The following is a 72,089-nucleotide window of genomic DNA, read 5'->3' as shown; positions in this document are numbered from 1 at the left end:
GAGAGGGGGAGGTGGACTGGCACTGCCCGGGCTTTAAATTGGATCTTTAGGCATTAGGGATCAGGAGAGAGTTTTGTAGCTTCCTTGAGTTTTTGTTATAAGCATTTTTAACAAGTGTGATAGTGTTCAAGGTGTGGAACTGTAGGTGAAAACAGACACAGAGGTTTCAGGTTCAGCCTGTCTGCCCAGTGTGGAGTGCAGTACCTTGGCTTTTTCCATGACCCCCTATTTGTATGAATCCTCCCATCCTCGAACTTCATGCCCTTCCCTGTCCAGTTTGACCCCTGAGACACTGTGAAACCCTGCTTGAAACCTGCATCTTGTATTGATTGTTTCCTTCTGTTCCCCCCCCCCACCCCCCTTTTGGAGGGAAGATGGTAGCAGTTCAAGGAAGTAGGAAATCAAATCCAGACACAGGAGAGGAGATGAGCTGTTAGAGTTTGATGATAATAGCTGGCACAGAGGGGAATGAAGATATGCTCTTTCTAAGAATTATGGTAGTACGTGTAAGCAAGTCACAAAGCGATGATGGTACGGCTCTGTGTATATGTGTTGTCTCTACACCCACTGCAAAGGATTGGCCTCCTGTGGCATCTGCTGTAGGGCCAGTCTGGAGGGGATTCTGCCTCTTGAGTGCAGAACAGGCTCAGAGTGTCTCTTCCCCTTTAGAGTTCCTGATTTTCATCATTGTCAGCGCGTCCTACCTGTGCTATTTGCAGGCTTGAGACTGGAGCAACGGTGTCTCACTTAGTGTGTCCTAAGAATGCAGGTTTGTAGCAATGGCAACAGTTCCTAACTGAGTGTTTTGTTATAGAAAATTAAAGGGAACATTAACAATTGTGATAAGGAGGTGATCTTCAAACTCTGAGTGTAAAAACTCATGCATTTAAACTTATTACTGTGTAGCCTGAGGTAGATTACTGCCAGATAATAGCTAAGTAGTGTCCAGAAGGCAACTCTCATAAGCATGTAATTTCTATCTTTTTATAATAAGAAATCTACTGCTCCTTCATACTATTTGTTGCATTTGTTCTCAAATTCTGCCTTAATTTAGGTCTCCAAATTTGCTTCCACGTGGGAGTTGGTACCAGATCAGAATTTAAAAGAAAAGCCACATGAAGGCAGACATTGTTTAGTGAATAATAGCTTTGTTTTCCCTAGTTTCATCCTGATTAGGAGGAGTGACTTCTGTCTCTGAGCATGTGATTTTGTAACATTTGTTTACCTGTTTATTTCCTTATGACTTTACTATTGCAGAGGCAAAGGAGTCGGGTCAGTCTAGATGGAAGTGAGTTCTTCTTGCACTGATACTGTTAGTCTGGTGTAACTCTCCTGGATTTGATTCCTGAGTAAACAAGGTTAGATTATTAAATCATAGGTGGTATGAATCTTGTATTCTCTTTCCCTTCAAAGACTAACTGTTGAGGACAGTTGGAGTGTGGCACTTTCAGATAGAATATTCCTTTCCAAAATGATGTGTGCTATGAGGACATTATTTGTTTTTATGAGGAATGGATTATTCTCTGTAGTGCTTTGAAGATGTCAAGGCTGACATTCAAGATTTATTTTCTGAAGAGTTAATAAGAAATTCTTACTCTGCATAAATTAAATACTTAAATAAGGCTGTATTCTCAAAGCATGATGAAGTATGAGGCTGTACTTTTCCTGCCTCTTTAGCAGCTTTTTCTTTCAGTTAAAATGGAAGGGGTCTTTTTCTATTTTTATTATTTTTTTAAAATTTTTATTTTTACCTACTGTTCTTTGTGTTGATTTCTACTTTGGGGGATAAGTAAGAGAGAGAGGGTGTCATCCATGTCTTGCTACAAAAGTTTCCTTATGCTTCCTTTTCCTGGGGTTGTCAAGGGGGATCTTGCCTGGGTAAAGCTTATATTTAATAAGGTCGAATCTCCATCATAACCTTCTTGCTTCCTAATCTGTTTTTCCTTTAGTTGTTTTCCACAGACATTGACATTACCTTTCAGAGGTTTTTTTCCAGTATACTTATGGGAGGTTTTTAGTTTTGTTTTTGCCTGTCCAATTTTCACCTTGGAAATAGACTGTGTCCTTGCTAAGCTTCCAGATGTGCTGGGCTTAGACTGGAAGTGTTTGAAAGGACTGCTCTCTCCTTAAGGAAAGAAGTTAAACTTTCATGTTGGACTCGTTGTGGCAGCAGGAGAACCATTTAAATTGTTTTTTGCTACTCCATTTTCTTATTTTTGTTGGCTTCATCTTTCACATTATCCTGAATTCTTTTTTCCTGTTTACCAGCCGAACACGTTTCTTTGTAAATAGAACATTCTTGCACTCAAGTCAATGACTCTTGAATTTTCGGAGTGCCTGTTAGAAGTTGCTTTCAGCTGAAGAGGTCACAACAATATCACAGATGCACAGATTGCTACCCGATTAATACAATTATCAACATGGAGAAATTAGAAGTTGAGTGTTTGCATTTGAATATAGCTTTTATTTTAATGCACACTTTGAAAAGCATATTTTAAGGAGACAAGTTTAAATTGAAAATGTTCCCAAGGAATGATTTCTGTCATTTGTGCAGATCAAAGTGGCAAAAACCATTTAACAATTTGTCTGTCTTTGATGAAATCTAATGGGTTTTCTGCATTTCTCCAAATATGATAACTGGACACAAGTCTATTATTTCTTTTTAATGCTGTAAAAGCCAGTGTTATATTACTTAGTGTTCTTAAGACTTTTACAATGAAAATTTTTGTTATGTCACATATACAAGCAATTATGTTTGACAATTTGAATGCAAAGTTGAATTGGCAGCCACTTCAGCACACTCACCAATAAAAACATTAAGCATGTCTATTAAAAATGTTTCTTCTGTAATTTATTTTTCATAAGCTTTCAGCTGTGCCAAAAAGCCTCCTGTCCCTTTTACAGCTCATTTCCTGCAGACTACTTCAACTTAGGGGGGTGAAAACTCTTTTTGTCATTAGTTTGTCCTACAAGAAGGACCTACATGCAATGTGGTGACTTAGCCTCTCTAAGTCAATATTAATTTTTAAAAGTTATCCTTTTCTTTGATCAAGTATTTAAATAGGACCACAGTTGGGGCCATAGTTCACTATGTGGTCATCAGTGAATATCATCAGAATAATATACAGAAAAGTCCTAATTCAGGACAATTCAATTTGTCCTGTATGTGTGTGTTAAAGAATATATAGAAATATATGCTATAGTTATATAGTCACCTAAGCAAAGCTGATGGGTGTATAGATGATGTATATTATGTACAAGAAGAATGAAAGAGTTAATTGTGATATATGAACCTATTTATCATGTGAAAAGGGGAAGTAAAAAGATCCAAATATAATGTTTGCGGATGGAGACATTTGTTCAGTTATTTCTGGGATGAGGGGAGGTGCAAATTCAGTGTCCTATCAGGGCATGTGTGTAAAGATAAAATGTGGAATGATGCTGTAAATGTTACTGAGTCAATTTTACTTGTGAGGATATTGGTTTAGTTTTGCCCACTGGAACAACAGTGTGATTCAAGTGAAACACCTGTATTTGTGGTGAGGAGTCTTGTATGGGGAAAGCAGGTGGTGATGAGGCTGATGTGTGGGCACAAACCAGCCACTTCAGAACTGAATGAATGATCCTCCCCCAAATTAAAGGAATGCCTTGGTATCTTTAGTTATCAGTCATTTTCTCATAAGACTCCAGCTGTCCCAGTCAGTATGTGTTGACTTACAAGAATGTTTGACAGTAGTTTGAATGTTAAATTTAAGAGGTCTTTTTAAAGCTAAATTGTAAATCATGTGTTTGCCTCAGAAATCTGCCATTCAGAGTTACTTATTATAAGTTATGATGGTTCTATTGGGAATAAGTTAAGAGAGATGAAATGCAATATTTGGATAGTGGAAATGTCTCAAATACAGAATGGTGCAAATAAGGAAATTACGTAGAGGCCGGGAAACTATTCAGAGTATGTGTTTGAATAATGGATTCTTTTGTGTGGAGAGCAGTGTTTTCTTGCATATCCTCCTGTAAGAAACAGGCATGAGACGTATTTAATAGGTGAAGAATTAGGAACCCTATCAAGTGCTTTGGCTAAGAAGTCAAAAATGGAGTGAACTGTGCTTTGTGTCTGGAAGCAATAAAGTAGTAGAGAAGTTTGACTATGGAAGCTGGACTATTGCTTTGGAATAGTGACAGAGAGTTACAATTTTAATTGTGGACTATGATGGTCAGCTCCTGCAGTCAGAGTGTTTGGAGAAGACAGAGTAGCAGAGGGAGCTGGGTACTGGGTGGTTCCTTCTAATAATTCAGGACATCAATCCTTCTGCCCTCTGTCTTGGGCATTGCCCTGACAAGTGGGGCTGAAAGAACATGTTAATGCATGTCCCTGAAGCTCATGTGAGAAGAGGGGAAGAATTTACGTAGAATACTTTAAAACTTCTATGAGAAAATGCTTCACTCACTGTGCACCTCCAGATGGTTCCCTTCTCCCAGTATGCTATTAAAGGATCCTACTCCTAGGCAAACTTGTGGAAGGCAACAGTCTCATGATTTCTAATTTTGCAAAATGTCAATATCAGAGTACTCCAATAAATGAAATTTATTGATGATCACCTTTTTCTCCCTATTATAGCACGTTTCAGCTCAATTTCATAACAATTTCTGGCTTTTAATATGAAATGTGAACATTATCTCCAGCATCTACCTTGTTCCTATTACTTACTAATCTTATTTCTATAAAGATCATTCCTAATGCATTGTACATTTGTAGCCTGTGTACTTTTATCCAGTGATCAAAGTTGTATAACAAAAAGCTATACCTTGACATGGAGTAGCTTAAATCTATTCCAGGTAATAATATCATTTGCTGATTAATTTGCCAATTCGTTCAGTGCTCATTTTGTATCAAATAAATAATATCCAACAATCACTCAGACATTGATGACATTTCTGCTCAGCTCCATCGGTAAAGCCAGTGGAATAAAACAGCACAGCAAATTCAATTTGTTTATGCAGGTATTGGGTTTGAAACTGGGGGAAAACAGTTTGAATGTGGAACTAGTGTCATCTGTATTTGTAGAAAAGAATATTTGTTTTGTGGTTCCTTGAAAACTAAATCAGACAGATGGAGTTCCCGGGGAACTGTTAAAGGGATTCACTGTGTCTGCCTGAGCTGGTGTAAGTGTTTAACTCTTCTTCTCTCTAGTAAGGACATCAGATGATAGAGAAAACAAATGTTGAGCAAGAGAAGAAAGGAAAACAAAGGAAAATAGGCAAATGTTCCATGGCTGCTGCATTTCTCCCCTAGTGCATGTAAACCAAAACACAATAAGCCTCTACAGCATTTCGGGGTTGAGACAGTGGCGTCAGTGGAAAGTTTCCTTCAGTGCTGTCCTCCATCCTCTGTAGTTCTGACATTCCAGAGATTGTCTGATGGCTGAGGAGGGTCTGCAGCACAAATCAGCTCAAGCTCAGCTGCAAATTGGACTTTTTCCCTAATAATTCTTTTAATCCTAGTAGGAGATGCAACAGTGCAGTAAATAGATCAACTTTCGTGCATGTGATTACTGTGGATAAGCAAATGATAGGGATTAATCTCTTCAGTGTTCAGATTAAATACTTGAATACTATTAATTTAGGAGCCTGGGACTGAAAGCCTATCTTTTTCATTGTAAAAAGAAAGCAGTTTGGGTTTTTTTGTCCTTAAAACTTACCAGCATTAAAAAGAACACATGCAGTGCCTTCAGGATAAGGATGTTGTGTGCGTGGTGTCCACACGAGTCCATCCTTAGAATGATATATACACACTGTGTCAGCAGCAGTGGGAGCTGCAGGTGATGTTTCTTCAGTCCTGAGATCAGGATGGATTTCCTTACAGTGTTGTCTGTCCTGTGTGAGTTTTCTGACTTCAGTATTAAGTTAATGAGCCCTACTCTTTAGGGCAAATATACCTTAAGGAAGCTAAAGTGTGGGACTAGAGGTCAGTGTTTTCAGATACAGAGGCTTTATGGGAGTCAGGACTCTGGACTGGACCTGTATATTTTAAATTACCTTCAGGTCTGTCCAGGAATAAAAGCAAAGTAACACACAGGGCCAGCAAAGGTGTGACAATCTTCAAGGCAAAGGTTATATTATTGTAGATGCTTATTGTTGACATTTTAATTCCCTTACCTAACAATACAGGAAACATGGGGAAGGACAGGCAGAAGTCCAACTGCTGAGTTCTTGTAATTCCTTCATTCTCCCTCTCTGATGTTGGAATCTCTTTGTGGGATCTGAGTGCTCGTGTTTTACTACCAGCAGTAAGGAGCAAATCGCCCTCCTCTGTGGGTGGCTGCATCACACTCAACAGGTGCACACGGAACTGTTTAGCTGATTCATGAGCTGTGCAAGAAAAGTTTGAAGCACCATTATTTAAAAAACTTGGTGTATTTTCAGCAAGGAGCAACCCTGCCCATATATTCCTTTGGAGATAATTTCCCTTCTGAATACATAACATGAATGCTACCAATGGTTCCGAGCCAGGAAATTCAGGTCTAGTCTAGATGTGCCTGTTTTGAGAAAAAAACCCCATAAAATAGTTACTGAGATAGGCATGTTGATTCTGTAGAGGCAGTGAGTTGTATAGAGGTATGTTGTGCATGGACAACATACATACATTCATTCCCAAAATTGTGTATCTATAACTCCTATAGCAGTCATGCTCTTTTTGCCTTTTGAAATTTTTTGAGGTTTGTTTCTGTTTGTAATGATGAAACTTTTGTGTGTTTCCCCATTATCTTGTGCCCTGTATACACAGAATGTTATTGAGAGCAGATTACGTCTTGAATAAAAAAAATACTGAATAACTGGTGTTAAAAATAGAAGTGAGAAGGTTTAGAGGAGATATTTTGACTTTTCCAAATTAAATGGACATATGGTTTCCATTTAAAATCTTTTTTTCATGTTATGAAGTATTTAAAAGGAAATTATGAGGCATAAATTTGCCTTTCCTGTGATTAGAGACTCCTAGAGTTTCATTTGAATGTGGTGCTTATTATCAGTTCCTCTCCCTAAACTAGTGCATCTGAGGCACATGGTGGGAATCTTGGGACTGTCCCGTGCAGGGCCAGGAGATGGACTTGGATGATCTTAGTGGGGCCTTGCAGCTCAGAACATTCCGTGAATCAGTAAAGTTCTGTGCAGTATTGCTTTGCAATAATAAATGTCTGGGATTGATTCTGCCAGGCAATGTAGGAGGGAAGCTTCAGAACTGCAATAGGGGGAGGAAATACAGAACAAATCAGGAACAGCAGCTGAAGAAATTCTTGTGCCAGTGGGTTAATGTATCTAACAGGGATAGATATTTACAAGCCACAAAGACTGGCAAATCCATGCAGGTTTTTAAATCAGGCCCAAATAGTAGCATCAATCTAAATTAACAGTTTTTAATGTTCTAATTGGATATTTATGTGGTTTCATAGCACATCTTAGCAGATTTCCAGGCCACTTCTTTCTAAATCTTGATAAACCTCCCTCACTATATAAGCAATACTGAAGCTTCTTTCCTATCCTTGTTTTCTACCTCAATAACATTTCAGCTTGGATGTTCAATAGAGTGTTGTCATGTGCATCGGGGAGAAAAATTTTGATTTCCTTCCTCATTAAATAAGCCAATGAAGAAACATAACCCAAATCAGTTTATTGCATTGAGTTCAAAGGGTCTAGGCAGTATGATGTAATTTTTATAGCTGTGTATTTTTCTGATTAGACTTGTTCATCCTAAATCCTTTTGCTGTTACTTCTATCTCCATAGTAACCAAAGTTACAAGTAACAGAGTGGATCAGTGAGATGTTTTTTAGGTGTTGTACAAACCCAAGGGAATGCTGAGCAAGTTCCATGTCACTTTTGGGCTACAGAAAGACAAAAGTTGAGGAAAAGCTATGAAAAGGACTAAAATGTGGATTTGTTCATATGTATTTTGTTAAAAGGTTTAACAAGGGCATATGTGAAGGTGAACTGGGCAGTTTTGGAGCAGGAGAGGGTAAGAGAGGAGAGCAGATAAAGGGAAAGGAGGGACATAGAATTAAGTGTGTCTGGATTACACAAGGGAAGAGTCTGTCTCAGCAGACTGAGTGCAGACTGCTAAAGCTGTGGTTCACTTCCCTGTGCTGCTGGGAACTTCTTGGGTGACCTTCTGGTACTCCCATAGCCCATATTTCAAATATGGATCTGCTTAGTGCTCTGAGGCATAAAGTCTATTTCCAAAAGCATCTTCGTTAAAGAACATCTGCCTTGATTCAGAGCATTTAATGAAGCACTTGCCAAAACAAGAATAAAAAACCCCCTCCAAACCCCAACCAGATTCATCTTTCTGCTTCATCTGTAAAACGGGAATAATGATAGTTTGTTTCAGCAGAAGTGTCCATGCTGACAACAAAACATATCACGTGATACTGTATGATGTGTAGACATTGTAAGAGATACAGTAATTATAAGAAAAATAGCTGTAGTCTATGAATTGGTCAGAAATCATCCTGAGTTAGAGTCAGTCTGAGCACATTGCAATGGTTCCAGCCATAGAGCAGCTATTTCAGGAATATTTCAGGCTGTAGATAACCTGGTTATAGTTTTAAGACAGTAAGAGATGAAGCCTGAAGTATGTCACTTAGCATTGTTGTCCTTGGATGTTTTGTGGATTTGGGACAGGGAGTGAAATCTTCTCTTATTCCTAAAAAAATTATTCCAGAAAGCGCTGTAATAATGTAACACATCCAAAGACATCTCTCTCATACACAAGGCTGGCTATCACACTTAATTAGCTGTTCACAATCCATTTCATGTTTTTGTTGGAAGCTTTTTCTGGAGCTTTCAAGTGCCATGCCGGAACCTGAAGACATTTGCAGTTATAATGACTGTATATTGGAATAATAAATGAACTATGACTGGTTATCTAGAATATGTATAAAGATAAAACTCAAAATCTTCATGGAAAAATGATCTGAGTTTCTCAGAAGATGGCATAAGTGCCTATAAAATTATATATGTGGATGCATATCAAGGGTCCAAACTTCACATTTCTGTTATTGCTGTTGATGGAATTAACTTTTCAATACTTCAGTTTTAATTTGTTACAACAGCAGAGTGGCAGTGCATTCAGCTTTTACAAGTCCTCACCATCTGCTGGAATAGCAATGAAAAGCACTGTAATCTCACTGTGCTGACAACCAGCTCAGTTAGGACTGTTTGGAAATTGGAGCATTGTTGAAATAAATATTCTGCTTCCCCTGGGCAACCTATTGAAGTTCTTTCCATCGCCTGTAATTTATTCAGAAAAAAGTCAGGACTCAGTTTTGTGTGGATGTTGCAGGAATTAGCAGTGTTACACAGCACTTCTGCAGGGCCCTGGCAGTAGCAAGAGGGTGAGATGGGTGGACCTTAGCCAGGCTGGGGTGGTGCAGAGGAGAGAGAAATGCCTCTTTCTTCATTGAGGCGTTTGTTGAAGATACATTATGGTGAACAAATCTGGGGTAACTGACTCCAAATAGTAATGTTTATCTTTAGTGTAATATGGGGAGAAGACTGATGCTAAACAGATGTCTGCTGCAAAAAACTGTATTGTGCAGGAAAGAGAATAATTAGATGTTGTTCAGTCAACATTTTGGAGTTCACTAGAACACTATGAAAGAAGAGCGTGGATTTTGAGGACTGGTCAATGAATGGAAAAGGTAACTTAGGCAGAGACAAGCAGGTTCTGTTTTAATTTGTTTAGTATTACATTCTGAGAGGATTCTTTCAAATTAGTTCAGAATTCAACTACTACAGAGGAAATTAAAAACTCACAAAGTGACATCCTTTATTTTATCCAGTGATGTGTAACCTTCTAATTTAAGTAAACTCTGCTGCGACAGTAAGTGTAAATAAGGCTGCAGATCTGTGACATAGACGAGTCTGGGTGAGGATTAACCACTCTTGCCTTCTGCAGTGTCCCAATATGAAATCAGGTGACCTTTTCCCCTTGCATTCCACTAGATTTTACAAACATCAAATTATCCCAATTCATATAACGGAAGAGCTTCCCATGTGCAAACAGCAGAATGGATCTGGCATTTGAAGTGAGCATCTTCCTCAAGCTATTCTGTCCAAATCAGAACAACCATAAGGTGCTATGGGTCAGTAGCTTGGCACGCTGGCAACAGAAACAAGTGTTTACAGCTCATCAGGGCTTAAGGAATGGCTTGCTGGAGGGGCAGGATGCATTTCAGGCTCAGAATATGGATGTGCAACACAGAAGGAATAAAATTCCTGATAGTATTCATGATTATTCATTTAAATGAATTTGGTTTGTTCACAGATCAGTCTCTTGGGCATTGTTTTCTTAGCACATGTATCACAATTAAAGACTTTACTGACCTGGCCAGCTCAGAAAGCAAATGTTCAGCTTGCATGTTTTGAACTCCTTTACAGCAATTTCAGCATTTTTTTCTGTCAACATTTGAAGCAGGAGCTTCATTTATAGTGATTGGGTTTTTTCCATTTAAGTAGAGGAAGGAGTGTCAGCTTCACTTTTGCTGTTTAAACAGTCGACTGGACTTCAAAGATCTGATATGTCAGAAGCAGCTGTTTGGTAGTGCCAAGTTAAAATAGTTGATAGTTAAAGGAGCTAAAAAAAAAAGAAAGATTCTGCCATCACTGAAGAAGGTCCTTGGAACAGAGACTGTTGACTGAAGAACTGAATGATTAATTAATTATCTTTTCAAGCTTGCAGATGTAGATAGAAAGGAGAAAAAAAAGTAATTCATGCAATTATTGAACTTCTTTACATTGGCTCAAGGTACAAACTCTGGTATTTACTTTTCTGATTAGGAAGACGTGACTGTGGTCAATGACGAGCAAAATAAATTAAAAATTTCCATAATACAATAAATCTTTTCTTTGTGATCTGAACTGCCCCATCCCCAGCTTGATAATACTGTTTGCCCATATTTAAGGGTATGTTAGAATGTAATTGTAACTATTTGCCATGGCTGGCTGTTAGAATGAGAGATCATGCATTTGCATCTCATATAACCAGAAATTAAAAATGAGGGACTGACCACTTGACACCATTGTAATTCTTGAAATAAAGCCTGCTGAGCTCAATTTGTTGTGGCTGCTGAATGACTCTGCTCACCAATTTGAATACATGATGAAATTCCTATTAGAAGATGGCACTATAATAATTGATGGCATAATGAAAGTGCCAGAAACAGAATGGAAATATTGCTCTGTTAACCCCTTATTTCACAACTTTGGAACAGAGTTTTTGAAATGCAGACACGTGGCATTTGCTCTGACCTCTGCAATGATACTCTTTTTTTTCCCCCCCTGACACTGGAAGGTGATCAGAGCTGTGATAATTTCAGTCTTTCAACAAGGTCCTCAGAATCATACACTGTATTCCGTGGATGAATTGTTTCTGTACTCCAGGGAATCTGCTGTTCCCCTCAGAGCTGTATAAAAAAGGAAAATGAAAGTTGGTGGCATTGATAAAAAGCATTGCAGGCAATTGCAGGTGTGAAATACAGAGTTTCCACCATCTTAGAAGTCTGATTAATAGAAAAACCTTAACACTTTGCATCTGTTTGTAAACTATGTAAACTCACATTTTTGAATTCTCAACCTGTTCCCTCCCCAAGGTTCTAATTATTCTATATTAGGAGCCTCTTAATTCTTGCTCTGGGATGAATTTCCATGTATGGGCCTATATCAAAGCTTAGATTGTTGTATATAGGAATGCAGCTTTGAAAATGATGGGCTGAGTTTTTTGTATCAACTACTTCAATTTCTCTACATACCAATATTTAATATTCATCAAAATAAAATGTAGTCAAAAGTAGTATTTAAAAGTATCAGTCAACAAAAAGGTGATCCTCCTTTCCATTACAAATGTTTCTCCCTCTTCTTCCTATTTCTTAGAAAGCAGCTCAGTGCAGGTGTGTAGAATATAATTCCACTCTTGAGTTCTTTTGTGAAGACCTCACTTTTTTCTTCCTATATGAAGCTGACTAAGTGAGTGTCCTCTGTCCTCAGTGTGTCTAATGCATTAAAAAGCAGAGAATTTAATGCTGTAATTATAAAAGCTTAAAGGAAGAAGCCCATTGAATGTACTTCAGATAGGTTATCAGCTTTACCTTTCCAAATATGTTCTATTATAGAGGCTGATTTCCTAAAGAGTTTTGTCGCACGCGTCTGGCTGAGAGTGGCTCTTGCACACTGGGGTGTGAATAAATTATTTTCATAGCTCTAATGCATCCATTTTTTTTCCTGTATGGGTCTTAGGCTTTCCTTTTCCTTAAAAGCATCATTTGGCTGCTGAATCAAAAACTGTGAAAAGAGACAATACTGAGTATTCACATCCAAAATGTGACAGCAATTCAGGTCAGAAAAGAGCTGCAGCAAATTATGTCCCGTCTCTTCTCCAAACAATGGGTATTGCAACTAATAATCAACTTGAATGTAATGAATAAGGAAAAATCATATATTGATATTCAGAGGAATTAATTTAACTATTTTTGATATTATCAATAAATTAACTTCTTCTTTTTCTGTACATGCAAGACTTTAACTGTCTTAGGTCCTAAGTATTCTTACATATGTTTTTTCAGGGTGGTGGGAATGTTTATATTCCTTCTCATTGGTGATTACTGGAGCTCATTGGCAAGGCCTAGGAGATGCCAGTTGTTGTAAGGAGGCTTTTTTTATTGCAATGAGAGAAGTGGGTTTTCAAACACACACACAACCATGGGAACAAGATGTAATCTAGGGAAAGGAATAGACCCAGTGAGAGCAAAGAGGGCAAGAAGGGACAGAGAGCAGTGTTTTGCGTTTCCGTTCAGATGGGGCAGAAGGGCAAAGGAGAGAACAAAAGTTAGGGAAATCTCACTGGTAGACAGTTTGGAAAAACAGTCAAGGCATCCTGCTGAACAATGTGAATTTTGGATCAGGCTCATTCCTGCTGCATTGGCATCTGGAAGCAGTAAAACATTGCAGTGCTTGGGGAAGGGGTGACCCTGCGGCACAAAGGAAGTGAATTGTCCAGCTGCCAAGGGTCTAACCCTACAAAGAGTGGCTGCTGTGGGGCTGTGACTTTGACACAATCTTCAATTTGTAGTTGTATTGATTTTTCTCGTGACTGGAGATGTGAATAAATCTGTTTGGAAAACTGGGCACAGAGACCTGTCTCCTGTAATGGATCATTCCCAAAGGCCAGCAAGTTGTATTCTATTCTCAATTATATTCTATTCTCCAAGTTGTAACAAGGAAAAATTATTACCATGTCCCTCAAAGTATCAGAGAACAGTTGCTGGATACCTTGAATAGCGTTTCATACCTTCGTCTGAAATTGGACTTACTTCCAAAGTCAGTGAAAGATGTTTCATTGATCAGGTTCTTAAGTGCCATTCCTCAAAACGTTCAGGTGTTGGTACATCTCATGAATAAACAAGCTCCTGGGGAAATGAGCAGCTTAAGGCTTAGGGGTTATTCTTGCCAGCAGGATGCCTGGGAGGTAGAGCAGAGCAGGGGGAAAAAAACTTTGAAGAGGTCTTATCCCTGGAGTTTTATGCCTGGGAAAAGTGCCACAGTTCCTGATGGTAGGCAAGCAAGTCCTGGACTTGACAGGCTGCTGCAATGAGCTTTCTGAGGTTGTTCTGTCTCTCTGCTCAGTCACTGCAGTAACTGATACCTGGATGTTTTGTTCCGAAGGGCTGTCCAGCAGCTGCAGCCATGGATAGCTCCTGCTTTACTAAACGGTAACGAATGCAGAGCGAGGCTGATTTAGGTTATTTCTTGCCCATAAGTAAACTTTGGTCCCTGCTATAAAACCAGCTTTTAACAAAGACTTTATTTGCTTTAGTTTGTTGTTCTGGTTAGAAATGCAGGTTAAAATATGTTGGTTTTTCTATGGGATCCAGGACGCACTGGGAGGGGAGGAGAGAGCTAACTTTCATGGTTTGGGTGTTAAGATTCATGACTTATTCATCTTGCTGGGCCACTGAAGACTGTAATTAAACCTGACAGCACTTTGCAGTGATTAAGTGATAAGCATTACATGGCATGCATTAAAATGAATATTTTTATTTCTTATTTTGAGATTTTCAGGTTCCAGTATCTGTTTAAAAAAATAATCAGGAAAGTGTAGATCTTGTGTGACTGTTTTCTTCACCTCCCACTCACGTGCTTAAAAGAGCAGATAATAGGCTTTTTGCACTTAAGAAATGGCTTTTCATTCAGGTCAAAGTTAATCTTGCTGTAGTTAAAAATGGATTATCAAACATGAAGCCCTCCCCATCATTGGCTGGGAATCAGTGCTCATCTGGCAAAACTCACCTTTTTTTTTTTTCTTTTCTTTCTGCTGATCTCTTGGGGTCCCATTCCTAGCTGTGAGCAGCAGTATGCCAATTTCAATTAACATTTCCTTTAAAACGAATGTTATCATCTGCTTTAGTGCTTGTGACTTTCCCTTTCTAACAAGGGTGACGGGAGAGGCAGGGATATGGCTTTGTTTCCTTGGGTAGGATGTCTCTGGGCTTTGGTGAACATCATTAACCATTATCCATCTGCGGCATTTCTTTGGGTTCCTTGTGATTTTTAAAGGTCAGAGCATTAAAATATCTGACATGAGGATATTTTCTATCCCATAGCAGAATAAAAGCCCAAGTGCATTGCTGTTAAACTGTTGGGCTGCTTTCTCATTGTGACCACCAGCCCAAGGCTTCTCCCAAGGTTTTTGTAAAGTGCTGTTGCAGGTCCATAAAGTTACTGATTACATCTGTGGACATAAATTATCTTATTAGATTGCTGATTTTACCAGAGGAGAAGGCAGAAAGAAAATTTTGCTGAGTTATCCTAAATTGTGTTTTTCTCGGGCACAGGAAAAGAAAAACAATTTTGAAAATCATTTTGAGTTATCAGAGAAACATTTATTTCTGAAAATCCTCATTTTACTCTTTTTAGTCCTGAAAAATAAAGATATATACACATTTTAAAACATAAATCCAGGTACTCTCTTTTGAAAATGTTTGCAATTCTAATGTTTTCAGGGCTTTCTTGAATTTATTACACTGTGGAATCTTGTTTTCTTCTTTTCCCTCTCCCTCCCACCATGACTGCTTGTAATTTTGCCTGTAATGGTTTGGCTCTTCCACTCCTGTCTTTTTCTATGACTCTTTCACCATACATCAAACACAGAGATGTCTTGTTGTGACAGTCCAAATAACTGTGTGTGCCCGAGTGTTAAAAACCTGGAAAAAAAAGCAAATCAGAAAAATAAACAGTTCTTAGTTCCAAACAAATATGTACTGGGCTTTTTCCTGACTCTTTGTCACAATAAAGCTCCAGTTCCGTTTTGTCTGAGGTAGTGAAAAATGGGAAAGCTAAGACTTTGTTTTACTTTTTTTAAGAGCATAAAGAAAAAATGGGGAGGGAGGCCACAGGCCAAAAAAATATATACAGAGAAGGTTTCAGTCATATGTTGTGGGCCAAATGATCACTTAATAGTGGTTCTTGTGAGTTCATAATTTTTCATGATTATTTAGGCTGCCAAGGCTATATGTACTCTAGTTAGGGTCCAGGCAGATCCATAATGCTGCTTTATGGACAAAGAACCAGATAATTAAATATATTGTTTGAATTGTTTCAGAAACACAAATCGTGGCTCTGCCAAACAAGAGCTCAGGAGCTGCTGCATGGGATGGTATCTGTGTTCTGCCCAGCCTTGGAACCTGTTTTAAACAGATGCAGTTTCCTGATGCTTCAGAAAAGGTTGCCAGAGCCTCCATAATAAATAAAATAGAGCAAAAAATTTTGAAAATAAGACAAAGTTACCAGAATTGAATCCATCTGAATTCACCCCTGCAGGTGGTCAAGGGGCATGCTGCTTGCTGGCTATTGAAAAAGGCTCAAAAGGACTTAAGAAACTTTTAAAGTGGTAACTTAAAAAGATGTTAAGTGCAAGTAGTCAAGTGTGTTTTTTTGAGAATAGATGCCACTCTTCAGCTAAATCTTTAGGCCCTTATGAGTGCCTGACTAAATTTAATAAATAATTCTTGATATTTTGCTTAGTATTCTTTTTTTTTCCTAAAAAAAATAGTGTCTATCTCCCTTGAAGTATTCATAATTCATTTATTCCAAATTCCTTTTCAGCTACTTGAGGAAAATTGTCTTTTATGTCACATTTGGAGCAAGAAATGTAGAGCACTGAGGAGTGAAGGCTGTTATCTTATTCACATGACAAAGGCATATATTATTCATACTATAATACCCAAACTGCAGGAATTGATAGATGGAACTTATATACTCAACTCTCAAGCAAACTAAAAATATATTTTAAAAATAAACTGCTTTTTGAGCGGTTAATTCAAAATCAGATGGATTACTGCAAGATATTCTATGTGATTATTTTTACTATTGGGACTCAAACTACCTACATATATTTTCTAACTGAGACTGGAAAGTCTTAATGCATTTATTTTTCCTTCTGCTTAGGTGATTTAAAATCTGAAAAAGGGACCAGTAGATCAATAATTTAGTGCAGTCAGATGAAAAGTGTCTTAACCTGTTGGTTCGATTGTAGGATACTATAGAGTCTTACATACTGAACAACTGCATTTAGATTGTATAATCTATATTCAAAATAATGCCTAGTGGAAGGAAAATTGGCCTTTGTGGGTGAAATGAATGTCTGTGTCTGCTCCTTTTATATTATATAGAAAGGTTTGGTCAGCATAAAATAGTATTGCAGGATTATTCCCCACTTGTTCCTCACCCCACTTGTTGGTGTTATGGCTACAAGTGCAAAGAGTTTTTCTTTCACATAATTTACAACAGTAAAGAAGTTAAAAACACTGGGTTCTTAAATTATGGCCATCAGAGAGAAATGTATGGGAAACAATATCCCAAATCAGGCTAAGTCTCCTTACTTAAGAGTCAATTACCTTACTAATGATCTAGGAAGAGATTTAGAAAAGTCAGTGCTTCTACTGCAATAACATTCCAGTTAGATGTAATTAATTTCCTATTTCTTGTGACTGACAACATCTTGTCTCATATTCCCGGTGGTGACTTGGTACCTTTGGCAGCAAAGGTTCCTTTACCTTCCCAGCATGGCTGGGGCTGCCTGTGTGTTGAGGTTTTTCTTCACTCACTGCTCTGGTTTCAGGAGGTTCAGACCACTTGTGCACATTTCAGGGGGATCAGGTAGCCATGACTTTTTAATCCATTAGGAAAGCCATTCCAGATTTTTCTTGTTTTTCTCTCTGCAGTTACAGAAGAGAGAAATCATGAACTGCTTAAGTTTGTGGTTTTAAAAATTACCATGAACTGCTTAATCTTGTGTTTTTAAAAACAAATTTGTATAAAACCATAGTCCTGATTTAAGTATTGGAATACCGTATCATTAATAACTGACTGCCTGGTTCTTAAATTAAAGTTGCTTTCCTCTGAAAGTTGGCCTTCTCACAGCCTATTTGCAGGAAAATCTGACCCTTGAATTTTATTATTTATTTATAAAAGGAAAACAGGGAGATTATCCCTTTCTCTTCTTAGTTTTGTATTAATATTTCTAATTTATGTTGTCATCTGGAAAAGGTAGCATATTTAGAAACACACTGTTCATGTTTCAGGAAAGCCCTTCTTCAGATCCACCCCTTGCTGGGGTCCAGTTGTGGTGGGTTTTGAATAATTTGGTTTTCTGATGAAGAGCAAAAGCAGTAAGAGTGGTTCTCACCAAGAATTCTGTAAACCTCCTGTTTGTTTCAGTGATGTTACATTTAACCACTGGTTTGATACAGATGATATGCATGCATAGTGTGATCAACCATAACAGCTGAGGAGATGACAAGGGTGTCATACAAGCCATTATTGATCTGTTCAGCATTTGCTTTTAAGATGCTGGGTGTTAACTTCGATTACAGCTGTTGAATTCTCACTCCTCTTTAATCTCTTCTCTCTCAGCTGGAGAGCACCTTTCTTATTTCTTAATTCTCAGAAAACTTCTATCTGGCCCAGAAGATGTAACTTGTAAAAAATCATAGCATATACTGTATTTTCTCAGCATTAAGCTCAGAGATGAACATGACTGAAAATCAATAACGTGCTTGGCCTGCAGCCTCGTCATTTATTGATTTACATGTCGTTTGTCTCCATAGAAAATGCAGTTATTGCTTAAATACAATGCAGTATTTTGCTAATAGGATACAAATGTCACCACTGAGTAAAAAGGTCACACTTGCATGTAAATGATTGTCAACCCAATCCTGCGCTTGTTGCTGCTGTTATTTTGAAGAGGTTGTTAAGAAACAGGAGGCCTCGGCTTATTTCTGCTGACACTGAGGGGAGCTCAGCTGTTGATTTAAGTGGCAGCAATGGTTCCAGTTCTCTGGACTTACACAGGTGCTGTGTGCTTCTTCAGTTTTGTAGAGCTCAGTCAGACAGATCCCAGCTGATGGGGGATTCCCTCTGCCCGAGGTGGGGCCACTGCAGGACCAGCACTTGTGCAGTGGTTCCATTACTGGTGTGTGTCTGGGAGAAGCTGCTGTGGCTTTCTCAAGATCATGGTATGAAGTCTGAATCTGAACTCACCTGCCTTGAATTCTCTGTGACCTGAGCAGTACACAATACCCCGACAGGGCCCTGCTCCTTCAAAGCTCTTGAGTGATGCAGAATTTTCAGTGTCTGCACCTTTCCTGCTTGTTTGTCTGTCACAGCTGTGACTGTGATCAGTGCTGGTCACTGTGATAAGCCCGTGCTCCTCAGATGAAGAGCCAATGCAGGAGAGTCGAGTGTACCTGGACAAAACAAACCAACAAAAAAGATAGGATTAGTTCAAATATATTTCTGCCTGTATGGTTGGAAAATAAAGCCTTGAATAGTTCAGTGAGAGCGGAGAACATCACAGAATACTGCAGGTAGCTCACAAGCATGACAGATTTCTACTGTTCTTTTTTTTTTTTAAATCTGCATTCATTTTTGAAGCTTCAAGACTGTCTGCATTTGTTTCACTTTCCCTTTTCTCCCTTTAACTTAGGTTTCCCATTTAATGAAGACCTACTCTCTGTTTTAGCTTTCTGGTTGTATTTTTTGTTATTGGCTGTCCTTCTGCCTGCCCTAAATCATGTTCTGTTTTCTGGTGCCCATCATTCTCCTCCTGCTGCGCTGTTGCTGTGTTGTTACAAAGCCTGCTACCAAAGTGGCAGAGAAAAGGACAGAGGGAATGAGCCAGCCCCGAGTCAGGCCATGGAGCTTGTGCCAGTGGTTAAAGAAGTCATCTTGGCACTGGAGCAGGGAGTCAATGCCAGTGGCAAATGGCTGATAGGTGACAGTTTAGAATCCAGCAAACGAAGTTTGAAAAGTTGGTTTACAGCACTGTGCATCTGCTGGCCTTATTCATTTTGGTGTCATGTTTGTGGCTGACAATCTTTGATAGAGGTGAACAATCAGCAAATTAAGATATGTCATCTTTAAATGATGCTTCTAAATACATTGAGTCTTTTCCTTCTCTCTCTTTTTAATGGGCATTGGAGATATTTGGCTCAAATGAAGCAACGTATTAATGAGCTAAGGAACATCTGTTTTGTAGAAGAATAACATCAGTAATTCAAGTGGTGATATCTTTTTTTTTTTACTCATGTTCCCAGAAGTACAATGAATGGTGTTATTTGTAACTCTTTATAAAAGCAGTTTGATAAAGGGTGCCTGGACCTATTCTGCAAAGAGATAGATAGTGTGAGGTTCTTTACTTCTCACTTTATTAAAATCTGAAAGTGATGACCAGATGTAAAGATCTGAGCATGTACCCATGGAAGGGATTTTAGAAAATGGTATCTGAAAGCTTTCCTGCCCATACTCCCCTGTGGTGACATGCAGTGGCATTTTGAACAGAATCAAACACCAGAATAAAACTGAATCACTGCTTTTGGGTGGTCCCTTGGCAGCATAAAGTTCTACTGATATCAGTATTCCTTCACTGCTTTTTCCATGGGGATGTTTGCTTTAATCCAAGTAATGGAATTACCTTAAGGAAACAATGCAGTAGCAGTGAGAAGAATCAAGCCAAGACACTTAATTTGGCTCTAGCCAAGCACAGGCATTTTTCTACCTTTTAGAGCTTTGTACAAGTTTGTGAGCAGTAATTTAGTCCTTACTTTAAAAAATGCTATGCCACTACTTTGTACAGATTTAATATATATGCGATACATATCAAGGAAAAAACTATATTAGACAAGTACAACTCTCCAGTTTCTCAACACTTAACATAAATAATTGCTGCACTATGAAGATTTAAATGGGGATTGCCACTTTTATAATTAATTCTTTTTTGTTTCATCCTCCTTACTAATTGAAAATGGGCTTTCAATGCAGAATGCTTTGAAATTGTGTGAAGAGATGGAATTGGAAATGAACTTAATTAACTACAAACTGTCCAAATCAATCAGTGTTTCACAGTGCCTTTGTAATGTACAGAGTTCATAATTTACTTGGGATTGCCATAATACGTATGCCATAATTGCAAAGTAATCATGCTAAGAGTGTACAAAATTTAGTGTTGTGCTCTGATGCTCTATTGGAATGAAATGTCTATGCTTTCACACACCAAACTGGATTGGGGGCAAAAGGGTGTATTTTTCCATTAACTAAACAGAGAACTTGTATAAATTAGAGTATTTCTCCAAGTCTGGCTGGGCTTTCAGATGTTAATAGTCAGAATGAAAAAATTCTTTGAATTCAGTGTCCAAGCAATCTGGCATTTCAAAGGGTAGTGTTCTTGCTATGCTATCCATGATGTTTGCAGCATGGAAACTGTAAGTTTATATAACAAGATCAGGGAAAATCCGTGCACAAACACTTGGCAAAATTTCTGTTGGTTTCCAGAAAGTTTTTACAACGAAAGTTTCTGCAGACTCAAGGCTGTTGAATTGAATGAGGTGTGTTATGCTGACACTGTGGAATTTTTAAGTCATTCTTGTGTTTATTATTTAAAATACTGAGGGTGACATGACTGCTAACTTAATAGAAAGGTTTTTTGCCTGATTAATTTTATGGACTATGTTAACAAAGGTTTGATTTCTTTGGCTGGTTGAAAATAATCTGAATTTAGTGCTTTGCCCTTGTCATTTAGGGAACAGAGGGTTGTGTTTTATTCACTTGTGTAGATTGCCTGTTGTGGTATTGTAGCAGAACCTTCTGGTAATGACAATGGACTTCTTGATTGTGTTCTATTAACAGGAATTAATAAAAACAGGCTTTGTTTCCACTTATATGCAAGAGGAAAATAGTAAGAATCACTCGGACTTACTGACTGTTCAGAGGAATTAAATGATTTCTAAACTATCAAACAACAATAATCCAAGAAAATAAAAATGATACTTGCAAGGCTAAAATATGTCATCCTACCCCATACCAGGAAAACCTATTAAGCCACATAATGTTTGTGATATTTAATTCTTATACTCTTATTTCCCCTTCCCATTTTGTCTTTCATTTTTGGTACTCCTGGAGTAGGTATCTAAATCAACAGGTCAGGTTCTGTAGGACCCCTCTGTATTCAGTGTTCAGAAGGGAAGTCAGCCAGTGCTCTTTAAGGTATGCTTATTCTGAAACCTGCTCTTTGGAGGAGTGTTTCCTTCCCTCTCTGCCCCTTTTATTCTCTCATCCCCCCCCCTTTTATTTCTCCCTCAAAAATGAGATTACCAGGGTCGCTGGTGGCCTGATGCATTGGTGAGAATGCTGCAGATGTCAAGAGCCCTACCTGACCAAAATTCCTTCTGTGTGACACAGCATCCTCTGTCAAGGGTGGGAAAAGATCCAGGAGAAGGTGAAGAAGCTAATGAAGTAAGGCTGGTTTGATTAATAGCTGGAGACCAGGCTGACACCTGATAAAGGAAAGGACTGAGGCACCAGATAAGGATGGTTCAGTCCTTTTATTTCCACAGTAACTCAGCCTTCGTGGAGAGAAAATGGAAACTAGCCACTTTTTCCTTCCCTTCCACCCACAGTTCTCCAGAAGTTGTGCTTTCTACTGGTATCCATGTTCTTTACATGGTTACATGGACAAGTCTTAGTTCAGTTCATATCCCTTCTTTTTTATAGCAAAAATTCTCCCAGGATACAGGGAGAATGAAAGTTTTTCTTGCCTACTTCAGGATCTCTATTTTTTCCTGGGATCACAGGAGGGTGAATGCCCTCTGAAAATATTCCAAAGATATTCCAAAGAACTTTTTGCTTATTCCATGGGCTTATTTCATGAAGAGTGACTTGTATCTCTGTAGCAGATGTGCCTGACTATTTTTTCTTGAAGTCTGTGTTAAGGAACATTTTGATGTTTGGGGAGCTGGCAGGCACTGCCCCTTTGTGGAAGGGGTATAAATCTGGGCGTTGGTGGAACTCCGGTTTGTGTTTCCTCCTGGCAGTGACAGCTCTTTGTAGTGCTTTCATTGCTCTGGGCACAATAACCTGGCCTTGAAAATGCCCTGTTGAACAAACTGGTTTCAAGTGATATAATAAATGAGCACTTCTCTTAATCCAGCCAAAATCATTATGCCTGGGGTATTCCCTCCAGATGCTCACCAAAATGTGCCAGCTAACCGTATGTCAGGAGCATATCTTTAGCTTGGCCCGGCAGGGATTAGCTGGCAGGTCAGAGTCAGACTGGCTGTTTGGGGCACTGTGCAAGGAAAATGAGAAGTTAAATATCCAATAAGTGTGGTATAAAGTGCTGTCCAGAGAGCAGAGGTCAAAGGAGCCAGCAGGCACAGAGAGGGGATCGTGGGGCTGCCAAAGAGAACTGATTTTCAAGGTGTGTAATTCATAGCTATGTAGTAATCACTTTGCAAGCTGTCTGGACAGAGAGGCCAGTGACAGCTGAACAGACTCATCCCTGGGACTGAGCCCAGCCTGCAAGCTCAGGGAAGTTTCCTGGGAAGCAAGTACCAGCCACTTTTTTGGATGCATGATAAGGTGGGACTTGCTGCGCTATGGACAACAAGCTGTCCAGTTATTAGGAACTGCCAGCTGTCTTCAAGTGTAGCATTACTGCCATCATAAACAGAGAAACTTTGCCCCTGATACCAATAAGCCTGAAAATGTGAATATTTGGAATATTTAGTGTCCCTGTTTACTCTAACACTGAGCTAAGTGCTTGGACAGGTGAGTGTTCCCACTGACAGTCAGTGCAGCCAGTAAACAGACATTTTGATGAACAGGCAACTGAGCCCTGCTGTGCGTGGACAAGTCACTATTGATTTAAGTAATCTTATGCCCATAAAGGATTTTTTCATCTCTTGCTAAGAAACAAGAAGCAGCAGATAAAGATGAGTTTCATCAGAAGGAGGTTATTGCTGGAAATCCTTTTGTCTTTGAGTCTAATGTGTGAAAACACAAGTCTGCCGAAGCAGAATAAAACAGAAAGCCAGATAATACCCATAAAGCTTCCAGATGCTGCTTTTTAGTCCTCAGAGCCCCAGAAACAGATGAAGGGCAATTCAATTGCCCTTAATGATACTTCACTGAATGCATGCTTTATTTCAAAAAGACAACTGCTCTAAATGCCAGAGACAAGTACAATACTAATGTACTAGTGTCAGTGTCCATATAAAACTGTACACCATTTTAGACATTTTGTGGCTTGTAAACATCAAATAGCTCATCTTGATACACAAAGGAAAAGCTGACTGGGCTCAACAATGATATGAAATAACTTCCTTAGATTTATTTTTAATTTCAGATTTGTTGATGCAATACAACTGCAGAGAATAGTAATAGCTCTGTGTGGGATTTTTGTTTGTTTTTAATGAGCAAGGCTACATAAAAAGTATGATTCTTTGACATTAAAATAGATATTTCTCTGAAGTCTTATATGATGTCTGTACTCAGCACTGGTGATGCCACACCTCAAATACCACGTCCAGTTCTGAGCCACTCACTTCTAGAAAGACATTGAGGTGCTGGAGCTTGTCCAGGGAAGGGCAGTGGGGCTCGGGAAGGGTCTGGAGTGTAAGTGATATGAGGTGTAGCTGGAGGACTCATTCTGGAGAGAAGGAGGCTCAGGGGGGACCTTCTGGCTCCCTCCAACTCCCTGACAGGAGGGGGGAGCCAGATGGGGGTTGGGCTCTGCTCTCAGGGAACATGGGAAGGATGGGAGAAATAAAGAAAGTGGGTAGTTTAAAAAAAAAAAAGGGAGAGAAAACCGAGGAAAAATTGACACGACATGACTTCTGTATCTCTAGTAAAGGATTTTAAAGCATTTAAGGAGCAGACAAACATCACAAACTGAAGACAAGAAAATTGTGGGGATGGTAAACAATGATTTCTTACAATATCAATAAAATGCATGATGACAACATCATTCAGAAGTGAGACTGAAAGTACCAAAGATGATGAGAGATTCGGCTGGGAGACTGAATATGCAAAAAAGAGATACAGTTCTTTGTAAATTATTCTTGATTGGCTTCATAATTGATTTATCATGAAATAATGCTTGACTTGTGCATTGACCACAAGTTTAAAACTGTGACATCTAGATTGAATTATTGTATTTGCTGTGTTAGTAATTGTGGGGGATGTTTTTCATTTATTTAAATTTTCTGCTTTAGGAAGACACCCTGCTCTAGGATAATTTGGATTTAAGTGTAAAACCCCAGTTTTTAAGAGTAAAACCCTTTCTGTAGAGAGCAAATTCAAGCTTTAGCTAAGTGATGGTTTTAATGTCCCTCCCACCACTTTAGCTCAGTCATGTTGGTGGCAGCAATTTTGAAAGGTTCCAGGTGAGATCAATCCTCTGTTGTGGGAGGTGCTCTACAAAGACACCAAGAGACAATCTGTGGTTCAAAGCCTTCACAGACTCTACAGTCACTACAGATCAAAGGAGTGAGACGTGGTGAGGAAGTAGCTTGTTTCAGGTTAAACTGCCAATACTTTCCCTTATTTAAAAATAGAAACATGAATGCTTATCAGCAGTGTGGAAGGAGCAGTCACCTCTCCAGAGAGCAGCAGGTGCAGGACAGGCAGAGGGACTGGTGAGGAGAAAGTAGAGCTTGTGGATTCTGCTGTCCCTGGTTTTCGGTTGACATGTACTGATATGAGCTTTAATAGTTAATGTATCCTCCAGAAACAAGTGCACCCTGAAAGTTATCTGGGAGAGAGTACTGGACTCCTAAGGATAAGTTCTTGTCACTGCATTTTGAGAGATTAATATTTTACAGCATAAATTAAATTGGCTGTTTTTGTGAAGACCTCACAAAGAACCAGTAATTAGGCAAAAATTAGCAACCACCTCACAGGGATGAGTTTCCTTAAATCTGTTGCTAAGGAAGTGCTGCAGGTAGGTATTTTGGTCTCTCCATTATCTAAGAAGACAGGGCTGAAGCCTTCAGTGGCTGTGTAGAAGTTCCAAGGGGTGGGAATTTTTTGCTTGGGAGAGGGTGTGTTGGTGGGGGAATTTCTGTCCTCCCAATGGCTGCTGAATTGAACAAAGTCCCTCAACCCCTTCCAGGCCAACTCCAGTCTGGAAGTTCAGATGTACTAGCAAAACATTTTAGTAAAACATTGTGAGACAGAGATATCAAGAAAGGGATTTTAGATGTTAAATGCTGTATAAGAAAATAAACTCACATCACAGAATTTCGCATTAGATTTCTCTTGCAACTTGCTGCCATTGTCAAAACCTTACATATTGAATTGAATCTCATAAGAACTGTGATAGAATTAGCCAAGAAGCTTGTTTTCATTATTTCACATTATTTCCCTCATTTTACTTTATCACTTCATTGTCTCAGTAATTGTTCTCCAGTTCATTTAAACTAATCAACTATTTGTTATGGTCATTCTTACTTTAGTTTAATTTTCTCTTAGGAATCCCTTGGTTTTTTAAGAGATTGACTTGAGCTAAATGTCTGGAATAGAAAGAATGAAGGGAGAAGGAGAATTGAGGCCAGCAAATATTCCTTGTACTGCTCTTGGGCATTTATGATCTGTAACTTCCACTGAAATTAGGTGCACTATGGAATTGAATTGCTAGAAATGACTGTGTCACTGCAGCTGCAGGAGAAACCCTTTCTGTGTCTGGCAGGGCTGCAGCAGGAGCACATGAGGGTAGAACTAGACCCTACATAACGGAGAAGCTGAGAATTTGCTCCAGTAAATAGTCAAAAATGAGTGCGTCTCTGTGGTTTTTCCTGAGCCAAATCATTTGAGGGAGGTTTGGGATGTCAGAGTGCTCACTCAGCATTCCTGGGCCAAGAAGTGATGTTCTGACTTGCTGTGCAGCAGTGCTGAGTGGGCTGATGTCACTGTGTTCTCATGTGGAACTTGTTACGGAAAGAGTCCAAGAACAGCAAGGCTACTGTTTTTTAGGATTTGTTTGTTTGTTTGTTTGTGGTTTTATTGTTATTAGGGGTATATGGCAACATTGTTCATTTTCAGCAGGTCCTTCCGCAGAACCCCCACAGGACTCAGATCTGCAGAATTCCCTGGTGCTTTTCCTCATTTAGCTGACAGTGCAGCAACCACCTACAGCACAGTCACTTTTATATCTCATCCTCCAACAAATGAAAAGCATCAAGGAATGCCTCCCTCCACTGTTTTGTGTTAATGTGTGTGTGAAAAGCAGCTTATTCTAAGACTAGGAAAAAACTGTCTCTCAAAATGGCAATGTAGATTTGCTCTTGAAATCTTCAGATAGCAAAATGCAGCCAGCACCCACTCTGTCTGGTTATTTGAATACCCAGGCGAGTTCTTTTCTTCTGGTTGAAAAGTTCTGTAGGTGCTCCAGAAAAAGTTACAGACAGTGTGTTGCTTAGTCCGGGAAGAAATTCATATTAAATGAAGGTGGCTTCAGTGAAATTTGTGTCTTAGCATATTCAGACATATTAATAATAACAGTTTTGTTTTAAGGGTTCCTACAGTTTTTAAGACTTAAGATGAACTGGAAGAGAGCGTTTACAGATTTTGATGCTACCATATGTGCAAGTATGGGGTTTTTTCCCTTTCACCTTGTCCTGTTATAAGTTGTCTATCTGAATGCCTCCCTGGTATATCTCAAAATACAGCATGCTAGAATTATTTATTTCTGGATGAAAATGGTACCTGGGTTTTTGCATAGTTTTTAGATTAATCTTCCATGGTAGTTTAGTCTATAAAAATAAGAGAAGTTTTGAAAAGCTCTGATTACCTCAAATAGACCTTCTTTGTCAAAGGGAGGATTCCTTGTAAAACAATAAGCTTTAGGATTTACCAGTCAACTTCATTTAGGGGATTTTAGTTCTAGTCAGTACCCAGTATCATCAGGTTGCTTTTGAGCCAGAGACAAGTCAAATGAAATTTTGTGTTTTCAACAGAATATAGGGAAAAACATAAATATGAAGTTGTCACTTGACAGCACACTAAACTTATTTATCTCACCAGCACTTCACACAGACTGTTTGCTGAGGAGAAAGTGTCCAGAGATTATATTTCTCTGGAAGGGCAATGCAGGCAGTCCCTTCTGTAAATATTAAAAAAAAAAAAAAGATCAAGTTACTATCAGTGCAGGTTTTACTGGTGTGCCTACTGTTACATTGTTTTGTGGGCCTGGGGCAGAACTCGGGTGGTGAAACAGCTCTGCTTGGAAAGGGACTGTACCCAGCATTGCTTCAGGACAGCGTCAGAGCCTCTGCTGTTGAATGGAAATAGCACTTGATATCATCTTAATCATTCAAATACCTTACTAAGATATTTTTGCAGAGTTCAAGCTGAATTTCAGTGCACTTGTTCATAAAGAATCACTGTTTATGGTAAGAGCCTCATAATCGGTCACATGGTGAGATTTTTGATTAAAATAATAAAACTATACTATTACACCATTTAAAGGTCAAAGCTCAAACAAGGGCAGAGGGTGCATCTCAGTCACTGCCACTTAAAGCCACATCATCCCAGAGAGTAGGATGCTATTGACTGTTAGGGTGGATATAACATGTACATATATATATGTGCAATCACTGTCACAAACTGTTATCTTTAAAACAGAGTGGGCTTGACTATACTGATTATACAAGAAGTATATTTTTGTCATTTATTTGGGAGTCCAACATTACATACAATTTATGAAAGTGACAATACAGAGAACTTCAGAGTTCTCTACATCCAATTTCAGTACTATGTACTATAAGCCAGTACATCCTCTGAACATGACAAAACAGTTAAACTGTTGTTTCAAATTCTAGAGCACACTATTTTTGTCACTCTAATCTTATATTCTCCTTTAAATTATAAATTGCCCAAGTGGCTTGGACTTAGCCAAGGGAACTTTTGGAATGTATTTAATATGATTTTATTAGCTTTACTGGAGGCTCAGGATATGATTTGGTGTGTTGGGGACATATCTGTATTCAGTGATGCCTCCCTCAGGATTCATTCTCTTTTAATGAATAGTGAGAGACAGTAGCAGCGTGTGTGATGTATGTTTTAGCATGGTTGATGAGTTTCTGCAGTTAAAAAGCACATGTCATTGTTATTTACTCTGTGTTATTTACACTGCAAGCCTCTCAAAGGCCCCAGCCCCATTGCACTAGGCAGTGTCAAAATGCAGATAGCATCTATATTATTTAGCTGCTTTTCCTGAGAATAAGAGGCAAAGGCAAGACTTGAAAAAAGGGAGTCAGACTCCTTCCTCCATGAGGTTTCCTAAAGCTGTGAGCTGAATTCTCCCACAGCTGATTCCATTGCTGTTGTGGCTGGTACCAGCTCTGGAAGTCATAGTGTGTTCTGTTAGGCTCAGCTGTGTTTCTCCTTCTTTGCTATGGGTGAAAAGACAGATCACTCCCTAAATTATAATGTTGCATCATCTTCTAAAAGGCCATGGACAGAAAAAGGGGAAGGAAAAAAACCCCCAACCCCAAAACACCCGCTGGAAACAAACACAAAAAAGGCGGTAATTCCTATGCAGATGCAGCTCCAGGGAGGTGCCCACCTGAGAGTCAGAGCAGAGAGGAAAAGGTCAGGGATGGACTGATGTGTGTAACCTCACTCACTGTGCTTCGGTTCATTGAGGAATTGCAAAGAAAACAGGCTTTTTCCACTGTTACTCTGAATGTCTGTGCACTTCTTTTATAGCAACGCCCCTATTTTTATTCTTTCCATCCTCTCCAGTACCCAGAGATCTGCAGTACTTACTCTGTGTGCCAGTACTTTCTCACTTCACTGATAAACTTGGATATCCTTTCCATGATAAAGCAGACTATTTTATGGATAACATTTTTCTTGAAGGACGGTATATTTTCACTACCGTTAAGGTTTAAATTAATTGGTGTACATCTTTAACTATGACTCCTAAAATAGTTATAACTTGCATTTCACAGCCAAAACCTCAATATTCCAAAGCTTTATTGACGTTTGGTGATATTTGCTTGCTTATTAAAATTGCAAGAAAACAATTGACATTTCTTATCTTTTGGCTGTACACTTCTAGATAAGTGCAAACAGTTTAATCTTTGCTTCCTGTAACAAGGTATTGGATTCTGGCAAAACTATTAATTATAGAAGTTTAAGCAACTTTTTCCAATTTTTTTTTTTTATATAGCAGATTTTTTTGCTTTTTAAACCAAAACAATGCCAACCAGAAAACTTTCCTCAAAAAAATCCAAACAAGCCCAAACCCCACACAAACATTAAATAAAGCAGGTAAGAATGTAAGCTCATGTATACAGCCACAGATAAAGGGCTAGAAATGCACTTTAAGGTGACATTGGCTACAGTTAGTTCATTTGCATTCACTTGAATGTGCCCTCAGACCTTTGGACTATGTGTAATAAAATGTACCTGTGCCATGCACAGCACTGAGAGATTAATGCAGTCAGTGTCCTAATAATTGGCTTGTCCCACTGAAAATTTTGGAGATGTCCCTTTCATTGTCAAGAATCGATTCCAGTAATCATAACCTACCAGTTGGAGTGTCAAAGACACAATCAAACTTGGCATTTACGCTATTACACCCCCAACACAACGCGCTCATTGTCCTACAAAAGCTCAGCCGTCATCTTGATTATCAATACTATTATTTTTTCTTTAGTTAAGAGATTGATTCCTTTAACATTGCAGAGTGGAAGAAATAAACTTCTTGCAGATCAATAGCATAGCAGGCTTTCTTTTCTTGCCTCAGACAATCCTGATAAAAGCAGTTTTAGATTGCTTATCTTACTGAGTCAACCGCTAAGGTAGAAACGGCAGAAAGCTCTGTATTTAAAAAATGTTCTCCAAGTTTGGTCTTTTGTTTTTATCTTATTTTTTTTTTCCAGTGTCCTCTGAATTTGGACTGTCTACTTGCCATTAAGATGCCTTAAAATTCTCCAGTAAGCATCAGTTTGGCCGTTAAAGTCTGACTGCTATAAATTTTCTGTGTTATATTGACATTACATTCCAGTAGTTTAAAAAGCAGCATCAGAACACCCCGGGTTCACAGTTCAAATTAATTTGAAAGTTGGATGGTGCACTGAATGCTATTAATGGAAAATTGATCCTGAGAGATAAAGCTCATTACCTAGGAATGCATAACTGGAGTATTACCTCAGCATAGGTCTCTCTGTGTCCTCTATGGGAGCAAAGTTACCAAACGTACAAGGAATTTTTATTTATATATTTTCTCCAGAAGGATTTTTAGAGGACACTGCAGTAACTAGTATGCAAACTGTTAAAGAATCTGTTCAGGGTTTGAAGGAGGAAAAGAAAATCCATCCAGACTTTTCTCTAAGTATGAACTCACTGAAGAAACTCTTGAGTAAAGATTGAGTGAACAGCCAGTGTGGGGCCTCAGTGGTGCAGAGCTGCTCCTCATCTGGTAGCAGACATCTGCTGGAAGAAGAATCGGCTTTGAGGAGAGAGCATCACTTTGAAATCTCGGGATAACTACATAGTCCTGGGGTTTAAGTTGTGTGAGCAAGTTTCTGCTGTGCTTCCCTGTCAGCATTTCTGCCGCGTGTGATTCTGTGTGTAGTATCTTAACCTCATCCTAGACGAGTTTCAAAAGTCCTTTTGTGTTTGGTCTGTCACTCAGAAGATGTGTCATTGAATGCTATTACCTCTCCAGGTGTCCAATCAGACGCAGTGTCTAACTGGAGTTGCATTGTCTGGAATGCTCCGGATAACAAAGGAGGAACTATTACAGCCTATTACATGTGAAAGGAACTTTCCCTGGGCTCGGTAAGTGGCGCAATTTGTTTAAGAACTCCACCAAAGTGCCCTAAGTGGGTTCTTAGTGCTGCCCTGTAGATTCTGGATGGCTCCCCTGCTGTGCCCCCTTGTTTAATCCTCACTCAGGAAATCTCAAATATTCATTTCAGGTAGGTTATTAGCATCATTTCTGTCTCACCTCTGCTGCAATCCTTTATCCCTGCTTTACCAGAAAAGTGAAGCATCATCCTACCAAAGGGTCTATGTGGGGTTATTTAATTTTTAAATTTACACTAACTTTTAAAAAGAAGTGGTCTTTATACCTGGGAATTAAAACTTACTGATGCTGGTAAAAATAATAGCACCTCCAGTGGTTATTATGAATGCCTAGTATATGTAGTGATAATTCCCTGCTGTAAACTGATGTACAGCAACCTCTCATCTCTTTGACATAAAAATCAAGTTGATAAAATTCAAAAACAGAAGACAGGAATTGCAGGGAGCCGTTCACCAGAGGTCCACACTTTGCAGAAAACATGCCCTAGGCACTCATGAAAAATGTAGCCTCTCTGCTTCCTTTTGCCCAGTAGGGTCATATCCAAATCCTTTCACCTTTAAATCATGTTGCCTCTTGCTTCACTATTGCGTCTTGCCCTTGTTTCTAGTTTGTTGCTGCCTTAGAGGCTTCTGTTGTTCCAGAAACTAGAGAGGAACATTTATTAAGAGAGATTTGTTTGGAAAGGTCAGACTCTACATTACCTCAGCATTAGGTTCAGTCTGCAGAATAATGATTTCATTTAAAACACTGAGGTTCTTCAGACTTATTGCTTATTTTAAATTATGACTTTGAGGAATCAAGCATATGTCAAAATGTGGTAAATAAGTGAATCTCTGTTCAGCTCAGGGTTTCTGAAGCACTGGAAGCTTTAACGTTTTGGTCATTAGATTTTGATTCTAATAAAAAAATCTGGCATATTGTTGATATTTAAAAAACAGAGCACATCTCCCCAAAATACTTTCTTCTCCAAATTAGAATTCAGGTGGCTTCACATTTCCTGTTTTAGCAAGAGAAAGAATTATAAACAAGCAGTAGGCAGAAAATTACTCATTTCTAGTAACTATGGATGTTAGTCTAATCATATACGAATAATACCGGCAAGCTTTGTTCATGTCGGTCTGTAAATCAGGCTCTGTTGTTTTGTGTTACAATTCATTAGTGCTTCCCCATAAACTCCATCATAGCTTCTTTTTAATACTTGCACTACGACAATAATAAAGCTGTTGTAAAAAATCTAGATTTTGGAGTCAGTGATTTAAATCTTGGCTTCGTTTACAAGGTCCTCATTCTACCTGTTATAGGGCTTTATGCCTGCATGATTTAGTAAAGTACATGCTTCTATGCTTAACAATGCAGCACATAGGAACTGTGGCCCTGTGTAGTTGCATCTGGAAATTCACAGATATATATTTACAGATATATACCAGGCACATTATGAACATAGATCAAAAAGAGATACAGACATCTCCTTTAAGTATTTGACAGGATAAAACAGATTTAGATGTACAGGAACATAAGAAACAGTACTAGCTGGCTGTGTTCTTATAAAACAAGTGATTTAGGCATTGTTAAAACTTTTGTGGGCATCATAGTGTGGTTTAAAGAGCTGTTTGAAGATGTAAAATGGAATAATTTTGTGGATATTTATGCGACTTCTTCCCAGTGTTTGAACAGTTGGGGAACAAGTGCTTGTTTAAAATGTAACAAGCAGATAAAAGGTGCTGAGGTCATGATCTAACTTGAGGTGGGGGTTGACCTCCTAATGCTCAGGGAGAGCCAACAAGATGGACAAAGGCTCAGAAGGGCTTTGAACATGGAGATGAGCAGCTCAAGTTTGAGCTAACTGTTTTCTTACACACCCTTTCTTCAGGCACTTCCTCCTTCTCCTCTGCTAAGTCAGGAAAATTGTGTTTTCAGAGACCAGTATGAAAGTTTGCATAAGTACATGTGTACTTTGCATGTCATACAGAAAAATTCTGTGAGGGTTTGGCCTGCTCTGGATGTGAGGTGCTACAGAGAGGTTGGGTGTCTAAAGAACACCCTGAGCCCTAAGAAGAGGCCAGTAAAGGAAGGCTGAGAAGATTGTAGGTACTTTGTTTTATGAGAGAGGTAAGGGAACATGTTAGGGAAGAATGAGGGTTGAAGAGCTCTCTCCTACTTATGTAGATAACTCTATGGAAGTAGCATCATGTAGATCCATAAGGAGAGGTCACAGATGCAGTTTGCTGTTTTAGTCTGAGCAAAGACAGGTCTGGAGTAGAGAGAAGAATGACAAGACATCAAGATGAAGCCTGAGTTGTGTTTGTGGAGGAAACATTTGAGAGCATGTGGGACAGAAGAGCAGAATCCTGAGAGATTCTTGCTAAATGTTGTAGAAAGGGTGACAATATGAAAGATTAGAGGTGTGAGTAATAAATATCACAAGGGGTGAATCAGGAAACTGAAAGAAAGACATGATTTCAGATAGAACAGTGCTTTGTGTATTTGGTTTTACTCCTCTTTCTCCTTTTTTTCATCTCTACTTATTTTACACACTCTTGTCAGCTCTTTTTCAGCATTTGCTTCTTGCTTAAAACTATCTGCTGCCTGTTTTGTCATCTGTTACTTCACTCAAGGCACCCAAGTTTTCCTTTTTTTCCTGCATTTTTGTCACCCTGCATCCCTTCTTTAATACCTTCTTAGGCTGTATTTCTTCAACAGCAAATCCAAGTGTTTTTACTCATTTCAGAGCTTTTCAGCATGCTGGCTTCCTTTGTCTACCCATGTGTATTGGCTTCCTTCCTCTTTGGCAATGTCTGTATTTGATTTAACATCTTGAAGGCTTCTTTCTTACTGTCTGGTGAGCATGGAGCATCCTTCCAAGGCTGATGGATAACTTAATCTCTTCTTTTTCTACTGCTATTACACGTAAGCAGCACAGAAATTACCAACAGAAAATAGCTTTCTGCCTTCATTTTTGTAGCAATTATGGGATCCTGGAGATGGGATGTCTCCTTCCATTACATCTCAGGATACTAAAATGAAAGCTAAATAACAGTTGTTTAACTATTCAAATTTCTGCATCAAAAGCTTGCTTCCTTACCACCTTAAACCACATATTCTCATTTATGTCTGTTCAAAGTGAATGAAAAATCATAACGTAAAGGAACTATTCAGGATTTAAGTTGATGGAAAAATTGGGCTTGAAACTAAAAAAAAAAAAAAAGTCAGCTGCCCCTACCATTAACACTTAACAGAATATGTTATTTTGTCAGTGACTGAAGGAAACATTTTAATGAAAAAAAAACCTAGAAGATGCACAAAGTATGGGAATGATAACTGAAAATTGCTTGTTTTGAGACTGACCCTTGAAACCTCAATAAAGACAGTACTGGGTTTTCTAGTCCAGTTGGGATTTTTTTAACCCTCCCACAACAGTGGTGTTTGGGCACCTGCTTTGCTTAAATCCTGCAAGATGATTCACAGAGATTAGATAGACTTCAGCACACCTGCATCATTTACAGTATTTTATGCTTAGATCAAGTCTAACACGAAAAGTGACTTGCCAAAAGCAACATAGAGATCAATGACTTATCTTAAAAGTAAAATTCCGGAAGCCTCATTGCCAGCTTCCTCTCTCCCCACTAGACACTAGTTACTCCATAAATATGTGATCAAAAGATTGTTGTAATGCATGCCTCTACTTAAAAAAAATTAAAAAAAACCAAAACAACAACCTGGGAAAAAATCAATCTCCTTGGAACCACTTAATAACACTGAGGTGACAATTTTTTAATTGTAAGTCCAAATGAATGAGGGTGTTACTTGCCATCTGTGTCATATCTGTTTTCATTCCTGAAACATGACCTGTCACCTGTAAAATGTTTAGTAGACAGTACAATGAAGTCACTGGTTATTTATGGGAACCTGTGAACTCTGATTAAGGAGGGAAACTGCTGTCCAAACTGGCGCTAAAATGAACATGAAGCCTGACAGGCTGTTGTGTGCTGCCACCCACCATTTAACCATGACACGCCTGAGCACTGCCTGGGTTCAGTCTCCCTTCTTCTCCTCCTCTACATGTACTGCCTCACTGTAAGCAGGAAAACCAACCTAAGATCAAAAAATAAGGGGCACACGTGCTTATGAAAGATTTTTCTATCAGAAAATTCAATCAAGGTTCTTTTAATCAAAACATTAATCTCTCAGACACGTATCACAAAACTCAGAGCAAACCGGGCTGCCATTGCTCCTCTTCAGTCATTCTGAAAATGATTCTGAAAAGCTATCAGCAAAAGGTTGTTGTGAGGAGAGGCAGCACAGATGCTGAGAAGCAGTTCTAAACATGATGAACTTGATATTTTTTGTTTATCTCCCTCTGTGAGTTCAGTCCTTTGGGGAGGCAGTGAAATAGGTTTGGGCAATGCCAATCAATAAAGTGAAAATCGCCGTAAAGGGTAGGCCACACATGCAATAATGAGAGATTATTCTCTTGCACTCAAAAATAGGTCCAAGTTTGTTTGGAAAAAAAAAAAAGTGCTAGATTCCTTTTTGTTTAGGTGACAGAGAAGTTTATTGTACATTGCAGGGACCTTATCCTGGACCATGTTAGCAATGAAGTCACACAGATACCAAGCTTGTTTTGCTGCTGAATCCAAGCAGAAAAGACAGTGATATCTGCTCTCAGTATTTTGAGGCCATTATTTGGGCTTTAATTACAGCCAACACCTTCAACAAGCTCTAAAACATTCCTATCAGCTCAGGGCACTAGTCTGTTCACTAGAATCTCTGCAGCCATTTCTTAATTTATTGACCTTCACAGTTGCAAGGTCCAGTATAAGCAAGGATGGGATCCCTCCTGTCAGCTTCTTTTTCTCTCATGCAATTTTTTTTTTCTTGTATGAGATGTAATTCTCTTCCTCCTTTGCCACAATTTGTCATTTAATGATGATTTTTTCAATGAAGACTTTTCCAAACGTTTTTCTTTCCAAGCTAAAATTGTGTTGGCATAACAAAGTGATCTCCTGTCAGTGACTTTATCCAGGATACATCTGCTCTCCTCGTTCCTGGGCATGGTGTTAATTAGATTTCTCTGAAACCTATCTTGCAGCAGATGTTTTAGGCTTACCCTTTCCCGTGTATCCAAGAGGTCGGAGACAAACTTTCCTAGGAACAGAGTTGTTTGTTGTATCTTGGAGATGCAGTTTGTTGCCTTTTTAAGGGTTTCACTTTTCACAGGTCAATGAAATACTGTCCCAAATTTAATTGCAACATCAAGCAACTCATGTCCATCCATTAATAATATAGTGCAGTGATATTGTAGGGCTCCCAGTGTTTGTTGGGACGGATATAGATTGTTTTTTTTTTCCTTTTCCTGAATAGCAATAAACATCTGGGTGCCATAAAGTGTTGATTACAGCCAAGAAATGTAATATCTAGGGCATTCACTGCTGCCTGAGTATTTCAAACTGTTAACATGCTCCCAGGCTTTTGCACATTATTTTGAACAGTTTTCCTGTGCTGGGGCCATGGATTGAGGGTGGTACAGCACTGCCCTCACTGCTGTTCTCTTCATGTCACATAGTGAGATGCCAAACTCTCCCAAAGACTAGAATGTGCAAAAATAAATTGGGACATGATAAAGACAGAGAAAAAAATTATACTGCTGAGTATAAGTAAATTAAAAAAACCTAAGCACGCTGCAATCAGATCCTTGTCCCATCATGTTCCCACCGTAGAACCAATAGAATGTGAGCAAAATAATTATGTTATAAGCTGAATAACAAATACTTGAAAATATAAGTCAAGCAACAGTTGTGAACGTAGAGAGCACATACAGTGATGGTTGCCTGAACCCTATTTCCCTAACAACCAGAAAGCGTGGGTACATCTGCTTAAACCTAAAACAGAGAAAGAAAATATTCTGGCAAATTAAAATGAAAATGAGAAAAACGGGTAAAATTTATTGTAGAAGCACTTACTGTGACTGGTTCTTGTGATATGAAACAAAACCAAGGCTCTAAAGCCTGGTTTGTTCAGAGTTTTTTTAAAAGCTGTTTGGTTTTTTTTTCAGAAGAAGCAGTTCTGCATTAACTTCTTCAAGAGCTTAGGAAGAACTTCCTCTTGCTTCACAAAAAAGGTAAGAAAAGAATTGTTTCTACAACTCTTCTGCCTTATTTTTTACTCCCTCTGAACACAGCCCAATATGGACTTGCAGTGGGAAGCCTCATGTTCTGACTGAAAATGTCCTGCAAGGTGCTATTTCTTCCTGCCTCTGTAGTGGATCTTCTGTCTGTGATTTCAGTCAACCAAATCTGGGGAGCTTTCTCTAATATATTTTGCTAGTTCTCTATTGAGGAATTCAGAAAAAAAAATGTCTCCATGTTACCAGTTTGTCCTGGGCAGTGCTGGGACCGGATGATTATTTCCCCTGCACACTCCCTTGTTTCAGTGCTGCAGTTCAGAAACCTGATGGGCAGATAATGAAATGGGTGTTGTCTGGCAGGGCTCCCTCCAGACACTTGTGCAGCAGAGCCCCTGCGAACTGGAGTGTAAAGGATGTGGAGCATTGGCAGTGACAGCCTCTGCTTTGCTGCTGCACTGAAGATCCAACTGCTTCTTTCCCTCTTTGGTAAAGCAGCACTGGGAGCAGCGTTATGACAAATTTATAGGATTAAGGACAGAGAGCAGCCTTCTTCCAGGAGAGAGTTGATTTGCACCAGGCAAAATGTTGCAATTTGGCTCTTTAGTATGTAAAAATATTGCTGTGCTTAATAAGTAACAACAAGGTTATTTTGCCGTTTTCTGCCTTTCTTTGTCAAGTGCCTGAGACAAAGTGGTGGCTTTTTTTATTTCCAGAGAAGGCAGTGGTGGTGTGGACAATGCCTCAAAAGCACAAATTTCTGGTGCAGCATTTTTTGTTTATAACTTCTGTTTGCTGGAAGAGTGCAGAGAAAGGAAGGGAAAGGAATGGGCATCAGAAGGAAAGGGAAAGACAGCAATGAACACCTTTCTATTTACACTTAACAATGTTACAGAATTGCCAGTGTTAACATATTGCTGGGGCATTCTGCTACTGCAGACATTCTTCTTCTTTTCTTTCATGATAATGAAAATGAAATACTATTTCACCTTGAAAGCTTTACTTCTTCAATGGGATTTCAATCATAGTGCATTTGTCCAGAAAGCACCAAACCTTGAGATGAATAAAAGGTTTGACAGCTGCACATCGATAAGCTCTAGTGACCTATTTTCCTGTGCTCCTACCTGTATTATATTGTGTGAGCAGGCTATTCCAGAAGTGTGATTATTGCTACATTTATAATGTGGTCCACCCAGAATCGCAAATATTGGATTACAAGAAAAAATACATTGTTTGGGGGAGTCTTGAAAAATCAAATTATTAAAAAAAAAATCTACTGCCAGATGACTTGCAAGTCTACTTGAACAATTTTAAATTAGCTCAACAAATTATTTTTTGTAATGGCTCACTCTGTCTTGGAAGAAGGAAAAAAATGATAAAAATAAAGTTTCCTTCCAGCTAGCTCTTACACCAAGCCCCTACAGCAGAAAATGCAAATTTAAAAAGTTGCCTACAATATGTACTAAATCTTTTTCATAACTTATTAGTGATACGAAGGTTTTGAATTTTTTTCAAAGTACTGGCATTTCTTTAGATTTATTAAAATGTGAGGTTTGAAAGCAGATGGCCTTGGTGTCCTCTCATACAGTGTGAGGTGTACAGACACACTGTAATGTTTGAGTGCAAACTCAAGTGGAAATGATGAAATCCCAGTAGTAAACCAGCTCCTTGTGTACATCTATTGAGGGGTAATCACCGTGAAACCTACAGGTACTTCTGAAGCTTCTTAGCATAAAAATAGCACATTTATTTCAGCACCAGTAGTGACATGGTTCCTGTCGAAGTGTGATCTCCAGGCATGTGATACTATTTTGACTGGTACTAAATAAGTTAACAAATAAACAGAAGTAAGTCAGGGCAGATGATTGGTGAGATCAGTTTCTGCCAAACAGTTCAAACTTAGCAAAACTTTAAGCATCACCCCACAGTCTTCTGTGAGACAGCCATAAGTATCCATTGAGCATGGCATTGGCTCTGTCCGGGAGGAGATGTAAGTTATTGATGGAGCTGGATCAGTCATGACTCATGGATTAGCTGTTATGCCCTGCAAGGCTGTCCACTCTTCACTGACAAACCCAGAGTTGTGCCTGGCTGCAGCAAATGGCCACATGGAAAAGCCCTTCCTCTGACACCGAAAGAAAAAGGAGATGAATAGATTTGCCTATAGGAGATGAAAAGATTCCCACTTGCAAGGGTTTAAGTAAAGTTACATAACTTGTAAAACCAAATCCATTCTAAGAAAAAGACAAAATCCCTGTTTTGTTATTATTTTTGTTAAGGACTGTAATGGTAATTACTTCAGTAATCATCAGTCACTTCCTAATGGAAGGCTAGAGTGGTATGTGGTTCCCAGCTTCAATTAGTAAATAAATTTGCAGCAAAAGAAGTGCAAACGCTGTAGAGGAGGTGCTACAGAAAATTCATGAACAGCTGTTGAAGAAGTTCCTGTGACAGAGTTTGAAAGTTAGTTGCAGCTTTCTACCCTTTAGCTTCAAAAATCCCTCCCAGACTTATGGATAATTTTCTTGCATCTTTCCTTAGTAATATTTCTGTCAGTAATGAAAGAAATGAAAATGTGTTGTTCTACTTGAAAGTTTTTATGTAATTTACACACACACACCCCGCCCCAAGCAAACAGACAGAGAAAGGTAAAACTGTGCCTTGAGAAAACAGTTTGTATGTGGGAAGTATAAAAAAAACTAAGTACTGCAGTCTCACAAAGAAATGCCTCCTTTTGTGGAAGCTATAATAAGAACACAAAGAATATAAAAATATAAACAGTAGGCATTAGATAAGCTGGCTGGTACTTTCTCAATTATTGTAGTACTTGATAGTTTGTGAATGCTTCCTGAAACAGTATGTTTTTCAATTTTGTGGAGACCACTAAGTATGAAATATCAAAAGTGACTTCTACAGAGGAACTCCTTTCAGGGAGGGCATAATACCAGTCTTTGGCAAAGTAAGTTGTCTTTTATGTATTTTTTCTGAAGCTCAGTGGGGAATTTTGTAAACCCAGATTCGCTTAGTCCCATTTAGTAGTATTGTTACAGGAGCTCAGCTTTGCATTCATTAAAGTTCACGTGCATTTTTCAGTAAACATAATCAATTCATGTTTTCTTAGAATGCTAGTGACTGACATTTCAAATAGGCAAAATATGCAGCTAAACTGCATGAAAAGTAATCTTATTTGTAAAGTACTGTTTTCTCAGGTTTGGGGACTATAGGAAGATGTTTTGTGCTTATTCTGTTCTATCCTTACAATGCATCTGTTACCACAGTATTTGGATCCCACCAGCAGTGCAGAAGGTGATATGGGCTTGTTTTCCCATATAAGAAGTGTATTCAGGGGAATGCTTTGTTTGGAAAGGACATGTGTGTGAATCTATTAGAGAAGTTGAGGTCAAGACCCCCTCATCTTTTCCTGAAGTGGCTTACGTAGGTCCTTAGACCTATGGGATTTATAATCACAGGATTCCTCAAAGCTGACTGTTACATCATCTGTGTGCTCTGTGTCAGATTCCATACAACTTCATCCAGCTACATTTTCCTGGAGCCAAAAACCATGCTTTTTTAAAGTGTCTCTTCTAGAAAAGCATGAAGCATTCAGAAAGCAGAGTGTCTGTCATTTCCCGAGGGGATGGGTTCTGATGGAGCACTGCACTGTGCAAATGAATGTATTCCAGTGAAACTAGAAATCTGGGTATTTAATTATTAGCATGAAGAAGTATTGGGAAAAATCAGGGTACAGATAGGAGACAAACTGAGTTACTGCAGAACAGAATTGATTTGGTAAATAAGTTACACATCAAAGTGGGAAAGCTTTGGTTTGGTTCAAGCTGGTTTGTAGCTGGTTTACAGTTGTAACTCAGATTTATCATAGGAGCTCACAATGACCTATTTAGTGAAAATGTTAATGTTTTTAACTGATTAAATGTTAATGTTTGTAACTGATTAAATCAAATATTTATAATGTAATATCACACAGGTTTGTTACTGCATTTACCATGTCCTTTCCTCATTGCAGCTCATTTATACAGAACAGAGTGCTTTTGTGATTTTTAAGACATCTGATGCACTCCTGGTAATAGAAATTAATATTAATTTCCAAGTATAAATGTACTTTTGACTTTTAGGCTTGATCTTGTTTACATCCTTTCATGTGTTATTCTAGTTTTCTGTAGTGTAGCTGTACTCACAAGTGCTTTCTAAGAGGAAGAACTGATGAATTCTTGCCTCAGTAAACTCTCTGTTCCTGAACACTAGAAATTCATCATGCTTCAAAAAAGATGTATCTGTCATGTCTCCTTTATTATTATTACCAAGTTTGCTTTTTTGATTGCTTATTGCATTCTGTACCTGTCTCTGCTACAGCTTAAGTGTCTCCTTGGAGTGCGTGTGCTTGTTGGGCTGGGATATTTCAGAGATCAGTCTCTCTTTAATGATAGTTTTTTCAGTGTCATCTCACTGTTCACATGTGCAATACAGTGATGTTGTTTGGGGTTTTAAAGCTTTTCAGCAGAAACCTGATCCTCTAAAGGCTTACATATGTCCGAGTCTCTTGGCTTGATATTGTGGAGCTGCTCACAAGGTGAGGAGATCTGCAGAGCTCCAGGCTTTCAGGACCACTGCCTAAATTATTTTCAAGCCATTTGGAATTCCCTCCATCACAAGCTTCACTGAAAATCATAATGCCAAAGAAGAGGGAACTTAAGGATGTTGGGATTTCATCCTGTTAGTATTCAAAGCTGGGCATATAAATGGACTGTTTGTAAGTCTGACCTGTGCAATGTGATTTAAGAGCAACTCCAAGGACTTCTCCAAGGTAGGCTGGAGAAGGCAACAGTAGCTCCTTTTTTCCTGTGTTTTTCATTGTATTGTGGGTACAGGTCCAGCAGAAGATACATGCTCTACTATGCATGCTCTTTTCTGTTTCCTTTAAGATTCAATGAGAATTAGGTATTGTTTCCTCTAGAATTCAATGACAATTGGGTACTTAATCCTTTTAGGCATCTCTAAAAATCCCAGTGTCAAGTTCAGGTGCCTTTGTAGGTGTAGGTGGGTATTTCATCAAAGTGTCTTGAACATGTTAAGCTATTTGTGGGATAAATAAATAGAAGTGACTACATCTTATGCTGTATACATTTTTAAATATTTAAAATAATTTCTTGGTAGTGCAGCAATGAATGTGACTTCTGTATACTCTGATACATTGTTTTTAAGATCATGGGTAATATTTTTTTCCCAATGTTACTATGAAACCTTAGAAGTTAATTACTTGAGATAGCTGGATTATTTTTGCTTATCTTTATTCAGCTGGGATTACATACAATTTGAATGTAGCACCGTGGTATGAGTCCACTTCAGATACAGTCAATTATATAAGTCTATCAGCAGCTATTTTATTATGGGAACAACAGAGACAGAAGGCTTGTGTTCTGTGATGAATGTAGATTAGAAAGAGGTCACCCTGACATACATAATTAGTTTCAGAATTTTAAATTAATAGGTAGTGTGCCCCCAAGGCATCCATACATTCAGGCTGAGGCTGCAGGATGTCTGGTCCAGCTCCTGCCTGCTTTTGTCAGCAATGACATGGCTTAATGCACTGCTTGTATAATGGCATAAGATATTATGGCAGGGCTAAATCACTGTAAAAACAACATTTGCATAATACTTTGGTCATACTACATATATTTCCCTTTGGAAACATTTGCACTGTTAAATTATTATGGAGGTTTCTAGGAGATGGTTGGCTCAACCTGGTATGTCTTGAGGTGCTTTATGAGACCTGAGCAGATGCTTAAACAAGTTTCTGCAAACAGTTAATGGAGAGGAGCTGGAGGTGTATGAAATCACCAGCCTGTCTCATTCCATGAGCAGCACTAACTTAAAGCAACTAAACTGAAGGTGAACTCAAAGACATTGGCTGTCAAGACCTGAATTATAGCATGGAATTCAGGCTTCTACCCTAAACTGGAACAAACCAAACCTGAGAATTCCATTTCTGAGGAATTTGACTGATAACTCCATCTCTCACCTTGGATCAGTCTTTTAAGGCTTCTGTCTGCCACTGGCAAGAAGTGGTTCTAGGCAGGATCACACATGCTTTTCCTTCCTGATCTGTAGGCTTAGGCATGATGCTCAAGTTACTTGAACTTTTTGAGATGCATTGAGTTTCAGTTTGAGTTACAAATTTATCTTTAGATGTTCCAGGAGATAAAAATTCTGAATAGCACGTGAAATCGAATAGCATGTGACACTTTTCAATTAATTTACCCACAGATTAGTTTTCAGTTTATTCAGGCATCAAACTGGGAAAAAAAATAAGTAATTGAGTATTTCACAAAAATGGAGACAATGTGGGCATTCATTTCAATGGACTGAAATTACTGAATTATAGTAGTACTAGTGAAAGGAAACTATGGCAGGATTTTCAGTGGTATGGGGTTTTGGTATTTTTGTTGACATCTGTAATCAAATACTTCATCATCTTTATGAAAAAAATGTTTCCAAAAGATATCTTTCTACTTCACAGCAAGCTTTAGTTGAGGGGCAAAATATAAGTAGCTTATTAGTGGTACATTTTTAGATACGTTTAAGAAGTGCGTTGGTTTTATACGAGTCCAGAAATCTGCAGATGAAGACAATTGCATAGTACTAATTTATGGTCTTTTTTCCCTTAAAATGACATTATTTGCCAGTCAGTGGCTCTTATGGAGTCTCTGGAAGGTAGGGTAGGGTAAATGGAGTGTGTGATAGAGCCACAACTGATCAGTCTTTTTTAAATTAATTTTTTTCTTGTTGTTTAGAGATAATTCTGTTGAAGGAAAATGTCACCAAGCAGTGGTTTCCTGCTGCCACTTGAATGCTGTAGAAAAACCAGTTATTTATTTTACAATTATCTGTTTTATGGAAAATAAATAGTGGAGCAATCCCCAAAATGTTTATTTTGAAAATAGAAGACATTGATCCTGTGACATCCCTCAATTATGATGTATTTACTTCCATTATTATGGCAAATGATTGATGGGTTGCAAATTGAATCCTTTTGTCTTATGGGAACTGATGTAGTTGAGTGATTTTCACAAAATAGTGGTTTTGTTGAATTCCTGTCTGCCCTTCTCTGTGGTCACTTCAGATTACCTTTCTTGATTTCCTGTCTATTTATGACAGGTTTTTATGTTCTTCATCCCTTCTCCGTGCTATCCCATAGTTTGTTGATGGGAGGAGTGCAGAAGTTCCCCTTTAGCTCTTCAATTCCTCTTTAGTTAAGAGTCCTTTCTTTGAAATTCTACTTTTAAATCTTTCTACTTACTGGCAGTGGTATTATACAGGGCTCCAATAGAAAAATAGCCTTCATCTCCAGCAGATATTCAATTCATGGATGAGAGCATGTGAGAGTACCACAAAAAAGGATGAACAAACAAAGAAAGATATCTATTTATACTCCATATTAGGAAAACATGGGGAATCTGTAGTGAGAAGACAGGTAAAAGCACATGGCAAACATTTCTATAAAACTGCCCAGAACTGCAGAAACATATAGTTTTAGTTTATGTGGTTTGAAAAGATATAAAACAGCAGAACTCTGAAAACATGAATTCAGAGAAATGTTTCTGTAATCTTCTCTTGAAGATCATTTTTGAAAAGTTGTCATGTGCTCCACAAGCAGCACATTTGTTTTTCTTCCCTGCTATAAGAGAGAATATGTAGTGGCAACTAAGGACCTTCTTCCAAAGTGGGATAGAAGGAGGAAATAAAATATAAAATTCATTTGAGACAAATTGAAATTGCCTTCATTTTTCTTTTGTTGGAACTAGTCATTTTTATTTACCTTTTCCCTCTTTTCTCCCTGAAATCAAGTTTGCTTCTGCTTTATTCTTGCCCTTACTTAAATCCAGAAGACTTTTAGGCTCCCCTGAGTTTTTCCAAGTTCATATCTCTGTCACTAAGAACAGGAGATGAATTCTTATCTTGTTGATATTTTATGTAATAGATCAAGAGCCAGAGACAAACAGAGCATGGTAGAGAGAGGAGAAGCAAACAGAACAAAGCTAACCCCTCACAAATCTACAAGGATAAATAATACCCGTTTCCCAACATTACTTTTCTCTTCTGCTTGTCAGAGATGTAGGGACTTGGAATTCTCAGATCTGTATTAAATATGTATTAAAAAAAAAAAGTGTGGCATGGGGAAACTTGTTATAAAATGAAAAAAACTGTAACATGTAATAGCTTTTATTAATATATCACTAATACCGAAGTAAAGGAAAAAAGGCTGCATTTTTCAGCCTCGCTGCTGTAGGTATGTATTTTTTATTTCAGTCACAATTTCCTACTGTTCCAAACATGCCATATAATCTGCAGGGATCTGGGGAATTAATTAGGTACATTTCATTTCTCCTCTAACTAATCCCCTCAATTCTCTTAGTTTAGGGAGCTGAACACACCAACGACTGATAAGCCACAAGGGCCTTATTTACTTTACAGAAGGTTCTGCAAATCCCAGTGAGACGCTGGCCTGTGCTTAAATGTTCTCTATTTAGTCCTTGGGATAGTGGCATTTGAATGTGACCCTTGAAATCAAAAGCATTACTGCACTTGGAAAAAAGCAAATCAGGGTAGATTAATAAAGAAGCACAAGCACAGGAGTTTAACAATAAACCTCTTCTGTAGCCTCAGAGAGGATGCAAAACATCATTTGAGATAAGCAGTATCAACTGTGTCCATTTCAATTCAAAAAATAATAATTCCAGTGAAACATCCTCATGTTTTCTGAAGGTGGTTACAGTTGATTAAATTGGCTTGTTTTCAGTCTGATTTGAAACCTCTTTAGAATCAGATTAGCTTTTATTATCAGAGAACTGAAAAAATTATGCATCTGAACTATGTTATTGATAATGTTGAGCCCGTGCCTGGGTGTGAGCTGTGGCACAGCAAACACAGCTCCTTCTTTTGAGCACACTAAAACTGTGAGCAGCAGACTCACCTCTGCTTCTGCTTGGTGAGCTCACAAGGCCAGGGAAGAGAGGGAGGTATTTTGTGAACAGACACTAAAGGGAAGCAGTGGCACTTACTCATTTTGTCACACTCACCTGGGGCAGTTCCTTCATGGCTGCAAACTGAAACTATTTGATTTGGGTGAGGGTGAGCTGGCTGAATAATCCCATTGATTTTGTTGAGTGTTGACTTGCTGTGTTCATATTTTAATCATTTCAGGACAGGGATTAGTGAGGAACTGTGTATGTAGAACCTGTAAGTCCCTTCTGAGATTTATTTTTAATGCCCGTTTTTCTAGTTTTGAAAGACTACAAAAGAAAGAAAACAGGCAGAATATTTTCATCTGCTGCATTACTAATGATAAGAACAAGCATTTCTTGATTGTTCCATGGCTGGAGAGTGACTACAGAGTAGTGTTGAAAAAGGCCAATCCTTGCCAGTACAGCCCCTCATCTCTTACTATCACTGGCTCTGTATCCTCTTAAGGTCAACACAGTTGTGTCTTTTGTGGTATTTTATATATATTTTTTCTCCTTATATCTCTTGTGTCATTTATTAGGGCAGAATCCCAGCTTTCTTCACCACTGGAAATAAAAATTGACTTCAAATAAATGTATGGTTGAATGTGAAGAGTGTGAATAAAATCTCCAAAACAATTTTCTTGGAAGGCCTCTTATTATAGGGAAAACTACATTCCCAGTAATTCATCTAAGCTATTTCTTCCCAAGACTTTACCACTACAATTGTGAAATGCTAGGAGACTCTTTAACAGCTCTGAAGCATTAATATATTCACTTTTATCATTAGAGTGAAGCATGACAATTTTTTAACAGAGAAAATTCCACATTAGGTTGTTACAGGAGGCACAACTTAGAAAGATTTGTAAGCAGTTGTCTCTCTTTTCATAATTTTTGACATTACATATCCAGAACAGTTTTCCTGATAAATGTGCAATACCAGTAATGTACTTGCAGTGTTTATGGTGTTTGGAAGCTTGTGTGAGGCTCCTTTGTCAGAGTTTGACTCCTGTTCTTCCTAAGACAATTGACTGGTTCTCCAGAAATGAACCAAAGAGCCTTTATAGCATCTCTTCTCTGTATTGATCTTTCAATAGAGCTCAAAGAGCTCTTTGTAGAGCTCAAAGAAGCATTTTTATCCTGTGGCTCATTAATGTGGCAAATACTTAGCCATTTATCTGGAGAGAGTAATGATGTCATCTGATGTGTTGTAAAATCACCCGTTCGATTTTCCACATTTGAAATAATAGCTTTTCATTGCCTTTTCTTACCTCGAGTAAGGCTGGAGCTAATTATGCTTTGCTAATTTCCTTTGTTTTATTAGTTAAATAGAATAGTTCAAGTGTACAATCTTTGTTAATGCTATGCTTTTGCTATGCTATTAGGCAACTGTAAAAGTGCTGAGATTTAGAGAGATCAGCTAGCATTCAGTAGGCTAAGATCCAAATAATTCTGCTGTTTTATGGTGCCTTTCAGTGATATTTTGTAAAGTTCACTTTAATTCAAGTAAGCAGCCAGGCATCTTTGAAAAAGTCAACTGCTGTGTTGGAAAAACTGGAGTATTTCCAGGTTTGCAGCAAACTACAAAACATGTAATAGTTGTGATCCTTCTGAGCCTCATAAAACAGTGTTAGCTCTGTAATACAGGATTGGTAACTACCTTTAAAAGTCTCTGCTCATGCCCCCAATTTAAGTGCTATGGCTAAAAGCACACACTTTATGCAAGCTGAGAAATGTATGTAAGACATCAGTAGGAGGCCGTGTTGGTGGTGTGTAATAACCCCTTGCCTGTTCTTGTCACCAAGCTACCTAAATCTCCAGTGAAAATTCACAGAATCACAGAATATGCTGAATTGGAAGGGACCCAGAAGGATCATCAAGTCCAGCTCGTGGCCCTGCACAGGACCATCCCCAAGAGTCACACCCTGTGCCCCAGAGGATCATCCAAATGCTTCTTGAGCTCTGGCAGCCTTGGTGCTGTGCCCTCTGCCCTGGGGAGCCTGTTCAGTGCCCAACCACTCCCTGGGGGAAGAACCTTTCTGTGATATTCAGCCTAAACCTCCCCTGACACAACTTCAGGCCATTCCCTCTGGTCCTGTCCCTGGTCCCCACAGAGAAGAGATCAGTGCCTGCCCTTCTTCCCATCACGAGGAAGTTGTAGACTGCTGAGGTCTCCTCGTCATCAATTCTACTCTTAATTTCTCCTCTTCTACCAAGATATTACATTACACAGTAATATATGCAGCTCTGAATAAGGGATTTTTTCCCCCACATTGTAACCAAGAACATTGTTAGCATGTCAGAAGGTGTCTGACACAAGAACAATGGAAAGAAAAGAAACTGCCAGCAGTGTTGTGACCGTATTGATTACATGGAGCTTATCTTCCCTTTATATTCTCTGCTGTCTAAAATAATGCTATTCTTTTTCCTATGTGTTGAGCAAGAGGGTGTTTGGCACTTTTACATTGGAAACCCAATACACACAAAACATCCTCCTTTTAGCTGTCATAATTTGGTGCTCTGAGGCAAAACACTCACTTCTTGAATGTTATTCTCATTAATTGTCATAATCAAAAAACCACTTTTGGAGAAGGAGTCTATTTAATTTCAGTGACTTTGGATAAAGCCTTTATCTTTCAGAAGGAAAGTGTAGATGCCCAGCCCACTAGCAGAATACCTTCACATCACTGATATTTGTTTGCTTAACTGTCAAAACAGGCTTTTTATATGAAGGTCTGATATTAATGATGTTATTGATATTGCTGCTCAAAATTTGTCAGTTTTAATATTGGTAAAATGAACATGTTATTTAGAAATGCTTCTCTAGCAGTAAATCTACTTGCATAGAAGATTCAACCAACTCTTCTTCCTCCCTGGAGCTCATAATGAAAAATGATTTATGGTCCCAAAGCCTGAGACACCCCTCCCCCTGCAGGGTCAATAATCTACAGTTTCAAGATTTCAGTCTTCCCACCAATATCTGATAATTGCTGGCTTGGGTTTAGGCTGAGAAATTGGGCTTTTAAACTCAGAATTGTGTGGCTAAGAACTTTGAACTAGGACTTGGCCTTCTAAATTGCAAGATACATCTATGCTATTTAAAATAGAGTTTAAATGGAGCATCATCTGAGTTGTTTAAAATTACACTTTGGATTTGCTCTTCATCAGGAATTTTGATGCTTCATGTCTAATGCAGTAAAAGTGTTTTGGAAATTATAACTTGCTTTTCAGTGGGAATTCTGGAATCTTATTTGGAAAAACTGGAAGAACCACTTATTTTGCAAACTGGGGTGATAAAACCCCGAGTTTTCATAGGGTTAAAAACACTCCATGTTTTCACTGCCTTCACCCCTGCCAGGAGATACATTCAGTACATGTTCAGAACTTCCAAATCAGGCTGAAACTCCAAACTCAGTGTAAATAAGTTAATTCAGTGATCAAGGTGACACTTGTGGGACTGTTAGAAATAAGAAATAAGCCTGCTTAGCCCTGATACATGAAGGTGAGGTTTGAGGGTCATGAAAAGACTCCTTCAAGTCTCCTTATCTGGTTTTGTACTCTTTGTGTAGCACCAGAAGCAAATTGTTGTTAGTAATCCTCTTTGCCCGAATGCACATCTGGATATGCTCCTGTGGTTCTTTGGTACTCAACCACAACATCTTTATTCAGATTTTGGATATTTTCATTTTCTCATCTTGAAGTTTTAATAATGCAAGGTTTTATACTTCCTGTTCTAAACCCCCAAATTGCAAACAAAGGAAGCACAATTTAGAGAGTTGTATGGCTCATTAAATCCTCTAGAAATGGCTGACATTTGCTAGCTAAAATATGAGAAATTTAAAATATCTATATATTTAATTCTTCCATCTTGTAATAGAGGTAGCAATCTCATCATGGACCATTTCCTAAAGATTAATAAACAAATGCAGTTAATGACCCTAGGCTATATTTTGGGGCATCAGCTTCTCCCAAGAGGTCATTAATTCCCAGGAAGCCTCCTGCCTGAGTCGTCATTGTTTAATTAGGACCATTAGGATATTGCATGTTGATTACAGTATTACAAAAGGGAGATGATGGTCAAATGCCTACAAGGATCAGCAATATAAAAGTAAAATGATTCCAATAACTGTAAGAGTTTTAACTGTAGCAGCCCTGAAACCATGTTAACCTGTATTTCCTGAGTGAAGCATGAAGGAAACTGTGACCAAAGCAAGGAATATAAAAGTCAGTAGATTTCTGCATGAATCAATCTGAATTAAAGTGCACAATTCAAATATGGATTTGATTCCAAACCTAAAATAATGTAAGGCATTATAATTCCATTCAGTGATATTTTATCATGTTTATGTTCTCCATAATCAGAAGTGGTTGCACAAGATGTATCTTAGAATTCAAGTTTCACAGGTGAGGTTACAGAATTTCTTTCAAGGGAGTGTCACCAGCATCAAATTGGGAATTAAACCCAGAAATTTCTTTAATAGATATATGAACAAGGAGATGCTTCTTTTTCACTAATGCATAACAGTTTTTGTGAGCAAACCATGTAAATTTGCCTCTAATTTTCATACAGTTGTATAAAATAGTCAGGAGTTCAGTGTTCCATTTTACTGTAACCTGCCTAGACATGTTTTTTATCCTAAGTCTGCTATTTTTTAATGGCATGGCTGCTGTAACTGTAGGTGATTAAACAGCTGAAAGACAACAGCCAACTCCTGGTTACTTCAGTGCTAAAGCCCATCTCTAACCAGAGTGTGGGTGGTGGAACTGAAGGGTGAGGGGGCTCATGCAGAAGCCTGTGTGCTGAGCAGGAGGCTGCTTTAAGGGAATAAATCCTCAGCTCAGTTCCAAGTCAGGAGGAATCGGAAGCAGTTGGGTAAAGGCAGTTGCTGGCAAGAGGAAAATGCATCTACATGTAAACCATTAATCAGATTGCACAAACCCAGGGGTGTTTGTAAATCAAAATAGGCTTGAAAGGCAGGCTGGGAAGACTATGATCATGTCTTTGCTTCAAAAGACAAGAAACACTTCAGTTGCATCTTAGTTTTTTTTTTAATTAAAAATATTTACTTATACCCTTTATCCTTGAAAAGCTCCTGATCTATGTCTGAGTCAGAAGAGGTTGTCTTGATTTTTTTTTTTTTTAAACTTGTATCTTATTCTGTCTTCACTAAACCTTTTCAGATCTGTAGAACTCCTCATTAGGTAAGCCACAATATTTTGAATTTTATTGTAATGTACCAAGAGATGGTGATTCACTGTCTTCATAGTGAAATTCTGAGAATAAGTAAAACTGTTTGGTCAGAACTAATATGTTGCCACATGAAGCTAAAGCTTGGCCCCTGAAAGATTTTTTTCCTGCTTTCTCACCAACAATTTTTTTTCTTTCCTTAGACCTGGAAGTTATGCTTCCTTTATTTTCTTCGAAAATAAGATACGCTATTGTGGCAGAAATTGTCAGAGTCAACAGTTAATCAGTTGGTGGGGTTTTTTTTTAATCTTAAATGATTTTTTTATTTGAAAATTTGATGTGTTGAAACATAAATTTGTTTTAAAAAAAATTACCATCTGGGTTTGCATCTCCTCTGGTAAAATATCTTGCTCAGCTCTACTTCATATTATGATTAACTTAACAGTATTTAATCTCTATTCTTTTGTTTAACCATCTGTTAATTTTGGACAGTATTTCATTTGTGTCTCACAAAGGTATTGTGAAGCCTGTTTCATCCAGATTTTACAGCCAGTCCTTGGGGCCAAGAAACCAGAATCAACCAAGTACGTGAAGCAAATATTAGAAATGCTTTTGCTCTTTAATGTTAGTAAAATGTTATTTACAGGCAGAGCAGTAGAGTACAGGATATCAGAGTGGTCTGTTCTGCATATCCAGTTTGGAAAAAGGGCATTATTTGCACAGTTTAGGAGTGGGTTTTGTGCAGTTACATCCAAAGTCTGGCAGTGGTCATTTGGGTTTTGTCCATGGAAGGTTTCTCTTTCATTAACTTGACGTCTTGTTTTCCTAATTTTTTAAATTTGATAACCTGTTTGCCTGTGGACCACTCTTTAAGGTGTCTCGTGTTCTTCAGGGTCTGGACAATCTTTCCAAGTGCTTGGCCGTCCTCATTATGATTTTTTTCTCCAATATCCAGTAGGAATTTCTCTTCCTCATTGCAACTTTTGCTACACACCTGCAGGTGCTTCTTTTCTGTGAGCTCAGTGAACCTGACTCCCTCCTGTGAGCATCTTCCTGGCCCTCTTCCCACACTCAGTTTCTCAGCATGTCTTGTACTGGGGGACCCAAAATGGGACAGTTCTCCAGGTGTGTCCTTCTGAGGGCTCAGAAGATGGGAACAGTCACTTCCTTCAGCCCTTTAAAGTTTGTTATCGCAGAGAATCATGTTTTTGGAGCTGCTTTTTTCTTTTTTTGTACTGTTATTACCTCACCTAATGCATTTCTATCATGGAGTCTAATAAATATAAACAAACATACAGGCACACCAGCAATTACATTTGAGCAATATACTGACTTTCTGGATAAAAATACAATGTAATTACGCAAATACAGTGAAGGAGAACAGGTTATTTTTTCTCCTTATCAATACAGAAATTTCATTGTCTGTCATTGAGAATTGGCCTTCCCTGGACTGAAAAATAGAGAAGGAGGATAATGAAAGAAATAAGAAACTTCTTAAATTTATTTCAAGTCATACATTTCTCATTTTGATGGAAAAGATTTTTCTCAAATGAATGGTTTATTATTGATTTCCCTGTAAATAGTGTACTTGAATTACCCTTTCTGCAATAACATATTGGAAAAATCTTACAATTTATGTGATATCTCAGTAGATCTGCAAACTCTGTGTTCTGCTTAGTGTAACAGCATCAAGTGTAGCCCATCCACCCTATATTTCAGCCATTGATTTTTTTTTTTTGAAACTAAAACAATATTCTGAACTTGATTTGAATTTAGAAGGTAGCTCACATCTTCACAGTGGTGCTTGCAATTGCTGTACTTAGATTAATTTTGACTTTACCACATGCTTTTTTTTGTGACAAGGTGATTACCAAACTATTGCATGTAGAATTAATTGATGGAATTCTCTGACACAATGTATCATTAAGTCTAAAGTATGTAAAATTTGAGAAAGGATAGATGTGAGGTAGCATTCTACAGTTACATCTGTTAGATTCAGTCTTACCAACTACTGAAAGTAATAGTTACATTGAGATTCCTTGTGCTGTTAGGTCTTTCTGTAATTGTGATGTGTATATTGTCTTATCACTTCATCTTAAATACCACAATGGGAAACAAAATCCAGGACTACATGGATGGTTGTTGACATTCTACCCAGCAGCTGTACCAATACTCCCATGTATAAACAGTTACTTGAAATACAGTATTTTTTCTTAGAATGACTAGTGCAGTAATTTTCAAATTAGGCTCTGACTCTGTGTTGGCCTTCAGGTTAATGCATTTTTTCCTTATGGCAATATTAATCCCTTTTCTCCAGTGGCTCATTTTTCACATTTTCAGTACTGAGAGAAGACTGCAGTATGTTAAAAATCAAAACACTTCAAATTATGCCTCCTGGATGGTATAACACTTGATAGCATGACACACATTTCATTTACATATCTTTCACAATTATTCAGTAGAGAGTAGGGTTAAATTGTTAATTCAGGGGAGGTAACATCTCAGCTGGGGTTACACTTTCTTGGAGCTGTGCTTGCATATGCCAGCTGGAAAACCAGATCTGCAAATGTGGCCTCGTTTTCTGATTTCCCAGTGACTCATTTCATGACCTTTATCATGGTACTTCTGCCTCATTTCTCTGTCAGTTTATTCCTGAATGTTACTTTCCTGATGTGTTTGTATGTAAAGAATAGGCTTGTTGAGATGCTTCAGTAGAATCTGGAGGAAGGTAGGAAAGAAAAACTAGTTGTGAGTACTTCTGAAGCTTAATTTATGAGCACCTGTAAACTAACTTAAAGACTCAATGTACACAAGGACATGCATGCATTAAAGAGGTATCTCTAGAGCTAAATTATCATCTTTATTTCTTACTCTTACAGGATTAAATTTCTTAGAAAGTTAAATGCAGTGATGAAATGAAGAAAAACATTACATCTGCAATAATTTAGTGAAGTGAATATGAGGTGGTCTTGCAATGGAGGTAGAATCAGGTGGGCAGAGCTTCACTTACATCATAGTCCCAGTGATTTAAATAGACCCCCAAGGAAACAAGATATTGCTCAAAATAAAGTCAAATTGGTGGTACGGTAACCCTGGGTTCTGTGCATCTAATATTGCATCCTAATAGTGCTAATTTAAATTTATGTAGAACATATCTCCAACTGCCTTTTTATACATTAGTGACTTTCACTTCATTTGGATTAAAAAAAATAAAATGTCAGGATCTGAAATTAAATACCTGGCTAGAAATGTTTGGTTTTCTATTCTCAGTGCACTTGAAGAAATTATATGACTGCTTCCCACCAAGATTGTGAACACTCTACAGTTCTCCAGTTTGTTAGAATAGCCTTTCATCCATTCTAGGTAGTCAGATGAACAATACAGATTAATTAATTTTTTAAATGCCTAGTCATCTGACAGAGAAGCACAAAGAAATGCTGCCATTATTTTCTTAAAAACAGGTTAAAGGGCTGATGATTGTTTTGATGATATTCAAATGAAATGAGTGAAAAAAAATTAGAAATAAAACCCCCCAGATATTTTGGAAGTTTGCAGTCAGAATCGATTCTAATAATTGGGAAAAAAGAGCTGGAAAAGATGTATGGTGTGTGGCTGGCATTGCACAGGAATATGTATGTATCTCAAATGGCATGTTAAAGCTGATCTCATAAAAAAAAGGAAGGAATTGATACTGAATCATCAGGACCATAACAGGGTCTTCAATTCTGCTTTCCTTTTAATATTTATTGTTGCTGCATAAATCTTGTTCCATTTCTTTTTATTAGTGTAATGCTTTCCACATTTCCATTTCCATTAAAACCACATTCAGAGTTATTAGTGGATTGTTATTACCCAGTACTGTATCAATTAATGGAGCCAACATGCAAAGCAGAGGATGTAAATCAATCCTACATGTGAGACACTGGCCTTGTGCACTGATTTTCCTGTTCCCTAAAGCCTTCACAGAGAAGTGATTTCTGATCATGAGGTGAAAGGTTGAGAAAGAGAAAATACATACTGAGCAGAAATCTTCAGCTTCAGAAAAGGCATCAATCCACATGTCCTGTATCTTAATAGAGTCAAATCAGACTAGTTTGATGCATTTTAATTTTTGCCGTTTTAATTTTTTTAAGGAATGTAAGAAATTCACTATTTGGTTGACCTTCTGAAAAATATAAAAAAATAACTGGAGACAGACACTTTAAATCTGATGGATTACTGATATCATTAATACTTCTTGTATTCCCTACATCCCCAGACTGATCTGACTTCCAACTAAGTACTGAAGACTTCTAGCAGCTAGTTTGAAGTCAATTTAGTGCATTACTATAAATCTACTATTTAGAATAGTAGATATGATAGGTTTAAAGGATTAAGTAAAATAGATAATGAATATGAATCATGATTATTCAGTTAAGTAGTTCTGCTCAATTATTTAGACAAATATGTGCATGTACAGTGTATTTCAAATCTGAGTAAACAGATGGTTTGAAAGATGGGGAAATCAAGAAAAAGACAAGTGATTTGCTCAAGAAGTCAAGTGATATCTGGTGGATCCCATTCCTTTTGACTGATACTTACTTGTGGATGTTTCCATCTCTCCCGTTTTAAACCTCCTTTATATTATTAATATGCAGCATGACCACTGGTGAGATTCAGGAGTTTTCAAGAATCCAGTGCTAATAAAGCTGTCAGAAACCTCAGGTTTTTGTTTCACAGACTTGTCAAAAAAAATCACTTCTGCATGCCAGCAGACACATCATGTTGGAATTCATTCAGGAGGACAAAAATTGAGCATGAAGCTGTTCCATATACTGAGAGGGGGGTCTTTGCCTGGGCATTGTGTTCATGTATTCCACATCCTGGCGTATGATGCCATGTGATGTTTTGGCATAGGAGAGGGCAAGGAAGAGACTCGTGTTCTGCACATAGAAATATATATATATATATATATATATACACACACATAGATGTTTGTATGTACTTAGAGGCTTCCTGAACATATTATGTTTGGAACTTGACATATAGGAATTTATAAACTTACTGTATTCCAGACTTACTTTCTCTTTTTCATTTTATTTTTATCAGATTCTGAGTTTTAGGTATAGTGTGTTTATTGAGCACAGGTATCAATACATGCATGTTCAGACACATTGGCTTTTCTGTGCATCAGTTAGGAAAGCACCACATCCCAAGGAGTTCACAGGCTGCTTTGCAAATAGCAAAAGAAATAGGATAAAACATTGTTCTAGAATTGAGAGAGGAAATTCGATATGTCTCACACTGAACTCTGCCTGTGAAGGCACTCTGTTATTTAAGCTCATTTTTCAGTATGAATTTTATTTATTTTCCAATATATACAACTTTGACTAAAAGAAGAATTAAACAACTGTCAATAAAGCAAAAGATTTATTTCTACTAAAAGGTGAATATGAATAAGCAAAAAGTCTGGGGCAGAGTGTGAAACCATACTATTTTTTGGTTTGCTATTCATACTTGTTCCTCAGTGCTGGTTGATATTATTATTAATGTATGTGTATTGCAGTTTATTATATCCAAAGTTAGAATTCTTTGAGGTATAACAGATGAGTTATTATAAGTTTATTGTGATTGAAGAGCTATCCTTTTCCATTCCTTCTTCAATAACTTGTTTTTTGTTGCTAAAAGGGGAGGGAGTGATAATCTTCCTATCCCACAAGGGGTGCTTTAAGTAACATAATAAAAGCAGGCAAATAAAAGATCCTTGAATCTACTGACGAGCTACCCTGAGGTCCAATGTAAATTTTTGTAGCATATTGGCACTCATGCTTCATAAAATTTGTTGCAAACCCCAACCAACAGTCTTGAATAGAATTACCTTCAGATTCGATAAAATTTTAGGAACTGGAATTAGTGGTGTTTGCTTTAATCTCATTGATAGAAATGGACTCAGAACGATGCTCTCTTATATTTGCTTGCTCATTCATCTGTCTCTGGTTTTAAGAGGTGTATCTCTGCCTTGTGAGGGTTGTTTTAAGAAACATAAGATATTTTATAGAGGTAGGGGAGGCAAAGTGTAGAACTGTGAAGTTCTCAGGTTTGGTCAGAAGGCACAGAGCAGAACAAAGCAGTTTGCCAGTATCCATGGTTGTTATACTTCCCATCCCTTCAGGGAGCTGGCAGCTGTTTGGCCACATTTTAACAGCTGTGTGCTGAATGCCAGGGAAGGGCCAATGTCCACCAAGAGATGATTTGGAGCCGTTTAACTTCAGACATTTCAAAATAACTTAATGATTTCCTTTTGCTGAGCACAAGGCTGGGTTCCAGTTCAGGCCACAGAGCTCAGCATTTTACATTTCATAACTCTTTTTTTCTGTGTCTCCCACACGGAGGTGAGAGGGCAGAGACTCTTTTGCTGAGTTGCCCCAGCAGATTTCAGACTCCTGCAAGTCATCATCCAAAACATGCAAAGTGTTTTGATGGAATAAGTAAGTATCTGATATAGCATACACAGCATATGGAGAAAACAATAAAAATCCCTCCTGCTCTTACTTGTTTTCATATAAACCAAGAATAACTACAATGAATCTACTGCAATGCCATCAGTGTAAAGTTAGTGCAAGGAGGAGGGGAAGCAGCTTCCATGAGCTCAGTGCCTGTTAATGTTGTAATCAAATGCTGGATACATTCTGGCTCTTAGCTTGGGAGTGATGCAAGTCAGTGCAGCATCAATCAGCTGACATTTTCTGTAAGAATAATCTACAGATAAAGAACATTTCTTTCTCCTCATTTTCTGTTTGTGGTTCCTGTCCTTTGCTAGAAGAGTAAATTTCTCTCTATTAAGACTGCATATCTAAGTTTTTCTTAATGTCATGCTTGTGATTTTCTACTCTTTTCCTTCAGCATTATTTTCATCAATTACTTCGCCATTATCATGTTTTATTTTTGTGTTGAAACATCAATTCCTTTCATTTTAAGAGAAGGAATTAATTTCCTCCCTTAGTTTGTTACAAGTCCTAAGGCTTCAGATTTTATAATGTCACAAAGTGCCCACTCCAAAACATTGAGTCTGTTAATTAAAAACTGCGATTGGGAGATAAAGGATTACTGTTAAGGTGCAATTGGTTTCATCTTGGATGGTCCACAGACATGAATACCTGTAATGTTTCATAAACAACTGCATCTGCGTGCAGTCAACTTGTCAGTCATGTAGAAAGTGTGCTGAGACAGAAAACATGTTATTTAGCATTTTCTGTTATTTCACATTTTATGTAATATCACTTCATAAGATGTAATTTCTGGTAACAAGAGAAAGCCATTCCTAGTAAATAAAGAACTATATTCAACATGCACATACTTTTCTAACCTGGTATATACCTGTGTGTATAGATGAAGATAGGGAAGATGTTCTATTACCAAGAGTTCATTGCAAGCAAGAATTACCCAAATGTTACAGGTTCAAGTGCAAGACTGAAAGGTAGAAAAATGCAGAAAGTAATAAGAGCAACTAGTAATTATTTTTCTTTCCAGAATATAGATAAGAAATACATTGAGTTGGCAGAAGCCTGCAAGAATCAATGAAAGTGAATTCAGTGATTTAAATTTTCATACTCCTTGTCTTTTCAGCCTTAGGGCATTCAGAAATTAGAATCAGCCCTGATTTTCAGCATCCTTTTTTCCCCCTATTTTATATTACAAATGTAACATGATTTCAATAACCTATCATATACTGTAGTAACCTGTGTGAAAAACACAGTTGTTTAAATCATTGCTTGTATTTTAGATGTGAGCTCAAATGTCTCTGATATACTGAGCCTGAGTTAATTACTCAGAGCTGCACCATTACAATCCAGGGCAGCCTAAATCTCTGCCTGCTGTGCTGTCTTACCCCCTCCTATGGTGGGATCCTAACAGAGAAATTGGTTCTGTAAACTACAAGCCTTGCAGGGAGATGGAAGACAAACTGCACTATAAAGAAGATTAAAGATTTTCACTGGAAGGTTGGTATCTAGAAAACAGGTCTGAACCTATTGGATCACTTTATTTAAGCCACTGAAGTGTGGTAATTAGACTCAAGAGCATCCATATTTTAAAAGACTGAATTGCTGACTCTAGTTTGCCTTCTGGGGTGTGCGCTGCTGAGTTCCTCCCCTGGGTCAGCTCTGCACCTGATACTCAGTGATCATCTGCTCATGAGATTTCCTGGCAAACAGCAATGGAGTAGATGACAGGTGAAGGTCCTCCATTCTGCACATTGTCTTCCAGGAAAGGAGTTTATAAAACATAACCCAGTGGCAGCTGCCTCTGTGTGAAATACAAATGCTGTCAGTGAATGATGGAGTCAAGCAGTGCCCAGAACTTTTGGTTGTGGTAGTGCTTAGGGCAGGGCATAAAGTGAAATGTGAGCTTTTGTTGCACCTTTCCTCTTATTTTCTCTCCCATAGTCGTTTTTCTCTGGCCCAGGAACTTGTTTTTAATGGTGCTTATCTTAGATTACCGTAACAAATCGTTGCCACCTAACCTGCATAGCTTGTTCCTAGGGTTTTGTTACAACTGCCTCTACCTGAGAATTAGCCTTTTGGGCCTGGTAGGTGCTTTGCCAGATAATAATTATTTCTTAGCATGTGCAAGACTTTTCCTGAAAAATACCAGATGTGTACAGGCTCCCTAAACAAGTCCATAATATTTATTGCTGCCCACACTCCCTTATAGCCATAAGCAGCTTTCTAGATCCCAACCTTATTTTAGGAAAGGAGCAGGTTTTCTCTTTCTGTTTCCAAAGCAGAACACCTGGGAATGACTTGCTCCCAGTTTCTGAGAAGATGGCACTTAACACAGATCAACCTGTATTGTCAGACAGGTAAAATATCTTGCCTAAACATAATATTCCCCACACACATACTTTATTTGGAGGTACAAAATGTTTGCTACATCACAAGTCGTGGAGGCATCTCTAGCCCTAATTAATGTGAGCTTTGGAAACATTTAATTTTAATGTGCCTTGCAGGTCAGGAATCACACTGATAAATGTAATTTATGATACTGTGAAGAAAGTCCCCTGTAGCTGAAACTTTAGGCTGCAGGGGGAATATTATGCTGTCTGATAGATTTCAAAGGGGAGGGGGGAGTGAACACCTTTGCTTTAGTCTTTACTTCTGGGAATTTTCTTTTCCATACTTTTAAGAGCATGGGAAAACTATATTTATTTGCTCTTCCTAAGAGAAATGCTGCATTGAAATTGTTTTAGACTAGTTAGAGCAGGTAATGCAGAGCTGGTATTTTGCCTGTATGGGTAGCCATTTAACTATGGATAACCTCAGTGACTTGTTCAGCACTGGCTCTGGATTTGGGGGAGGAGGGTCTCTGTGTGTGAGTATTTGTGATTTAGAAATTACTAGTTTCTTGTTCCTTTGCCGAATTTTTCTCAGGTTCCCAAGCTTTGTTATTGAGAAAGAGATGATGTCAAGAAATTACAAGGTTTTGTCTACTACTACTACTACTAAAGTGGATGGCAGGGCTTAGTCAGAGTGAGGGGTTGGTGAATACCTGTCTGGGCAAGTACAGGTATAAATATAGAGGCTACTTGCATTTCACCAGGTCACTGTTTAAGTGCCACTCAGAACAGCCTTGCTCTGCAATCAGATGGCAGAATATATAGGCAGGGGAGCCTAAGAAGGATAAGAAGTGAGTAGCATAGGCAGTGCAGTGGGAAGGGACACATTTCCACCTCAATTCTTGTATAATATTTATTGTTTTAATTTTTTAATGTCTTTTAACTGTATTGGTCAATTTGAGAAGGTCATGTTTCTGTCATCTGTTTAATTCTCTTATTCTGTTGACACTTAAGAGCAGTGTATACCTTCCAGTGGGAAGAATAGGTGAAAGATGTAGCATTTATGTTTAGATTGTGACTCTCCCCATCATAAGGAGTATCTTTTAGAAACAAACTAGCCACATATTTTTCCTGTGGTCAATAACACCAACATTATTCACACGATAGACACTATATTGATAAAAATAAAATTCCAGCCTTACAAAAACAAAAGCCACAGTGTGTCCAGGTAGACAATTTGGTGGCTATTCCCCAGGTGTGTCTTTTGTGTAGGGGTCAGAAAAAGGATTGTGAAAGATGCAGTGGAATTCAGCAGCCTCAGTCAGTTTGGCCCAGAAAGAGATTTGCCATTTTCTTTTCACTTTGCTGTGTTTATCTTCTTGCATTTCTCAGCATTTTCAGATCTACATGCCTCATAATCAGTCAAAAAAACCCAAACAACTTTCTAAATTTCCATGAGGCTTTGAAAGCACCTGCAGATGTTTTCATGAATATGTATTTAAAGGTAGCATAACTGATTCAATAAGATTTCAAATTCCTGGCTTTGTGTGTGTGTGTTCATGGCTTTGCTGTTTCTTCTCACAGAGGCAATTTCTCGGTAGATGTTGCTGAGTTCATACAGGAATATGTTTGTCAGAATTAGTGCTCCACAGCACATGCTCCTGGTTGAATCAATCACTGAAATGGGCACCAGGAAATAATGTTAAGTGTAAACCATATGAGGCAGTAAAAGACAGATAATACCACTGCCTTCATTCTCCACTTGGGATACATTTCATCTAGAGGAACAAATGGTAATTTTCAGTCCCTTGGCTGAACTGGGTAGATACTGTGAGGACAGTTGTGGACTAAGGGGATGCAAAGCCCTTCCATACTGCAAGTCTTGGAGGGCCAAGGTCAGGTGAAAACATGACACACGGTGCTAATTTCTTGAATAGAAATATCCTGTTAATGGAGTGTCTAGAATGCACATTTTTGTCTCTTTTGAGAGAATGAAAAGCATTCTTTTTAAAAGAAATCTTGTGTGCCATAGGACACTCAGTAGCTGCTGGAGAATTGCTGCAAAGGGCAGTGCAGTCCAATGCTCACAGACTGAGTGTCACATCAGCTCTGCAGCTGAGCCCAGTTGCTCCAAGGACTGGGCGAGTCAGAGCTCTTCCTGCAGCCAGGCATTTGATCCACCCTGCACAAGTCAACTGGCTAATGACTGCAGTTTGGACCACAAATAGTTTCTGAGTAGCTTAAACTTCACAAAATATGGACCCAAGTGGTGAGTGAGAAGATGCTGCAAGAATTGATTCTGACAATTAGCATTGACAAGATAAGCTGACACTTTAAAATAATAAATAGTAAACTTACAAACAGGGGCAGGACATATGAGGGATGAAGCACAGGTTATTTCAGGAGGATTGGATTAAATTGTTTTATCAATTTTAGAGTTTATGGGCTTATATACAGCACATTTATGTATAAAGTAACAAATACCATATTTGTTCTTTATTGGCTACATTTATTTGGCTAAACTTAGAAGAATTGGTTCATCACTTTCCCTGGAGATTCACAAACTGAGTTACTGAAAAGATGAATGATAGGTAGGCAAGTACCTATGGAAGAAAGACAAGACAGTTCAGGAACAGACTCATCTTCCTTTGTTAGAAAAGAAATATTTATTTCAGAAAATAAGAAGCTAAAACTCTATTTTTTGTTTGATATTTAAATCCCTGTCTTTTTAAGCTCAAGTGAGGCAAGATTATTCAGTAGTATAATTAAAGAAGGATGTGGACTTTGACATAATGTGTCCTTGGAGCTGACAGGCAATACCTATGATTAGAAGTTTGCTGTGGGCCACATCTAAAATGAAGGCAGGCAATCTTGAGTGCTTTGGTTGGTTGCTTTTTTTTTTTCCTTTGCCTACTTCTTAGAAATGCCTCAAATTGACACTAATTTGATAGTTTCAACTCCCAAAGCCCTTTTGATTGCGAGGGTTGAATGTAAGAAATTTTCCCTGGTGTCAGTCAGTAACTTTTGCCTTTCTTCAGGTTAGAAAAGGTGATTGACAGGAATAGCAGTGCTGCTCAATACCACCATTCAGTTTGAATGGAAAATTAGATTGTCAGGCATTGGATATTTTCCTTTTAAACAGTTGAAAACAATGACAGTGAGCAGGATGCAAAGAGTTCTTGGTTGACCTGCTGAATGATTTCTTTTTAAAAAAAGCCTAGATTAAAAAATATATTGTAAGCTCAAAATGCCAACAGAATCTGCTAAATGAAATAATTTGTTCCCTCTTTCTTTGCATATGTGGTAAGTTGAAGAAAATGGTTACAAATCAGGAAGGAAATACTTGGATTGTGCTGTTTGCCCTCTGTGTTATGTTCACCTGGTGATAGGGGTCATGCTCCCTTTGTGCCTGTTCCCATCTAATGCAACCTGACTTAATCTGCAGCCGACTGGGAATGCTGTGTTTGAGTAAGGAGAGCAGGACTGAAGAGATTTTTAGGAGAAGCTTCTGTGTGGAACCTTTATGAACAGATGCTTCACTCTTAAGCTTCTCTTATTGTACCTCTGTTGGTAGCACTTACCTGGAGCCATGATAAAGTTTGGAATATCAACCAGTGAGTGTGCTGGGTTGACAGTTGGCAGCAAGGATTTATTTGACCTCCACAAAGTGTTCAGAAGACAATTTAATCAATTGATGGTGTCTGCTGATTTCCATTTTAGGCATCTATCTCTCTGTCTTAAATTTAGGTGACTGCATTCAAGAAAATTTACTTCTTTCTCTTTTTCTAAAAGAAATTAAAATTTGGTGTGTGGATGAAATATGTAGCAATATCATTTGCAGTCAGGGATACTGCCCACAGCTATGAAATAACATTAGTACATCTTATCTGTGTCCCATTGGTGGGTCAGACAGTAGAGGTCTGTCTTCCACTGGGATTGCAGTGTTCAGTATTTGTGTTGCACTTGATCTATTACTTTACTCAATGCACTGGAGGGAATTTTTTGAGATCACAGAGCTCAACTGGTGTGAGCAAAGACCCTGAAATTTGTCTCTTTGATATTTCAAAACAGTATTTCAGGATGGTTTGTAAGTCACCTGTGGGATCAGTACTTTGTTTTGAACATTTTCTGGCAGATTTTGAATTTCTCACAAGTTTCTCATAAGTTATTAGTTGGATGATGCAATGCTCAACTTTAATTTAGCAGGAGTTTATGCAGTTACTCTCTCTGTCGTGTTTGTGCTCTGGTTAGAGCTGGAGCTCTTTGAAGGGTTCATTCTTGGGTGACTGATGACCTGATAATGTTCACAAACACCCCGTTGTGTTCAGCTCCTGTTTGTAGAGGGGAGCTCTTTGCACTGTTCTGAAAGCCTCCATTCCACTTTTTGAAGGTGCTGCCGTTTTGTAGCAATTATCTAAGTAGTTATTCTATTTATCTTTCTTGCTGGATATCTGCCTTGTAGCTGGAGTTCTACAGTAAGAAGTGGGAAGGTTCGTTTATGTTCCTGCATATTATGGCAATGAATGGTAAAGTGAAATTCTCCTAACAGGCAAGTTTGAAAATGCTGCAGTGGCACTCTCTTGCATGCAGGTTCAAACTGCTCTTGTAGAACTAAAAATAAACTACAGGTTTCCATTGAGCTGTGCAATGACAGGGAGATGATTGTGGCACCTCTTGTCAAGGTTTTGGAGTTTTTAAAATAAATTTTATCCTCCTTGTTTTTCTTGAAAATGCTTGAAACCACCTGTTTTCTTCTGCTTGGCTAGGTACTTCTGTTCAACACATATTTCTCCTTTTATAACAACAGCCACAGGGCTTCACAAAAATGATAGGGTGAAGACAGAGCCCTGATTCTCAGTGCTCACCAGCCAGCAAATCTAGTCAGGTATGAAAGGAAGTATGTGAAGCACCTGCTGAAAGACAACAGGAGCATTGGGCGTGGGCAGATGTGTGCAATACTTCCTGCCCTTTATGAAAAGCTTCCTAAAAAAGCACAAAAGCCCTTGACTTCTCACAGTAGGAAAAAATCTGGTGGGCAGTCAGTGTGCTTCATTTGTTACACGGGTGAATATGTCCAGCTGAAAGAATTGCAAATGTAACAATTAGAAGTTTAATAATATCTAGGGAGTAGAGCAAAGAATTAGCCATTCAAAATGCTTGAGTTGATAAAAATTATGTCTAATTCTCTACTGTATAAAGTGTGTCTCCATGTCCTTGGGAAATCTGAGACAAAAGAAAACTAGCCCAGGATAGGCTGCACACTGCAGGCTGTAGAAGCAAAGAACCAGCTCAGATCCAGTGAAAGTTTCGTCTGATTTATGAGTCAGACTCCAGTATTTGTCCTGAAAAAATTAGTATGACACCACATTCATCTATCTGCACTTGTAAAATCAACATTGCAAGGAGGGGTATCCACTTCGTGCATTATGTTTCTGCAAAATTATGTTCTGAGGACATCCCTGCTGCCTTTTAGTCCTGCCTTCAAAAATTCCTGTGTCTGAACTAGTGTTGTACATAATTTCTTTGGAAATTCTAAATTCTATAGTGTTGTGTTACTTCTTTTACAGACCTATTTCATTTATTGAGCAAAACAGAACATGAAGTTTTTGCTGTATGTTTTTTTGTCCTTGAAGTTCAGTTTGTGTCCCATGTATATTTATTGCCCTCTGCACAAACCCAGCTCCCAAGTCAGAGTTACTAATTTTCTCATGGGCTTTTAAATGGTGTTTCTCATATTTATCACTGAGGTATGCGAGTGCTTCAAAAGCATTAATGAACTTGCATAAAACAGCTTTGAGATGAATGGTATTAGTGTTATCTGCCTTTTGAGATGGGAATGGAAGTAGAGAGAGATTAAGGCCAGAACTCACTATGGGTGTTCTGTTTTAGACATTTATCACCTTTCTTCTGCCTGCAAAAGATATTTAGCATTTCATAGCAATTTGTACATTTAAAACTCTCCCATCATCTTTGATGTACCTGTGAGTACGAGACAATGTGCTCACAAGTAGAGTATTGAACTATTTCCATGAGGGCAAAACTCTTCAGGTGAATTGTGCAGTTTCTGAACTGTTTGAACAAATTGAACAAATTCCACCAACATTGTGTACAAACTGTCAGAAAAGGAAAAAGATCTCAGTTCCTCAGGGCAGTGCTCATCTTTCTTGGGCATGAGACCATTCTCTTTTACCTGTGACCTCCATCCTTTTTATTCCACACTCTCCAGCTTTTGCAAAAAAAAAATAATTAGAAAGGACCCTGTATGTAATCATTAAGTAAGTTTTCTGTACTAAAAAGCTGTAATGAGGGGCAAAATTAGTAGTAATGGAAAGGAGTTCATGTAGATTTATTGAAGGAAATCATGATTATAAACACATCAGGATTTTTTGAAGCAGCCAAAAGATTTGTGGTTAGGAGTGACTTGGCTGTTGTACTATGTGCAGATTTCTCCAAAGCTTATAAGATTTCTTATTATGTGCTTTAAATCAAATAATGTCAAAAGAGTTATTGCAGTGATGTCTAGGGACACATGAGGGAGATTTCAGATGGAGTCTTGTAAAAATCTTTAAAGGCATCTTTGTTTTACATGTTCATGGAACAAATAACAAGGTGTAAAGTTCAGAAATTATAAAATAACAGTGACAGCGAAACTAGACCTTGCTGCCATGAGTCACTGGGCAAAAAATGACAAGTAAATTGAAGTGTTCTTAATTCTGAAATGCTACCTGTATGCAACTTCAGAAATGCTGTAGTTTTCACTACATTATTCAGGGACATCTTGGGCAAATGTGGATGATTCTGCAAAAGTGCCCACCTTATTGCAAAAATAACTGAAAAGGGCAGACATGTTTTTAGAACGTGGTCTCCCTCTTTAATTTGGCAAGAATATTTAAGACCTGGAAAAGAGGTGAGAAGAATCATCTTATGACAAGAAGGTTGGAATGAATTCCTTGTGTGGAAAAGTTAAATGGACTAGAACTCAGAAAGGAACAACTGAGTCAAGCACACAATAAAGGTCTCTAAATGAATGCAAATATGGACTGATTATTCATCACCTCTTGTAACAGAAGAGCCAGTGGGCAACCACTGAAACTCTCTTATAAAGCAAATTTAAACCAAAATGCTGTGTTTTACATGCCATGCATAATTCAAGTGTGTAACTCAGGATTTTATATATATCCACATCCAAAGTATAAAAAGAAAATTTAGCAATTAGAGAAAATCATGGACCCATCAAGGGCTATTAAACACAGTGATGCAGATGCAAGCTCTAGCTCAGGAAGTTGGGGCATTATACTTGCAGAAATATTATCTATATTTGTTGGTTTTATACTTTCCCCACACTTATAAAATGTTCTCCATGCTGAGACAGGATACCAGATAAGATTTTTCATCTGACCTAATAAATCTGTTCTTATTTTCTAACAACCTTCTGGCAGAAACCCAAGGCAGGTTTGTCCTGTGCATTCAATAAGGCAAGAAAAATTTGAAGACTATAATGTGCAGTTATGCATTTGCTCAACAGCAGTGGCTTCCACAGGTGGTTTCTGACAGTTGAGGGACAGATTTTTTGCCAGGGCTTTTCCTTTGTACTCTCATCCTCAAAGTCTCTCTCATATCCTTGTCCTGCCTCCTTTTGCCAAAATTGATTTCATCCATCAGTATGTATCTCCTCAGTTTTATTCCCTTGCACATCTTTTTCTTAACTGTGACATTTAACTCAAAACCTCCAGTTTCTTCTCAGTTCCACATCTCATCCTAGCAGCTCTCCACTACTCTCTGCATCCTTGTTCTTCCCACTTTCAAAGCCAACCATTAGGGGTCCACATTCAATTTGTCTTTATTCCCAGCAGTTCTTTATTTTTGCAGATTCCAGTGCCAGCATCTGAAAATCCTACTAGGGAGGTAATTTTTCTGATAAATTCCCTGAGGGGCAGGCTCCTGTAAATGAACGTGACTGCAAACAGCTCAAGTTAGGAAATATAAACAACTGAAAACAAGGCAATTAAAAGCATGTCAGTTTTTACTTTTATGATTATGAATGTAGGTGCTGTTATGTATTTATGTGTGACAGATGTTGAGGCCAGAATGCTGGTAAAATACAGCTGTTCCCCAGCTCCTGGAGCATGCAAAAGAATGGAATTATTTCTGGTGTGTTTTTTACAGCTGAGTAGGGGCTTGAGTCAGCCTCACCTCTTGACACTTCCTCTCATCTGGTGAGGAAATATTCAGGAGTCATCTTTTTCTCTGAATGTGATTCTGCCTTCTCTGAATAAAGGCTAGAGCTACACTTCTTGAGAGAGTGTCTCAAAGAAATCTAAAGAACTGAAAGAAGAGGGAGACAATAGACTCTTGAGTCTTCTTCCCTGCATCATGTCCCTTCTGACACTCAGAGCTAAAACCAGAGGAGGTAGCATCATCTGCTCTTTGATGCCGTCAGACCATCCTGCATCGAAGTAAAACATGGAAACAAAGATTAAACACCAAGCACAGAGATGCCACGCTGCCCATGCTGTGCTGGCTGAGCTGTTTCAATCCATGACAGTGTTTTTCAGAACCATCTGCACAGGGAGGTGATGTCAGTTGTCCCCCACCCACACCATTCTTTATGCACCTTGGGCCTGTACAGCTGCTGGCTGTGTTACACCCCAGGTTCTCAGGGGGTTCCTTGTCCCTCATCCGATGTGGCAATGGTTTTGCATTTCGGGAAAGCTGACAGGAGTAAGGACATTCAGCTCTCCTGCTGCTGTGTTCTTGCAGTAGATGAATGTATTCTCATACACCCACCATATTCTGCTTCAGAACCTTTTATTTCCAATGAAAGACAAAAAAAAAAATCCACATTTTCATACTGTTACTGCTGTCTGGAACCAAGTTGTTTTGCAGTCTTAGACTGGGCAAGCTTTAGCTATTGCTGCCTCTGCCCTTCTCAGTGAGGGAAAGCAGCAGAAGCAATTCAAAGGGTAATGCTCCTTCAGTCAGTCATGTTCCCTGGATTCTAGTGGCCTCTTCACAGGGAAGTGCTGGGTATGCAGGGTGAGAAAAAGAGTGTTCCTTTTTTCTTCATATGCATTTCTAGGCGTGCTCAAGTAATTGTGTAAATTCAATGAATTTATGAAATCATCTATAGCCAGGAAAAGTGAACCCAAACCTTTTTATTGAGGGGGTGGGGGAACAAAGAACAAGTTCATATAATTCTTTTTTTTTTTTTCAGAAGGCTTTGGGTTAAAATTGTCATGGTTTTCCTGAATCTGCTTCATTGAATAAACAACTGTATGTGATGCAGAGCATCAGGACCAATCTGTAATCTATCCAGCCAAATATCCTACTGTTGAACCTCATCAGTAGGAGATTAAATTAAGATGAATCCTATCAGCTGAAAATAACAAAGAATGAAAAAGAAAATGGTTTAAATTGTGCCTGTCACTTTCTAGAGGATATCACTTTGAAGCTTGACAGTCAAAGACTCAAAATGCTTGAAGCTCCCACTGTAATAAGGAGGAAAATTCCTGACTGGGTGACCCACATCAATAATTTCTTAAGGAAAGATTGGTTAACTCATCAAGTATTGCAATTTGGATGTTTCTGGGTGGATCAAAGGTGACTTTCTAAAAGACTGCTTAGAAAAATCAATTTTCTTATCATGCTTGGTGGTTCAAGTTCAAAATTCAGCACAAAGGTGTCAGAGAATTGTGTCTACTGGATAAGAGAAAAAGCTGGTGAGAAGGGTAAGGACACAGTGTTTTTTAACAGCCTAGAAAAGGAACAGGTTAACTTACTTGAAGTTGAAATTAACTGTAGACATAGAGTGAAATGCAAATGTGTTCAGGCTTCAGTCCAGGCCTCCTTTCTAGTAGGAGGACAGCTATGGGGTGACACTGATTCTGAGGTTGGCTCCTTACTACTTACATGTAGGAGAAAGAATTGCTATTTCCATTTTTGAACTTCCCAGCCTGTGGTGGGCTGGCCCAGGGCAGCAATGAAATATCCAACAAGTGTCTTGCTCCTTAAACTTGCTGGTCAGCATTTTTCAGCCAAAGCTCTTCCTAGGGAAACAAAACAGTAAGAGAGTTAGGGAAACAGGTATGTTAAAAAATTCCTCTGCCCCTGCTAACCTGTGCATAGAAACAGTTGATGGGTTCAGTTTGAAAAGCTTACATTTAGCCTAAGACACTGGAGGAATTTTGAGAAATTGTTTGCCAGCTAGGCTGAATGTGACAAATTGTTTGCTGGAGACCCAAGATTAGTTGCTTTGATGCTACCCTTTGCTAAATTGAGGGATGGATTTCAGTATATTCTACTGGTGATAAAATTGGGAAGCTCTATAGAAGGTACTGAAAACTAATCAAAGGCTGAGACCAGAGATGGACTGTCCAAATGACTGGATTCATCTCCTGGGTAATGGCTGGAGCTGACAGACTGATTGGACACACAAGTAGCAGCGAAATCCAGGTGGAAAAAATGGGTTAACCTGCTATCATTAGCTTTCCATTAACGTGGCATGGTTTGATTTATTACATCACCTAAAGAGCAGAGCTATTCAGAAGTGGATAACTCTAAAGTTTAATGGCCAGATTAACTAATGCTGATGCTCAGAGGTTTAAATTAAACCTCTCTAAGCTATCTTGGGCCACTGCAGAATTCCACAGGAAGGATGCCTTTCAGACCTATTCTCTGCTGAGATTATGTCCGGGCACCTTTGAATTTCACTGTCTAAATGCTGTAAAGGAGATGTGTTAAATTGCCTCAGATAAGGTTACACATCATTCTTTTAAAGTGTTTATTTTTCCCTTGAATTACACAAGCTTCCTAGACAGGATATCCAGTTCCATGAAGATACCGAGTATTTTATCTTTGTTTTCCTTTGCTGTAGAGTTTTACACACACTCTTCCAATAGTTGAGTTTTTTATGGCTAATTTTCTTCCTCTTTCATTGCACAGCCTTCTGATTCTGCATTGTCCTTAATTTTAGATGTGCCAAAGTCACTTGAAGTTTGGAGCTGCAAGTTAATCTTCATCTCTATCTTGCTTTATGAACAAGGGGAATTGGTTTATTTGCATTTTCAGACTAAAGGCAACGCTTTTGCATGCGCTGTTTTCTTGTTCTCTTTGCAGATATTCGAGTACAAGTCTGCTGCTTTTCTTTCACTTTTTTATTTCCAGTATGAAATGTCGGCAGCCCCCAAAAGCTACAGCACTCCCTTGGGTGCATAGTTATCTGAGCTAATACACAGATGATTTAGATAGTAATGAAATAATGATGTATAATGAGGGCATTTAGCATTTCATGCATGTGAAGGATCCCAGTAGCTCAAAGGCAGAATTGATCTTGATTTTCTGTCTCTTATGCTCTAGGAATAACCAAGCTGTTACAATGTTATCTGACGACCTACGTAATTGTAAAAATTTACTTGCATAGTGTTTCTCCCCTGACACATTCTCTTTTTTCTGTCAAATGCATTGTTCATTATTAAAAAGGAACATCACAAAAGAATATGACAAATTTCTGTCTTTTTTCATTGAGAAACATTTTATTATACCTAATGTATTTGCCTTCCTTTATGCTGAAAAACTAGTATCCTGTGTAGTGAATATTGTTGTCAACTTTCTCGAGACTAAACTTCAGAATTTCCATCCCTAGTGATTTTCAGGCTATCATTCAAATTGGATACTTTAATATTTGAAGTATACCAAGCGTAATTTAGACAGTTGTTATGCTTTTGACTATTGAAATGCACTTGGTTGGTAGTTT

The sequence above is a fragment of the Neopelma chrysocephalum genome, unplaced genomic scaffold (assembly GCF_003984885.1).
Source record: "Neopelma chrysocephalum unplaced genomic scaffold, ASM398488v2 Primary Assembly neopelma1_63, whole genome shotgun sequence".
Taxonomy (NCBI): domain Eukaryota; kingdom Metazoa; phylum Chordata; class Aves; order Passeriformes; family Pipridae; genus Neopelma; species Neopelma chrysocephalum.
This window is presented reverse-complemented; position numbering follows the sequence as displayed.